The following is a 70097-nucleotide window of genomic DNA, read 5'->3' as shown; positions in this document are numbered from 1 at the left end:
GGTCTTGGAATGTAAACCTGAGGATGGGGGGGGGGGGGTGCTGCTGTATGTTGCATGAACACGGTTCTAGAGATAGAGAGAAACCCTCTCCCAAGTGGAGTCCACCACTGGGGAGGCCTGGGGTTCGGGAACCCCACGCTGCCGCCCCTGTCCATCTTTTTTAAAAAAAGAGAATTTGGGTTTGGGGCCACCTCTTCATTCCTCAGGTCCTCCGCCATCCAACCATCCTCCAAGGTTCAAAATGAAGAGGACTGTGAAGGGCAGGACCCCCAGCTCTGCCTCGTCTTCCAGCTTCATCCCGAATTATTTCCCAAAGGGAAGCGGCTCCGGATAGGAGGGGGTGGGGAAAGGACTCTCCCAGGAGGTCAGGGGAAGCCCCAATCTTAGGTTGGGGGTTTTGGGGGGAGCTGGCAAGAGGAGGAGCTGCACCGAGGAGCGAGGGCTCCGCATCCTGCCCTCCAGAGCATCAGGGAACCCTTACCCCATTTGGAGGAAGAGGATCATGACCCCAGGAAACCCAGGAAACCCAGGTCCAGTGACCTTAACTAGGGCGCTCAAGGTCACGCCGCCAGGAGTGAAGCCGGGACGGGGACTCGGGGCTGGGAGAAAGCCCGGGCTGCCTCTGCCCCTCTGGCGACCCCAGCTCCTGCCGCCTGCGCGGGGCAGGACCCGGCTGGGCCGGGGCACCCGGGCGGGCCGGGCACCTCCTCGTCTCCCCGGGAGCCTTCTCCTTCGCTCTGGGAGAGCGTCCGGCCCCGGGGCGCCCCGCGGAGCGCGGATCCCCCAGACTCGGGCGGGCAGCGCGGAGAGCGGGGTGCGGGGTGCCGGGGCGCCGGGGCGCGCGAGCAGAGAGCGGGCGGCGGGCGCGCGGGGCGGGCGCGCGGCCGGGCGAGGCGGGGAGCAGGCGGCGCTCGCTGGGCTCCGGCCGCGCGACCCCCGCCCCCTCGGGGTGGCTGGGCTCCCCGCCCCGGCTCGGCTCCCGCCCAGACGCAGCGCCGCATCCGCGAGCTGCGGGTCCCCGGGAACGCCCCTCTCGGCGCCGCCGCTTCGCGTCCCCGCACCCGCACCGAGGGGCGCAGCGCGCCACAGACCTGGGGGCTCCAGAGGCGAGAGGGGTCCGCGCGCGTCCCGGGCCCCGGCGCAAGGCACGGTGAGCGCCCCGGGCCTCTGGGGTTCAGTGGCGCGTTCCCGGTACCGTCCCCGGGGTACCCGATGGGGGCGCCCGGGGGGTGCAGGGCTGAAGTTGGGATCCCGCGCCCCCCGTCCGGGCCGCCGAGTCCGACATGCTGCCTCCGGGGCACAACGGCACCGCCCGCCGGGAGCGCTTCGGGGGGCCGCGGCCGGCCGGGGAGGGGGCCGCGGGGGGCGCAGGAGCGGCGGTGCCGCTGGGGCCCGCGCGGGTGGTCACGGCTGGCCTCCTGACCCTGCTCATCGTCTGGACCCTGCTGGGCAACGTGCTGGTGTGCGCCGCCGTCGTGCGCAGCCGCCCCCTGCGCGCCAAGATGACCAGCGTCTTCGTCGTGTCTCTGGCGGTGTCCGACCTCTTCGTGGCGCTGCTGGTCATGCCCTGGAAGGCAGTCGCCGAGGTGGCCGGTTACTGGCCCTTTGGGGGCTTCTGCGATGTCTGGGTGGCCTTCGACATCATGTGCTCCACCGCCTCCATCCTGAATCTGTGCGTCATCAGCCTGGACCGCTACTGGGCCGTGTCCAGGCCTTTCCGCTACCAGCGCAAGATGACGCAGCGCGTGGCCGTAGTCACCGTGGGCTCCGTCTGGGCCTTGTCCATCCTCATCTCCTTCATCCCGGTCCAGCTCCACTGGCACAGGGCCGTGGCCGGCTCCCGGGGCGGCTCGGGCGCACCGACCCAGCTGGCCAACGGGACGCCCTGGGATGAAGCCCAGTTGCCAGAGGCCAGGGCGGAGACTTGTGACTCCAGCTTGAACCGAACTTACGCCATCTCCTCCTCGCTCATCAGCTTCTACATCCCCGTGGCCATCATGCTCGTGACCTACTCGCGCATCTACCGCATCGCCCAGGGCCAGATCCGCCGCATCTCCTCCCTGGAGAGGGCTGCGGAGCGCGTGCAGAGCTGCCGGGCGGCTGCTGCGCCGGGCACCAGCCTGCGGGCCTCCATCAGGAGGGAGACCAAGGTCCTCAAGACCCTGTCCCTGATCATGGGGGTCTTCGTGTGCTGCTGGCTGCCCTTCTTCATCCTGAACTGCACGGTCCCCTTCTGCGGTGGACACCCCTCTGGCCCTGGCGCTGGCTTCCCCTGTGTCAGCGAGACCACCTTCAGGGTCTTCGTCTGGTTCGGCTGGGCCAACTCCTCTCTCAACCCCATCATCTATGCCTTCAACGCCGACTTCCGCAAGGTGTTTGCCCAGCTGCTGGGGTGCAGCCACCTCTGCTCCCGTACCCCAGTGGAGACCGTGCACATCAGCAACGAGCTGGTCTCCTACAACCAGGACACTGGCCTCCCCAGAGAGATTGCAGCTGCCTGCCTGCAAGTGATCCCTAACGCCGTGACCGCAGGGGACCGTGAGGTGGACGAGCAGGAGGACACGGAGGAGGAGGGCCCTTCAGGCCGCATGTCCGAGATCTGTCAGACCTCTCCAGATGGGGGTGCTGCAGCCCAGGAGTCTGTCTGGGAAGTGGACTGTGAGGCGGAGATTTCACTGGGCAAAATAACACCTTTCACCCCAGATGGAGTCCATTAAACAACACAAGAAATGCCCCTGGCGGGCCCGTATAACCTCAGACATTAGCAAGCATGTGTGAGGCCCTCACACGCAGATACAGACACACCCATTCCAGCCCCGTGCATGTGCCCTCTGGTGTCTGTCTCTGTGTGGAACCGTGTGCTCAGAAGCCTCACCTGGCTGGTTTGTTGTTGGGAAGAATTGGCAGAAGCCTTTAGAAAAAACTCAGCCAACACACCCCAGCCCAATCAGAAAGAACTGAAGGCCCTTTTGGAGCAAGGTGGTGGTGTTGGGTTCTTAAGATGAGAAAGGCACTTCGTCTTTAGAAAATACACTCTCTCCTCATTGTGACTGCTCGGGCTTGTCTGTGTATGGCTTATTTTTTAAACACAGGCTCAGTGTGCAGAGTGCTGGGGAGGGCAGGCGGCCTTCCTGTGTCTTGCTTCTTGCTTGGTGCGCTTCCCTCTGTGTGTGAGTCTGTCCTGCAGCTGAGCAATTCTTCCCGATGTGTTCTGGTATCTAATAAATGCAAATGATGTGACTGATGGGCTGATGGTCTTTGCTGGGCCAGATTGGAGCTGCCCTGAGCAGATCCTTACAAAGCAGGGAAGATTTTACTGGGTCTGGACGAGCATTCATTTTCTTTACAGACAGCTTGGTCTTAAAGGTACATGCAGGATGAGGGAAGTTGAAGAGCTTCTGTTTCTTTGAATTTGTTTTATTAGTACACACATCTCTGGTCTGTGCTGAAAGTCACTGCGAGGCCACATCACTAAACACAGCACCTCAAGCCCAGAGTTCTAGCACTTTGTCATTCAGAGTATTTAAAAAAATAAAATAACCTAAAACGATGCTTCCAATTCCTAGACTGATGCTATTAGCTCATGGAAAAGCTCGTGGAGAGTAACAGCCAGGTCTCTCGGTCTGGAACCTGTGGAGTTTTAGAGGTATGCGGCTTTTGCTCAATCACGTTTCCTGAAAAGCTTTGAGATGTGTGAGTCAATCAGTCTCATTTTTAAATCAGCATTTTCGTTTGTAGATGACAGACAAGGCGGGAATGCATGTTACTAAAATGCAGGAGTCACAGATGAGATTTGAATGAACTTGAAGTTCGAAATTTATTGAAGGGCTCAACAAGAAAAGCTCAGCTAATTCCATCCTCGGCTTTTCCTCTCTGCAGTCTGCAGGGTGAGAGGGACCAGGTTTCTCCAGTGCGTCCCCGACGCGAGCATCTGCCTACCGTTAGGGCTAAATGCGAGTGTCATTAATGGAAGAAAATGAGATGTGAATATGTAATTTCTTGCGTGCCCTTGCTTTGAAGCAGCCTTATCAAGGACAGGCCAATCAATTTTGGTCTCTTTGTGGGTAATTTTATTGTCACCTCTTGAACAGCCATGTCCTGATCACAGCAAAACGTGCAGCTCCCGCACGTAGTGATTAATACATATTTGTTGAGTGAATCACCGACTATTTCTGGAATGATGAGAGTGAAAGTAAATGCTACTCAGTATGTTAATTTTCATATACAATTTTGTCAAATCAACATTGGAGCCTGACGTCTGTGTTCAGCTTTTGACCTTTTGTGAACCGGGAACTGGAGGGGCCACAGCAACCCCAGGAGTGGTGAAAATCACCCTGCTGGAGACTTGGGGAGATCATGGTGCGACCTTGAGGGACTCGCTTCACCTCTCTGGTTCTCTTTAGCAGGAGCGTGCTGTTTTCCAAATTGTGCTTCATGCAACAGCTATTGATGGATGGGGTACAGGGTAGGAAATAAGTTCCCCCAGCACAGGTGCTACACCAGCTTTCTCCTTAGAGCTCTGGCTGTGCAGGGGTGGCTTCTGCGTGGTTTCCCAATGCCTTGGGCCCTGTGAATTCCTGTGGGTGGCATTCCTATCGCTGTCTCTCTGGAGCCCTGTTGCAGGGAGCACAGTTTGAGGAACTGATTCATTCGGAAGTCTCTGAAATGCATTATTCTATTCTAAAGGGCAGGCTGTTAGAGGCCAAATCTCATGTGACAAACATTCTAGGTCCCAGTTGAAATAATTTCTGTGTTAGGCAAAATAAATTATACCAGGGCTTTGGAAGTCCCTTCTGCAAAATATCACTCATCACTCATTCTAGTTATTTGCACTTACTATGTGCACAGCACGGCCTAAGAATCTAGTCCTCAAAGACTCTGTGCACAGGCGGGCTTTGGTGGCCTGTGGTGCACTTCCTAAGTAGGTCACGGTTATGGATCCCAAGTTCATATGTTGAACGTCTCTCCTCAGTACCCCAGAATATACCCATTAGGGTCTTCACAGAGTGATCAAGTTAAGATGGGGTCATTAAGGCGAGCCCTGATCCACAGCTGGCTGTTGTCCTTACAAAAAGGACAGGTGGACAAGTTGAGACCAGGCAGTCCTGGGCAGAGAAGTTCCCAGGAGCGTGCAGCTGTCCAGCAGTGCAGCTGCTGAAGTCGCAGGTGGGCAGAGAGACGTGGGGGTGAGTCCTGCAAATGGTGAGTCTCAGTTACCATAGGTGGAATGGTGAAAGGGGGTACAGGGGAGGAGATATGCCTTAAGAGAGTGGATTTGTGAGTGCATGTGAACTGCCCGACATAATGCACTACCAAGGCTGTTCTTAGATTAATCTAAGTGGGGGATCGTTTAAGTGGGTGAATATTTCAAGCCAAGGGGGAGCAAATATGGGCTCCCTGCAGCCTGATTGCGATGGTGTGTTTGGGCTGCAGGGCCGGGAGCTCCTCTCTGTCCCACTCCACCTGCCCGTGGGGAGGCCGCCTGCCTTGCTGAGCGTGGCCGTTCCTGCTTCTGTGATGACGAGGATGATCAGCATAAGACCAGAGCTTATTAGTGAGGCTTCTTTGCTCAGGGCCATTCCGGGGAGGAATAGGGAAGTGTGTACATATTTGATTAGCGACAGGGGATTCACAGAATCACAGATGAGAGGCTTTGAGAGAAATATTTCCTTTTAAAAAGAAAATAGCTAGAATTCATAATGAGAAGAAATGAATTTCAAAGAAGTAGTGGCCCGCGGAGACTGAGGGGCTATGGAAAATGCAACGCTGGGCCGACCCTGGAGACACTTTCCCAGGGGTGCAGGGCACACACGGCTGTGCTTTGGAGAGAAGGGCCCCACGGGAGGCAGGCACGTGGGGGAGTGGGCAGGACACTCTCCATTGGGGGAGCCGTGGTGCTCACTCAGCAATCTCACATCTCCTGAGGATGGGCAGTGAGGAACGCTCTAAGCTCACCTGCCCCAGGCCCCCCCAAAGGCACCTGATCCAGTACCTGCTTCACCAGCAGACCCAGTAACTCCCCAGCAATCTGCAGGGGGTCCTTTAGCAGGAGCAAGTCAGGAACCCAGAGGAGACCCTGGCCTGGAATCAGGAGGTCTGGAACCCAGGCCTGCCAGGCAGGATCTGGCTGTTTGATCCGGGCAAGTCACTTACCCCCTGTAGGTTTCCATCCGCCAATTCTCTCTGTTTTCCCATCTGTAAAATGGGGTGGATGACAATTGGGTTGTTTGAGGACTCACTGTGAGCTCATAGGAAACCCTTGAAATGGCCTGGCACATACTGCGGTGCTCTCCTGTGACGATGACGATGGTGAAGGTGCAGATGACAATCAGACCGACTGGTTTGTCGCATTGCACTTGCGGCTTCTGTCCCCACCATGAACGAGCCAAACGCTTTCCACACATCATCTATTTTAATTTTCAAAATAGCCCTTATCATGGGTCATATTCTCCCCATTTTGCAGATGAAAAAACCGAGACTCAGAGAATTCACGCTGCTTTTCCAAGGCTTCGAGTCTGTAAGCAGCGAAGTCAGGATCTGATTCCAGAGGTCCCAGCACAGGGTGGCTCACAGGATGGGGAACATCTTCATGGACTGTCCGTCTGCAGAGGCACCCTCCCTCCATCTCACGGGACTATTTTGTGGATTAAATAGTAACAGCAGGAAGGGCCCATGACCACGTGCTGGGTGCTGCACAGGTGCTTGGCTTCCGCAAGCCCCCTCCCTTCTCACAGCAGTCTTGGCAGTAGGGGTCGTCACCCCATTTCACAGACGACCACTGAGCAGGGCAGGTAAAGTAGCCTGACCCTGGACCTGGGCTCTCCACCTCCAGAGGCTGCTCCGAAGGGCTGCATGTGTTGCACTCAGTGACAGGGACGCAGCCGTTCCGTTCCCAGCTGCCTGCTTGGATTTGCGAGGCGACGGCGTGGCAGAGTGGTGCTCACGGATGACTGTGTGCAGGTGGGATGAGGAGGTGGGGACAGTCGGGGCACCATGTGTGAGGGGCTCCACGGTGACCTGGGAACCGGCCTTTCTCACCCCTTCAGGGAACTCCTACAAGCTGGGGACACGGCATCCAGGCCTCCACGTCTGCCTCGCAGTGGGTGGGGGCCATGGCAGGGCATGCGCTTGACTCAAAAAAGCACTGGGGAGATGCTACAATGGCCCGAGAGGCTGCTGATGGCTTTTAAGACTCTTATGAGCTGAAGAGAACAAAATGATGGATTTCTCCCCAACCCCCTCTCTGCTGCTGTTCGGCTGACTGACAGACAGCTGCCAGCCTCGTTCAGATGTTGATGTGCCATTTGGGCTTCAATGCTGGGGTTTGGGAACTGAAGAATCGACCCTGGTTCTAAAAATAACCCCGGATTTGAGCAGCTTTTGATGTGCAGATAGAGAGGAAGAGGCCATAACTGAGGGAGGGAGGAGCCTCCCTCTTTGCCCACACCCCGTATCCCTCGGGCCTGGACCACCGGCCACTCTCCTCCCCACTCAGGCTGCCCGGAACATGCCACGCGGTTGATGTCGTCACGCCCCCATCTACTCCACCTTTTCTCTATCTAATGCACCCCTGACTAAGGCCAGGGGCACCACATTGATTCAAAGAACTGCCTAGTTGAGTCTTCCCTGAATTTCTGATCTACAGCACTGGGGAAAAAATGGCTGCTCTTTTATGCCACTAAGTCTTGGGTGTTTTGTCCACAGAAATAGCTGACTGGTGCGTGGCTACATTGGGAGAAGGATGCAGAACTGGGGTTTTTGGCGGATGCCATATTAAGGAACTCAAGCAGAGAAGACCAAGCAGAGACCAGCAGAGCAAAGAGAAGAGAGACAGAGTGGGAACCTTGAGTAGTAGTATTTGAGTCCCTGAACCCAGCCAAGGCTTAAGTGGGCAGCCTCACTAGATTTCCAAGCCAAGCACATGAAGAACACCCTTCTTTCATTTTTAAGCCACTATGAATCAGGATCTTGGCACCTGCAGCGGAAAGAATCCTGTACTACCTGACACGTTCATTTGCTGGGTATGTTACAGGCAATGAGGTATCAGCCTAATTTGACGGTTTTGGTGACTTCCAATATTTTAAAAGCTGATCCCTATGACTGTCAACCCCCCTGATTTTTAAAAACAACTTATTCACAATCCATCCGATGGTTATCTGCTGACCACTCATTCTGTGGGAGGAACTGAGGTTTCTGCAGGAGACTAGCCGGGTGTGCCTAGTCCCCACTTCGGGCTGCTTAATTAGAATTGTGTTAAATTCAAGGAAGAAGAAGAAATGATAAGCGTGTTCACAACTTCCCTACAGTCTTTTTGAGAGAATCAAAGGGGGCAGATGTGTGAAAACACCTAATATAGTTCCAGCACAAATCATTTTTTAAAATTTTCACCCACGAGATGAAACTACAAACCTATTTCTGAAGTACCTGTCTCCACCACTGAAATACCTTCCTTTAGATGTTCTGTTCTGCTTTGAAATCTTCCTGCGGGTGGGATATTCTCAATTTGCCAAAGGGGGGGGGGGTGAGGAGCTGAGAAGAGCCTGCTTTCGTCCTGGCCGTGGAACTGCAGTGGTCTGGGCGCGCGTGGCCCTCTGGAACCCTCACACCTGCACTTCCTCCCGAGGACCCGAGCTCCTTTTTCCCTTCACTTTCTTATTCTAAACTCTAATTTCTTGGCTGAGACCACTGTAGTCCCCAAATGCGAAGATTTCATGAGAGGAAATTTACTTGACTTAATGTACACATTTGCCAGGGAAGTGGCGCTGATAAGGATAATGACAGCCACATCTTAGTGTAAATTACGGCAAATGCCTGCAACTGTGAGCGGCTGCGAGTCCCCGTCATTCAGTGCGACCTCTGATCTTCGGGGTTCCCAGCTCTGGAGTGTTCATTCTTTAGTGCCCAGGAATGGATGGTCAGTGGAAATGACATGAGAAGCGGCTGGTTATGGAAGGCTCTGACATCCAGGCTCCTCGGACCTCGCATCATTTATTCAAGGGGAGGTAGGATTCAAGGTGTCTTCTTTTAGACCTACACTCTGCCAAGACAGACACCATGGGGCAGGCAGGTCCCAGATACATCTAAGAAATGATGTTGGTGCCACAGTCCTAAGTTTTCATTCTAAACCCAAACCACCACTCAGGCCCACCTCTTGCTCTTTCTCATACCCACCATATTTGGCCACCACAGGACGTCACTATTCCTGGAATGGACTGCTTGTTTATTTCCATGTCACTGACCCCTCGTCTCAAATTCCTCCTGTGCTTCTTTTCAGTCTGGCAAAATCCAAATCCTCCTCTGAGATGCACACGCTACCACCAGCAGGTCTCTCTTCTAATCACCGCAAGCGATTCTCTCCTCTGGCTACTGATCATACCCTCTTCCTAGCATCATCACGGCATTTATTTTCTCAGTAAGAGCGCAAGTGCTTACCAGCGACAAGGGGTGCTGAGCGAATCGTTCATTTACTTGTCGAATCTTAAAATCTACTAGGGAAGATATTCCAGTAGCAAGGAGACCACCACGACTATAATGTAGCGTTAAATGTCTCAATAAATGTGAACGCAAACTCCTGTGGGAGCCAAAAAGAATGAACTTGCCAAGACTGGGGAACCATAGAAAGAATCTTAGGGGGGGGTGTCTCTGCCGAGCCCTTAGGGATGAAGCAAAGTTCTCCGAATGAAGCAAAGGAGGGGCACATTCTGCACAGAGGGTCCGCGGTGGTCTGATAATTGTGCCAATCGCCAATTGTACCCCCATTACCTAGGACAGGTATATAATAGACGTTGATAAACGTCTGTTTTGGGGATAAATGAATGAGACTCCAGAGAATGTTAATTCTGGAATTGAGGGTCTGAGCTCTGAACAGTGCTGACTAACTCAGGGAAAGAGGAGAAAATGTAACCAAAACAATACACCTGTTATCTACTGCCTTTTAACAAACCACGTCAAAAGCTGGTGGTTTAAAGCAACAATTTAATTTCTCTTGTTCCAAAGTCTTTTTCTCATATTACTATAGCTATGCTGGCTTTATTTTAATTCATATTTCCATGGTATATATCTTACCACGCTTGTATTTTTAACCTCATATGCCATTACACATCACATGGTAATCTTGTAAAGAGCCTATCGATGAATCTTCAGTGTTAGAAAACACAGATGCATTGCTTCATTCTCCTGGGGCCTGGGCGGTTTCTGAGGAGAAATCTCAAGTCGCGCAAATAGTGGGGTCCATGAAATGTAATGTTGATTTTCTCTGGTTTCAAGATTTTTACTTTGTATTGGCTTTTCATCAGACTCATTGTGACTCATTGGGATTGGTTTTTTTTAATTTTCCTCTTTAGGGTTCACTGAGTTTCTTGAATCTGTAAATTTACCTCCTTCACCAGATTTGGGAAGTTTAAAATCATGACTCCTTTAAATCTATTTTTATGCACTGATTTCCTTCTCTTCTTTTTCTTGGAGTTTAATCGTTTAACTCTAGCGGCAGGAGGACACGGAGCAGGTTCTCTATGACCCGAGCAGATGGGATAAAGGAGTCCTGGAGCCCTCAGTGGCTTTTCAGGCTTTTATTGGGATTTACCAGGTACACGGCAGGCAGGGGTGCTGGGGGGCCGGGAGGCTGGCAGGCCTCCCAGCCCCCAGCAAGTCTTCACTCTTTCTGGGCTGTCAGGTGATCCCTCGTGTTCTCTTAGCTTTTCTCGCGGTTCTCTGCTCTTCCACTGGCATCCCCGTGGCGCCGCCCTTATAAGCCCAGCCTCAGCCCAGGTGAATCCCATCTACCTCTGCCCACACCCTGCTCCAGGTGCCGCCATCAGGCATGTGTTCAGGACCGCAAGGATCCATCAACAATCCTGATGGCGGGAGGGCAGAAAAGTCTGATAGCTCTTCACTCACCCTCCACTGTTAGACATTGAGAGACTGGTCCACTGGTGGCTAAAGCTCTGCTCATTCTGATTCCTTTCCCTCAGTTGACCAGACAGCTAATTTCTTTAAGTTCACTCATTTTTGCTCTCTCATCTTTATCCTGCTATTGGTGTTGTCAGGCTAATCTTAACTTCTAGTTACTGCATTTTCCAGTTCTAAAGTTCCCATTTTTAGAAATAACTTTTATTTCTTGGAGTGCTTTTTTCTATTCGAGTGTTTTTCCTTACTTCATGGAGATGACAGAAATAGTGGCTTTAAAGTAGCAGAACAGTCCTTTGGGGACTGGCATCTGTGGATGGTTATTTCCCTTGATAATTGTTATGTAGTTCTTCACATGTGAAGTAATTTGGAATTGTTTCTTGAGCATTTGGAATATTATATAAGGCCATATGGCCTATCAAGGCCTTATGGACAACCAACCTGCTTATGTTCAGATAGCAAAAACCCACATTTGCAAGCTGTGTTTTCAATTTCAGTTTAATGTTCAGATTTTGCTGGTGTGGGTCTGCCCTGTGTTGCACCTCGAAGGGGTCCGTCTGGCCCATGCAGCGGCTCCTCCTGTAATTCACGTCTCAGCGTTTTCCACATTGCTTCTCGTCAGTGCCGGCAGGTAGAGTTCACGGGTGAGCCCAGGACATCATACACAGATTTACCATGTCCTTTCCATCAACTCTCTCCTCGCTGTGATGTTCCCTACAATTTCCAGTTTCCAATTGTCATCTCACCTGGAATTTTGGGCTAGAGAGTCAAGAGTTTAGCCCCACCACTGTGTTAACCCCGCACAGCTGAGGTTGCGCCCAGGGAAAAACATTGATAATAAAAAGAGAGAAAAAATTATAGGCATTACCTCACACTCTTCACACCACTGAAGCCCACCTTGCCAGTTCCTCTATCAGAGGAGGAAGACTTTTCCTTAGATTTTCAGGTGTCTCTCCACCTCTCCTGCCTGGTCCCAGCAGCTCAGCTTTTGAGCTCGCCTCAGGGCTAAAAGCAGGAGGGCGACTCTTCACTTTTTTAAGTGACTCTTCCCCAACCCCCTGCATCCCTCTCTCCCTAGGATCAGCCCTCTGGCCAGAGAGGGAGGGTTTCTTGTGAGCTTTTTCTGTCAGTGCTTGTGGTACAGTTTTGGGAGCTGATGTGTCCAGGGAATAAGCCAGGAGATGCAGGAGGAAAATCTTGCAGAAAACGCACGGTCTTATTGGTGGCTCTGCAAGTTTTGATTTCCCTCCTCCATTTTCCTGCTGAAATTTATTTTTCAGGTTCCTCATAGGGATGTGTATTATGTGTTATGCAGGGGTTTAACTATAACCAGGGGGTAGGTATAGGGTGGAATGTGCGTGTCTCAGAATCAGAAAGAAAGTAGAAAGACTAGCACCTAATCCCTCACACCTGGGCAGGAATTAGGACCATCAACCTATTATTTGGGCAGAGCTTCTTCAGGGCCTGTGAATGGATACAGGTGCTGTGAATGGTTAGGGCCTTTCAGGAAAGCACTGGGGCCTGGGTAGCAGGGTGCCTGGAATGTTTGTCTGACTCATCTCTCCCCATTACCTTTCAATATCTGAAAAACAACTCTGCGCAGGATCTCGCTGCAGTGGGTGTTAGAGCATGAACAAAAGGCTCTGGAACTGAGATGCTGTGTGTAATTCATATAAAGTGGGGAAAATGGAAGATAAAAGACAAGATAGATGTAAATTGTGTTTTATGTGTTCTGTGATTGCAGCTGGATAAGTGAGAGGCCAGAAACGGACAGAGCTGTATCAAAATTAAAACTATGTATTAGGGAGCTGAAGCGTACGAGATTATGGGTAACTTATTGCTTTATTTTCAAACATTCCCTTAATGTTGCTGTACTGACTTTTTAATCCCCGCCCCACCCCCATCCAGGACTGATGATTTGCTATTAGTGCCACTTTGTTTTTCGACCTTCTGTGATGCACATGAGCAAATCCAGCAGGGGCATCCCGCGCCCACTGGTATGGCCTCAGCGCCTAGCTAGCACCGAGTCAGAGGTTCCTAATAAGTACTTAGTGACCAAATACCCATGGCTCCAAATGAAAGAGAACACTCAAAGGCTGAAATTTCTCTTTACACTTTATTTGGCCTTTTTGGTCTGAGGCACTTTTTGTGTCCACACATCTTTCTGTCCTCCTTGACAGCCACTGTTCAAATTTCCCAGCCAGACCAAAACTGGACGGTATGGCGCGTTGAGTTGGCAACCAAGGAGAGGGCCAAGGTGAAAGAATATTCCATAGGAAAGATCATCCCATTGCTATGGCCCTCAGGCCTTTCACTTTCCTGGGCCTCCAGGAGGCAGATGGCAGACGCAGGACTTCATAGTCTCCTCGTGATAAATCATATGTATGAATATATGATTATATGAATGCCTCCAAATAAATCATATCTGTTTCAGAATGCATATGTTCTATTCCTCTGGAAAACCCTAATGCATTATTTTTTTTCAGAAAAAATCTCTTCCAGGATTAGCAAACATGATGCACTCGTCTGTCTGACCCTCTCACACCTGCACCTATGGCAGACATTACCAATCATCCACAATGTTTTCCCCACCAAGCTTAGGTTTAACCTCACAGTTATTCTTAATAGTATTTCTGTCAATTGAAAAGGTACAATTTGCAGTCCCTGCCCCAGCTACTGGAAAGTTACTTCTGGTATCTGCCTCTCTGGGTCTTGCACATACAGACCTCTCTGTGGCTTCAGCAATGAGCACAGCTGACACTCTGAAGTGAAGATGGCTTTGAGGCTGGAAGTCTTGAGTCAATGGCTCATAGCCCAGGAAAGGCAAAACCTGGAGGCTGGTGGGCTGGTACCAAGTTCTCCTGGGCACTGAGATCCACAGGGCAGAGCCAGGACCGGGAAAGCCGTTGATTAGGAGGTATAGAGTTTTCCCACTGAATTCTGGAAACATTCATCCAGGACCAAAGGTAGGGGTCCTCGGAGGCCTGAGGATCTAGGTTGAGGGCAGCCCAAGGCTACTAATGGTAGTTGGGACCAGAACACCAGTTTCCAGTCAATCTAGTGCTCCATCAGACCCTACTTTTCTCTTTGAAATAACACTTCAATTCTGTTTCCCCAATTTCATTTTGAAACCATGGGTAAGACATCAAGAAGGCAGGCCATTGATCTTACAGAAGAACGTTGGGTCTACTGAGATATAGGGTGAGTCCTTCCAGCTTCCAGAAGAGGTTAGGGTTTTCAGCTATGAATAAAGCCCACGTGGTTGTGATGTCAGATTCCTGAAGATTTGTTTTTAAATAAGTAATGATGCTAAGTTGCATGTCTTCGGTATAAGCCTTCTAAAAACTGAGAAATCTTTGGCTTCCTGAAGTGGTGAGATCACACGTTAGACAGCCCCATTTTTGACAGGACTGTCCAGCGTGGAAGTGGGGTCTGGCTCCGACCTTCCATTTATCTTGTCGTCAGTCACGGCTGAGTCCATCTTCTCCTCCGGTGGGCATGCCTTGTTCCTCTTGGCAAACGCCTGGCTGATTTCTGCATGGGTTCTGTTTTTGGTCTCAGGCAGGACAAAATAGAAATAGACTGCACCTGCGAGGCAGATCGTGGCAAAGACCAGGAAACAGTAGGTGCCCAGACTTTTCTGTGGGAAGATAGATAAAAACAAATCAAATCGACAACCACTAAACTGGCTGTACAAACATCTCCGAACAAATTTTTTAATAGCTTCCATTCCTATATCAATATTCCCTGGATAAAACACAGCACGTGTGAAGCAGGCTCTGTAGGTAAATGGTGTCTGTGTAGATGTTTGCACGAGACGTTCTTAAACGAACATGAATAAACCCTCTTCAAACCCTGGCAAAATGAGGACATGGCAGTCTGGATATATTTTTTAAACTTGGCCTTAAAAAGTGAATCGCCATGCTTGAAACTTACAGCTGAGGCCTGAGGGGGCTGGGGCGGGCTGGGTGGGGAGACCGGAATGGGATTTATCACTTAGTTACTCTAACTGGCTGGAGGTTGCCGCAGCCCCGGACGCGGGTGCTGGAGTTGCTGGAGGCGCCGGAGTGGAACCTGGAGTTACTGGGCCTGTGTCTTTGAGCTGAGAGGGAAAGCAGATTCCAGTCTGGTGTCCTGACCCCAGAGCCGGGGTTGGTCTCTGTGCTCGGTCATGGAGAGTAAGGACCGGGGAGAAGACACAGACGGACCTGGCCAGAGAGGCGGTGGGGAAAGAACCCTCAGGTTGCCCCGAACTCAGAGGCTCAAACCAAAAGTCAGGAGCAGCAGGAGCAGGGCTGAGGGACTGCAGGGCTGGGGGAGCAAAATGGACTCCGGGGGCTATCCTGGAGGCTTTCAGAGAAAGTTCTGGGTAAACTAGGGTGAGGAGGACACTCTAGACAGGGAGGTGCTGTGGGTAGAATCATGCCCCCCACCCCCAAAAAGATGTGTTGTCATCCTAACGCTACTCCCCTGCCCAGTGAGCGCGCGCTGTTTGGGAACCATCTGCAGATGTGACGAGGTAAGCGGTGCCCGCGGGCCATAGCGGGCCGAGAAACAAAGAAGCAGCCACAGCAGGGGCAGAAGAGCTGGACAGACACTTCTCTGAAGGCGGCCTGTGTGTGACCACAGGCGCGTGAAGATATGTCCAGCCTCACCTGTCACGGGGCAAACCTGCAACGAGACTCCACCTCAGGCCGGCGAGAGGCCAGGAGCAAGCATCTGCGAGGACGCGGAGGAGAAGGCCCAGGCACTGTGGTGGGGGTGGGCTGGCCTAGCAGGGTCAGATGAAGGGCCACGTGTGTCTAGCACTAGCCTGGACCTGCCCCACCGCCCCACACAGACCCCAAAGTGGGGCCGAGGCACATTTCTCTCACCCCCACCCCGCCCTGGGTCTGCAGTGGCGCTTCCAGCCCAGAAAGTTTCAGCCTTGGCCCTGCGAGTCACCCCTTGCTCAGGGGCCCCAGGGAGGAGCCCCGTGGACCCTACCTGGATGAAAGGGAAGAGCAACCCGACGGCGAAGTTGGACAGCCAGTTGACGCTGCCCGCCACGAGGAAGGCGGCCGGCCGCTGGGCCTGCTGGAAGAGCTCGCCCGTCAGGATGAAGGGGATGCCACCTGCAAGGGGGGCAGGCGCAGGTGAGTCACGTGGGGAGGCTGCCCGTGCCCACGCCAGCCACCCTGGGCGCCAGCGCATCGGAGGGACGCGGAACGGACCGTTCCTCGCCCGGCCGGATGGGGTCTGCCAGGCGGGCAGCAGCCCGATTTCCCTGGCACCTTTAACTGAAAGTAGATGCTCGATCAATATTTACTTACTGGAATTAAATGCTCAGAATCGGATTTTGAAAAGATCTGACAAGCTGCGCGCTGCAAAGAAAGCGCCACGGGGCCAGGGCCGCATCTTGGAGGTTGGCGTGGCCGCGGCTCCTAGCTCAGCAGTGAGGACACAAACCAGGGCCTCTGTCAGCACTGCAAGATGGATGGGGGAGCCAGGAGGACCCCTGGGACCCCCCAGCCTGGTCAGCTCTCCCCCTTTCCTTCCTGAGCCTCAGGGCCCCACACACAAGCTGCGGAATCCCAGAGGAAGCCGGGGCCTCCCGGCCAGAGGCGTGGGCAGCACCGTGGGCTCCTGCTCGGGCTCTGGGGTCAGTGAGAGCAGGTTTCAGGCCTGGCCTCACCCAGTCTGTACAATTCCGGTCTCTCACCTGCAAAGTGATGCTGGCAGGGACTGACGCTGGGGGTGTGTGAGGAGTAGGTGAGCTACTGTCTGCAGTGGGGGTGGTGGTGGTGCTAGGGATGGTGGGGGTGATGGTGGGGGTGATGGTGATGGTGATGAGGAGGTGGTGAGCACCCTCTGCAGTCTGCTGGCTGGGAGGAGGGGTGGCTGGCACCTCACTTGGTGCAGGTAGGGGAGCAAGAGACTTAGACAGCCTAGCGTGGGCAGAGTGAGTGTGGCACACACAGGGACACAGGTTAGGAGACAGTAGTTAAAAACTTGAGAAAAAAATTGAAAAATGTCTATGAGAAGCACTTTCTGCCTCTCGGCATCGTTAGTCTCTGCCCGTGTGATTGAAACTGGAGCCTGCGAAGATGGATCATGCACCTTAGCACATGGCGCCCTGGCTCCGCCCCAGCTGAAAACAGTTCTCCCTTGTGACTACCAGTCAGTGTGTTCTGACAGTGGAATGTCTTCAGTCGGGACTTTGAAGTCAAATTCTTAGGCTTGAATGTCCCCACCCTGGAGTTCCCAGAGGAGGGTGTTTTTGAAGAGTCTTAGGAGCAAGAAGGGCGCACAGGGCCACAGACACTGCACAGGCCTCTGCTGGCAGGTAAAGCCAGTCTTTTCACGCCCCTCGAGGACCGAGGAGCCAGGTGAAGGAGACACCAGGTCTGCGGTGCTCTCTGTAGAAAGGAAGAGATGAAATCCGTGTTGCATTAGGATCTTTCGGCCAGGACAACTTAGAGCCAGAATAATTGCATTCTTCGTATCGATGGCTCACCGTTCCTGCCTGTATAAACTCACACTCGCGTTTATTGGAACAGTTCTTGCAGTCACATCTGTCGAACAGCTTCCTGGGTTAGAATCCTCACTTTGATGGCCCAAGAGCCTCTTTGTCTACCTACCTCTGGGTGTGTTTCAGGTTGACGAGGGTATCTGAATCCCGGCGGAAGCAGATGCAGCCATGGCCTTGGGAATACGGGGTGGGGGGCAGCGAGGGCTGCCCTTTAGAAGGTGGAGGCCATTCCCCCAGGCGTAGGCAGGGGCTGGCCCTGGACGGCTGGGGTCCCGCAGACCCGATGCGGTGGGGCAGCTGCGTCCCCCCACAGGGCTGGAAAGCAGGGAGGGTGCGGGCCTGGGGCCCAGGGAGAAAGGGCAGATGCTAGAGGTCCCTCCAAGGCTAGTGCACCCCGCAATCTTTCCAGGTAAATCAGCGTGACCCACGGAGGCATCTCTTTCCAGGCCAGAGTGTGCGCAACAGACACTAGCTTTGCCCCCCTCAGGACTGCTCATCCCGCCGCTCAGATCCCGCGTGCACCTGCGCACGGCAGCGGCCGCACTTGGTCTTGCTGGGCCGGCAAGGGCGCGGCTGGCCTCCCTGGCCTGCAGCAGGCTTGACTGACGCAGGGCACCAGCGCACCATTCCCTCTCTTTATATGTAAATTTAAAATGTATTTTTACGTATTGAAAACGTATACATCTTTATAAGCTTCTGTAAATCAACAGTCAATGAGCACATTTATTTTTAAATATTTCTGTAAGGGACGCGCATTAGTGAAGACCTGCTTTTCTTCAAAGACGAAACTCTCCCATGGACCCGCATGAGTCCAGCTCCCTGCTCGCCCCTCGGGGACGCACACGAGTGACCTTCATGGCCGGAAACTGCCTGCTTTTCTGTCTTTCCTTCACCTGATTTCGGCTCCCTGTCAAGTCTCAAATGGATCTGCTCCCCAAAGACCTTGCCAGGGTTTCTCCCTGGGGGGCTGATGCTCCTTTAGTCTTGGGGGGATTGGCCTCCCCGAGGGCATTAAACTCACTTTTCTGCGGGTGCGCACTGCAACTTGATCGCCTGAGATTGATCATCAGCTAGTGTCCCTGGCTCAGCTCTGGCAACTGTTACTTGTTGCTGGGCCATTGTGTGTTTTCACTACTGCACCTGGACACCGGGCACCTGGGCACCAGGCACCTGGACACCGGGCACCTGGGCACCAGGCACCTGGGCACTGGGCACTGGGGCAAGCACATTGCCTGCCTTCAGTGGGGTGGAAACCAAGGCAGTCACTGCGTGGAAACAAGCCCTTTTCTCCCCACTGTCCCCAGCTGTGCCTTGCCCTGCCCACCTTGGTGGGGCCTCAGGCCCCTGGACACCAGCGCCCAAGGGGCAGCTCACCTGGGCCACTGCAGAAGGAGGCGATGATGGCCAGGATGCACAGGATGCTCAGGTAAGGGACCCAGGGGGCGCGGTCCTGTGGGGAAGGGTGCATGTGTGGTGAGGAGGCAGCGGCGCTGAGGACCTGGGTTCCCATCCCAGCTCTGCCCCAGTCATCTGTGTGACCTTGGGGGGTCCCTTGACCTCTCTGACCTTGCTCAGGGCGCGACAGACACACCTGCTCACCTGCAGCGTCAGCGTGACGGTGAGGATTCCGAAGAAGAGCGTCATCAGCCCAAAGCCACCGATGAGGAGCGGTCTCCGTCCCAGGCGCTCGATGACCAAGCCCTAGGTCAGGAGCGGACAGACTTATCACCCCACTTCCAGCAGCAGGGGAAGGACCACGAGTGGGGGCGCGGTTAAGGCTGGGGTTGACCTGGAGACACCTGCCACTTCCTCCAGGCCGCAGCAGGGAAGCGTGCGCTGTGTGAGGAAGGAGGGAAGGGAGAAGAAAGCCGCGTTCACGAGCACCCGTGGGGCTCGGCAGCACCTTCCGCCTGACCTGGCTCAGTGGGGGCCGAGGGCTTATCTGCCGGGGAGTCTGGGGAGGAACCTGAGGTGATAGTTGTGGCCCTTCCCGCTTCGAAGCCAGCCGGCCACGGCCCGCAGGTGCGCCACACCTCCTCGTACAGGTGTGTTTGTTTTCTTGTTTCCCTCCATCATCCCTAACCCCTTCTTGGACCCTTCTCCGGCCCCAGCCGCAGAAGCGTCCCTTCGTTAGCAGTGTCTGCTAGATTTTATAAGTATTTTACTTTGTCAGATCATCCATTATACAAACATCCAATATTTGTCTTTCATTCTGACTTGCTTTTCTGGCCCTAATTCTCTCAGACTCCTCCCATGCTGCTGTTAGTGTGACACTCCACCTTCCTCGGCTGAGTTGTGTTCCATGGTCTGGACAGACCACGTCTCCTTGATCCAGTCCTCTGTTTCCCTGTCCTGGCTATGGTAAACAGTGCTGCAATAAACACTGCAGAACCGGTCATTTATTGATTCGATGGTTTCATGATCTTTGGATGAGGTGCCTAAGAGCGGAATTGCTGAGTCATACGGTATTTTTAGTTGTTAAAGGTAAATCTAGACCACGCTCCTAATGGCTGTGCCAGTTTACATTCCCACGGTTGGAGGCTAAGAGTAGAAAATTCTGGAAGGAGGCATCAAAAAAACAGAGTCTGGCACCACAAGCCCAGAACCCGAGGCGGGATGGAAGTGATTGACATGGTTGTTAAACAAGTTATAGAAAAGGATCCCGAGGCTCAGACCAAGGCGCAGACCAGGCCGGGACATGGAGATTCAGGGTCATTGAAAATAATGCTGGTCCTTTCCAACTGACCTAGTCAAGCCATATATAGAAAAAGTCCTTAGGCGCCAACCCCAGAAATAATTTAACAGCCATTAACAATCCCTGAGAGGAATAAGCCCCTCCCAAAGAAGAAACTCTCTCAGGGTTATTTCTGCGCCTTTTGAAACATAGATGAGAGGCAATAAAAGGAGCTATTTTTTTTTTTAAAGGGAGGTGATAGGGAAGCAGAATATAGAAAGAATATTCTTCAGGTGGGTGAAAAGTCAAGGATAAGCCACACGATAAACTCCTACAACTCAGACCCCTTGGCATGGCAGAGGGCAAGCTCTCCTAAAGGAAGCCCCTTTGTTGCCTGGGGGTCCCTGAGGTGCTGTTAGACCCTCCCCCCCAGGATGTTTTCAGGAAGGACCCCCATTCACTTACAGAGAAGATGGCAGCCAAGGTCTCGATGCCCCCGGTGCTCAAGGTGATGTAGGGGATCTTTTCCGGAGGGATCCCAGCTTTCCCAAAGATGCTGTTGGTGTAGAACCAAATCTGAGATGCAGGAAAGAGGAGGGGAGGGAGTCGGTGAGATGCATCGACAGGAGGTCACGGACATGAAGGTCACGGACAGGCGGCCTCTTAGATTCGCTGCTAAGTCCAGAGTCACATGGGGGAGCTAGGAGCAGTGGCGGGCGATGTTTTCTCCCCTCTCCCACATTTCCCTTCTTCATCACTGACAAACTGCATTCCGGGGAGGTGTGCTCTGCTGCGTGTGGTGATGAGGTATACACAGAAATGTTGGAGGGGCTTCTGGGAAGTCTCCACCAAAGGAGATTTTCATCGAGGATACATGATCTCATTTTTGTCCTTCTTCCTTTCTGCTGGTGGGATGGTGGGTGTGATAGCTGGAATTTCAGCAGCCTTTGTGGGTCACTAAGTGGCCGCAGGACAGTGCTGTTCTTACCCCCAGCAGCAAGGGCAAAGCATCTGCACAGACGGGAAGTCAGGACCAGCTCTGCTCTGCTCTGAGAAGGAGCCACACGGGGATCTGCTGGCCGCAGGTGAACCCACTTTTCAGCCCCATTGATGACCAAGGTGCCAGATAAAGAACAGGGGGTCCCGCTTTGAGTCCCCACAGGGCCTTCTTTAGGAATCAGGGACCCCAGTGTTGGTGTCCTCAGCATACGACAGCATTGACATTTCCTTGGGTCAAAGTCATTTAGGACAAGAAACTAGTCCAGAATAATTGCATTTTTAAAAAATTATTTGTTCTTTTTAAAAAATTTTTTTATTTATGCATACAAGAACTGGGGTGTAGGCCAGAGGTGCGAGGATTCACCAGAGACAGAGTGGGGGGGTGCCCCGGGACCATGAGATGGGACCTCCATCCTGAAGGGTGGGTGAGGTGAGGGGAGCAACCTGGGGGTGCAGAGACCCCTGTGGCAGCCCTGGGGGGATGCTGTGCCCTGAAATGAACAGCTCCTTTGGCCAGAGAAACTGAAAGGTCGCACCAGAGTCTGGTTTTCATGCAAAGGACAAATGGTCCAGGAAGAGGGCAGCCACAAAAAATGAGTGATTTTAAGTGACAAGCCTCATTTTAGAGACAGGAATTCAAAAGCTATTGTGAGAAGGAGGGGAAAAAACAAACCACCACCAAAAAGGAATTTAGAAATAACTAAATGTTAAATCCAACTTTGTTTGATGGCTAAAGTGTGTGAAACCCACTCCTGGGCTCTTTAGCAAAAATACACTGAATAATAAGTCACGTCCGCTTAATGCAATGGGTCTCAACTGGGGGTGGTTTTGCCTCCAGGGAACACTGGGCAGTGTCTGGGACATCTTCGGTTGTCAGGACAGGCGGGGTGGGCTGCTGTCACCCACCGGTGGAGACCAGGTTGCTCAAAACATCCGGGACAACCTCCACCCCCACTGACCATGAGTTTTCCAGCCCTGGATGTGCTGGAGCTGAGGCTGAGCAGCACAGGTTTAGGACAGGATGTCTGAAACTTAGAGACAGCAGGCTGGTCTCGCCTGGTCACGCCTGATGTGCCAGGAGGTGTGACTGGGGCAAACACCATCTGCTGTGACCTTGAGCAAGTCCTTGGCCCTCTGTAAGCCTCAGTTCTTCATCCAGAAAACGGTGGCACCATTTGGAGTTGTAATCAGGTCAATGGGAGATGGTTAGCTGCTTTTACAGGGCTCAAACCACAGACCAGTCCCCCCCAAATACTGGCAAAACTAAGGGGACACAGAGGTATTCAAGGGCATTCACAGTCTCTCGTCTGAGTGGCCGGCTGTCTTGTCCGGCTCACATTACTTGGATGAAAGGGCAGCAGGTGGGGGGCAGGGCTTGGACAAGCACAGGGCACTGGGGGGAGGCCGGGGTTCGCTGCTCACCTTTGTATTAGAGCATGCGCTGGGGAAAGGATAGTCTCCGACAAATGGTGCTAGGATAACTGGATATCCTCGTACAAAAGAAAAAAACTAGACCTTTATCTTAGCTCAAATTGGAGCAAAGATAAAAACACAAGACCTGAATTATAAGACTCTTAGAAGAAAGAGTCTTTCTTTCTTAGAAGGAAATGCAAGGGGAAATCTTCATGAGCTTAGTCTTGACAAAGAGGGTTGTGGATAAGACACCAAAAGCAGAGGCAATGAAAGCAAGAACAGACAAATGGGACCACATCAAACTAAAAAGCTCTGCCCAGCAGAAGGAAGAATCAAGACTGTACGGAGGGAATGGTTGGGAAGGGAGAAACACCTAGCAAACCACTGGTCTCATATGGGCTTAATCTGCAAAATATATCAGCAACTCCTGCGTCCTAACAGCAAAAACACAAAAGCGGACAAACTCCAAGTAACCCGAGTAAAACATGGACCCAGGACTTGAAAAGACATTTCTCCAAAGGTGACACACAGGTAGCCAACAGGTAGATGAACTGGACCCCTGCGTGCTGTTGCTGGGAATGTATCTGGGGTTAAGCACAGCGCCGTGAAGCTGTCCACAGCCTCTGCGGCACGAGTTTGATTCCTGACCGGCCGGGGAGCTTCCCACAGGGTGCAGCAGACCCCTCCTGTTCCCCGCTGCTCCCCTCAGCGGTGTGTTTCAGTCCGTCTGCCTGTTCTGTTCCCCGCTCTGTCTCTGGTGAATCCTCTCACCCCCTGCACCTCTGGCCTGTACCCCAGCTTTTGTATGCATAAATAATTTGAAAAAAAAAAAAGACTAGCATCTTGCACACTTAGATATTTAAGAGGGCGGATCTCACGTTACGTGTTCTCGGGATAAGAAAGAGGTAGCAGGCAGTGGCCGTGAGAGGGCTGGGCGCCCCGGCTTGGGGAGCAGATGCCATGGGTTTTGTCCATCATCCAGTCCTGCAGCGGGGGTGGCATATCCTCCCTCCAAGGATTCAGACAGTTATTTAGGGCAGGCAAGTTAGGAAATTATGTCCCAGCGGAGGAGAGGATTCAGCTTAGAAATGTCACGGTCCTTAATCTGCATGTCTCATTAAACACAGACTCCGGGTGTGCCTCTTACAACTCCCGCCTTAGCTTCCAGAAGCAGCACACCCTCCTGTCTGCTGCTCGGAACAGGGTGGGAGGCCCTGAGACCCTCTCGCTCCGCCGAGGCCTTGGGAGAAGCGGCAACAGCGGGCCTGATCCAGGTGCTGCTCCCTCTGCAGACTCAGCCAAGCAGGGAAGGGCAGATGGGAAAGCAGCAGACCGTCTCACGGCCCCCAGCGCTCCCGGAGGCGGGGCAGTGTGGAGAGAAGAGGCTGCGGGACGCAGGGACATCCCCCTTTCACGTCACCTCCCTACTCACCCCAACACCCTCCATGCTGACTGTGGGGTGCCAGGCTCAGACTCCTTCCATGTAAATAAATGCAGACAAGCAGTTCATCTCGGGGGCTCCTTTCTTCTGCCCCAAGGCCCAGCCCCACTTCTGAGCAACATGAAGTGGCCCAGGAGGGTGCTTGGCTGTTTCAGTGCAACCCCCGACCTGTCTCCCCAAGTGTCTGTCCAGCCAGCCTGCCCAGTGTCATGGACAGGGGCACTCTCTGCCTCTGGAGGTGATCACCTGATTTCCAGAATAATCACTATCCCCAGCCTGCCCCCCTAGTCCCCAGGTCCCTGCATTTAGCCTCTGGAGTCCCCAAGAGCAGGGGAGGCTACGTCCCTCACAGGGTTTGGGAACCTCATGGGAGACCCCTCCTCTGACATCCTGCCCAAATCCACTTAGCTTTCCTGTAAAAACAGGAATGCAGAGATGCAGAGAGTGGCAGTGACCTGCCCAAGGTCACCTGGGCCGGGAGAGAAGCGGGGTCTCCAAGGCCCCCAGCTGGGCCGAGGCGCCTCTTGAAAGCCTTGAGGTTTCCTCCGGCCGGAGTCGCACTGAGTCAGCCCAGCCAGGAGCACTTTCTGGAAACCATCCCGGTGTCTCTTGCTTATGCTGTCTTCACCCCCACTTCATGAAGAAATAGCACTTCTAGGAATTTCTAGGGTAAGTCATTATAATCCCAGGCCCGGCTAACGCCGTGGATGGACCTGGAGGGGGTGGTGCTGATGGAGCTCAGCCGGCCAGACACCAGGGCCTCCCCGGCGCGACGGGACAGACGCACAGATGAGCTACGTCAAGCAGAAACAACCTCTGGGACGTGGGCCAGTGGGTGGTTCCCCGAGAGAAGGGGCTTGGGATTCGGGGCCAAGGGGACAATGCTGCGGGGAAGGACAGAGCCATGAATTTAGCAGCACGGACGCGTGCGGACTCTCGGTGACTTGCGGCTGGAGCTTGCAGGATGTTCTCACGCATGTTACATCCATGGAAAGGGAGACATTAAAGGCTGAGGAAATGCCGGCTCTGCTAGCCGCAGCGGTGGACACTCTGCAGGGGTTGTTTCTTCACTGCTGGGTCACCCCATTTTACAGATGAGGAAACCGGGGACCAGGCCATGAAGGGTTGGAAGCCAGGGGTCTAGGCCTGGCCCCGCACCCCCACCCGCTTCTCCCTTTGTGTGGGGCGCTCACCGCGTTGAGGCCGCAGAGCTGGTAGCAGGCCATGGTGACCACCACGGTGACGACCTGCCAGCGCACGAAGGGGCTCCGGAGAAGCTGCAGCACGGACACCAGCTGCACGTTCCTCTGCATGCGGCTCTCGGCCTGCACCTCCTCCATCTCCCGGGAGACGTCCTCTTTGCCCAGGAAGGTCCGGAAAGCTGCCGACAGGACGAGAGGCTTTCAGCAGGGCTAGGAGTGCGCTGCATCTAACGCTGGGTCCTGCGGGGCCGGCCCCGCCCAGGCACACGCCTTGTCAGGGCTAGAGCCGGCAGGGCCCTGCAAACCTTGAAGTACCCAAGTCCTTATTTTAAAAGATAGGAAAATGGAGGCTCGGAGAGTTGCAGTGACTTGCCCAAGGTCACCTGGGTGGCCAGAGAGACGTGGGGTCCCCTAAGTGCCCCACGGTAGAGCAGAGCGTGCCCACGCGGGGGCAGACAGCCCCCAGATGGGCTCGTGTAATGGCTCTGGGCTGCTGAAATGAGTGGACAAGATTAGGCCCTGGCTTACAGGAGTGTTTATTGAGCACCCCGTTTGCCTGGCCCTGTTTGCTGTCCTCATCAGAGGGACCCAGGTGGAGGTCAGTTGGCCACATGGCCAGGATGCCCAGGAGTCAATTGTACCAACTGATGGAGGGTTGCGCTAAGGGCCCCCTAGAGCCCTCTCCATGCAAGCCTCTGAAATACAGAAAACTCGGGTTGAAATTGTCTCAAACGGAGAATCCTCTCAGAATTCAGACTCACCCATGTCACTTATGTGCCTTTTCCAGGCTGAATAATGCAAATTCCAGCCTCAATCTGTTCTTTTTTAACCAAGCCCTTCATTGTGTCCACCGCTACAGATGGACATGCCACTAGCTGACCAGACCCCCGAGGTCATGATGATGGATCACAGGAGATGCTTTGAGAATGTGGATTTAAATATTCACACTCTATGTTCAGCCTCTCCCGGGGAAAGGTGGCAGTGGTGACAGCTCTTGTGGACAGTCTACTCCAGGCACAGCGGGCAGCATCCTTAAAACACTGCTCTGCACCACAGGGAATGTGAAATGAAATCATTCCTCTTAAGTAGCAAAAAACCCAACACATTCAACTTGTTCAGCTTGTCCAGTAATGTACTGAAAACTGCTTCTGAATGTCCCTCTCTTTTTTTTTTTTTAAAAGATTTATTTATTTATTTATTTACACAAGCACTGGGTTCAGTCAGAAGCGCGGGAGGGTGAGAGAATTCACCAGAGCCAGAGGGGAGAGCAGAGCAGGCAGAAGGACTGAAGTACACTGCTGAGGGGAGCAGCGGGCAGCAGGAGAGGTCTGCACTCCATGTGGGACCCTCGCTGGCGGCCGGGGATCGAACCGGCGCTGCAGAGGCTGACGGGCAGCTTCGCAACCCAGTGCTCAACTGCTGCGCCACTGGGGAAGGCCCCAGAATGTCTCTTTTGTAACTATGACTTGACACTTTTCCTAGCATTTGGGAAGGGTAGATGGGAGAAGTAACCGGACAAGAAGCATTTCTACATCATGCATGAAAACATAGTAATTCAAATACTTTCTCAAAGTTCAAAATGCAACATTCATGTGATAAAGTAATCCTAGAGTTTTGGAACAGGAAAATATTTCTCTCCACCTCCCTGGCATATATGCTTTCTGTTTTAAAATAAGGAGACCTTGATAACCGAGTCTTTCCCCTTTCACCTTGACTGCCAGGAAACCTCAGCTAAATTCAATGCTCAGCATTTAACAGAATTTCATGGAACAAAAATCTCTGTCTTGAAAGTTGTGAACTCCATCTTTCAATGCAGTCATTTTATTTCCTATCGTGGATGTGTCCAGAAAATAGTTTGTTTCCTATACTTACTATGCTTTCTAGACTCTGCACCTGGCTATGCTGTTCCTCTGCCATGCTCTTCCTGCCTTTCCTTGCCTGGATGGCTTCTCCCTCCCTGACGGCCAGGCAGAGAGAGGAACATGCTGGCGCCTGGCCTGTCACTGCCCGGTGCATGGAGACAGACACCAACCAATAGGCTAGAATAGAGAAACCAGAAATAATAAAAGCATACATGGACAGTCAACTGATCTTCAACTCATGGTGGCTTTGAACTGGGCAAAACAGCAAGGTGGCCAAGGACTCACAGTGAGGTGAGAGAGAATTGGGGTATAGTAGATTCCCTCCCTGCATGATCTGTAAAGCCATTTAGCAGCAAAGACCTCAATAAGGTCATAGCCCAGGTGGTGGGCGACCTGCCTGGACTCTCACGGCTGCCGGGGTGGGGGGTGAGCCAGAGGTGGGGTCCCACCGGCCTGACCTGTCTCCCGAGGCCCGCCAGCAGGCATCCAGCCGGGAGCATCAAAATAGCCTTGGTGACATTACCAGGTATAAAGGAGGAAAGAAAAGTGAGTGAACTTCATGGCTGACACCAGAATGTCTTTCAAGGAAAGCGCTGTCTTGACTGAGAAAAATAATTTGATGAAAACGTCGCCTGAAGGTGTTTGCTGAACATTTATTTGCATATCAGCTGGTTCCAGCTTCAGGGGGAGGGATGCTGTTCAACATGTGGGAAGGGGAAGAAATTGGGGCTCCAGGGCCCCCTAAGAAAGAGAGGTCACGAGGGGTGAGGGGGAAGAGGTGGGAGGAGGGAGTTGGACCCCGTGCGGCGAGCACCTCTGGAAATCTCCAAAACCACCTGCAACGCGGGTGACCGGTGGACGTGACGGCTGCTGTGGTGTCCCGAGTACCCAAGTGGGCACTGATGTTCAATGTGGGGTACTTACATGCGACAAAGCCGGGTGCAAGGGAGCCAGCGCCAAGAAGCAGAGGACACTCGGAGCCCAGAAACCTCAGGACCCCAAAAGTACCTCCAAGAAGAGGTGAATTCCCCTGTGTTGTGGAACTGGGGTCCAGGCAGCTCCTCCCGGCGCTCAGGCACAGAGACCCCCCTAGTAGACTCAGAGGTGATGCAGGAATGGCACTGACCACAGGCAGAACAAGAGAGTGTCCTGTGCTTGGGACCCTGGACAGTCCTCTCAATGGGAAGCGACTCCATTCTCGGGAATGAAGACGTGTCCCGGGGTCCGTGGGAAGTCCCCCAGAACAAGCCCCCCTCAGCCCAACCCTTCTGTGAGTTGCTGGCTGGGAGATGGGCAGGGTGACCGGGCAGGGTGACCAGCCAGGGGCCCCTGCAGGCTTCTGGGGGTGAGGCCTCAGGCCCACCTCTCTGCAAAGCCGCCAACTTGCATATAGAAATTCGATGGAGAAACACTGTCGTTTCCTCCTCATCTTAAAGAGCCTCTAGAGACCAAAGCCCGTCTAACCACAGCTTCCCCCCTCAAGCCTCGGTGCCTCCACCTAAGAAGTGCAGGCGAGGGCAGTACTGTCTGGTCTCCCTCTGCAGGAGCGTGGGCCGTGAGAGATGGACGTGGCCACGGCTCCTGGAGCTCACAGGAGGTCACACGAGCTATTCTGAACTGGGCTGCTCCATGATGCTCAGCCATTTTCTTGGAGGTGGACGTGAGTGAGATTTAGCGGGCAGGACACTCACCGAGCCCGCGGTGACGAGGGCCACGGGCACCATCGCGCGGGAGGACAGGCCTCCCCGAGCTGTGTCGCGGGGCATTATTTCGGGTGTGGGTCTAAAGAGGCCCTGCAGGCCCAAGGGAAACTCCCCGCTGCCTTAACTACCTAGAAGAATGAAAACTGGGGGTCATGCCCAGACTTGGGGTCATCCCCAAAAATAAGCTTTCTAAGGGCGAGGCCTTGCTACAGCGGCAGGCCAGCATCTAGTCGCAGAGCAGCCGTTTCACGAGCCCCCGCTCCCTCCAAGCCACCTCCTCGTGGCCGCTCCACATGCACGCAATTAACTTTGTCTTTTGTTGCTACTAATTTGTCTTTTGTTGCTTTGAATCCTCGAACAGCCCCAGAGGAGCCCAGAAGGCAGAGGAAATTTCCCCCCTCCCTAAGGACATATAGTCCATTCCATGATATGTCTAGATGGTCAGTAATTATGAGTGTGGAGAATATGTGTGACTCTGCAATTTAATCCTCACCACAAGCCCTCACGAGGGAGGCAGATGTCATTTCCTTTGACCTATGAAGGCTCAAAGGTCAGCAAGTTGACAAGAATTGCTCGGGGGCAGACAGGAGAGCTGGGCTGGGCAGCCCACCATGGCCACCCTTCTAAAGCCCGGGAAGGCCACTGTCCACGCAGGAGAGCCACTGCCCGCTCCAGCTGTCTCTTCTTCAGAAGTGACTTTGCCTTTTGGGGACTCCATAGAAAGGCTGGACTCTGCAGCTGGGCTCTGACCCGACCCGCCTTCTCCACTTGGGGGTCTGCACAAAGTGCCGGAGACCACGGCCCTGCCCGTCAGGCCCACTTCTCTCCTGCCAGTGGGTCCACTGTCCCCCTCAATGGGCTGCGTGGGGCACTGGGCTCCTGCTCTTCCTTCCCTGCACGCAAGTGTGAAGACGGGACCACTGGGCCGTGAGGGAGAGAGGCCAGAGGAGGGACCCGCGCACCCAGGAGCCTGTGTCCAGTGTCCCTCTGCGGTCTGACCACCCGAGGCAGTGCTGGGAGCCCTGCCCACAGCCCTTGGTCTCACCCTGCTCTGCCCTGGCTTTCCAGGCTCCCCATGCGACCTGGGGCCCCCCTGGGCCACGCAGAGCCGTTCTGGTGGGAAGATGGGGGTCTGCAGCCACCCAGCTCTGCTCACGGCGCAGGTCCCCGTCCCCCAAGGCAGCGCCAGCCCCCAGGACACTGGAACTGGTCCCCCCTACCTTTCTCGGCTCCCACCTCGTCGTGCTTCTCAAAGAGCAAGTAGCGAGGGCTCTCGGGAAGGAAGGGCAGGCTCACCAGCTGGACCAGGGCCGGGACGGCGATCACTCCAAACAGGTAGGGCCAGGTGCTCTCCTGGGGGGAGAGGAGGCGTGAGTGGGCGTGGCCTGCGGTCAGTGTCTGGGACTGGACCCCTGGCCCAGCAGCCTTGACTCTGCAGTGAGACCCCAGAACAGACGCTGGGGAAGGAACCAACACTGGCTTGGCCCCAGCCCGGCCTGTCCGCTTTTCCAGGCACTGGATGGCTGGCTCCACGGCCGCCTGGGACTTGAGTTGCCAGATGATCTGAGGGGTACCCAGAAGGAGGGGCTGATGGGCCCTGGGAGGCCGCGGCCAGCCTGCAGGGACTCTGCTCTTTCCAGGAGACCATGCTCAGCCTCTCAGCACCTGTCTTCACCCCTGGAACAGGGCAGCCCCACCTTGCTGGCCGTTCTGGGTGGGACCAGGTGGTGCACAGTAGGGCTGGCACACAGTAGGTGCGCTGAGGAAACTGCTTATGTTGGTAAAAAGGTAAACCAACGCTGGTAAACATCATTGAACTGCGTTAATCAGGGTTGGAGAAGCCAACCCAGAGGGGACGCTCTACCGCCCCCTGCAGACGGGAGCCGACCCTGGACTCGGCCCCACCGCCGAGAACAGAATAGCCTCTTTGAAAGAGAACTTTTACCAACTTGACCTTGGGACCCTTCCTGGCCATTCGTCTATGACCCTGACCATTCATCCATGACCCTGACCATTCACCTATGACCCCTGCCTCTGACCAGTACCTCATCCCTGACCTCATCCTCAGGACCTCACTCTCTTCTCTCCTCTGCCAGGGCCCCTCAGCCTGGGCTCCTGGTGGGAGCTTCACGATCTCTGCCTGCATCTGTGTGGCCCGAATTGCTATTCTCTGCTATTCCCCAAAAGGCGCCTTGCTGACCCCCGCTGAACCCCTGCTGCAGGTTAACAGGGCCGCCATCTTGCTGCCATCCTCGCCAAGGCCCTGTTGGTGAGCAGACAGAGGGGGCAGCTGGCCCTTCTCCAGCCTGACATGGGGGTGCGGGGGGGGGTGCAGCCGGCAATGGGGGAGCTTTGCCCCCTCCTCTGGCCTGTGAAAGATCAGCAGGGCCTACAAACTCAGGCTGACCTCACCCAAAGGCTCCTTTACCAGGTGGCCCTGCAGGGAAAGGCTGAGAGCGGAGGCCTCCAGGCCGGCGGTGGCGGGTCATTTCCTAAGTGAGAAGAGCCCGTGCAGCCTGGAGACTCGGTGGGGAGGGCGCTGGTGCTGCCAGGGAGCCCACGGAATGTGCCGCAGAAACTCGAGAATGATTGGCCGTGCCCGCAGACCCTCCTCCATCTCCCTGGAGGCACTGTCTGGGCTTGCCCTCCCCAGGCTTTCTCCCTCCCCAGGCTCAGGGTCCCTGGGACCCCCAGTAAGTGCTGGGATCAGGGGGGCAGAGCAGGCCGCGACCCCTGAGGCCGGGCTCAGCAATGTCCTAACCCAGAGCCAGTAGTTGGCTCCTGTCCTGTTTTTCGAGGCTGGCGAGTCTCCTCCCTTCCTGCCCATCATGACAGTTCACATTTGCAATTGGTGACATGGTCCCCAACCCGCTTCCATGTCGGGGGAGGGTCCACTTGAGAGGCCAGGAGGGGCTTGTCCGAGGGTGTCCGTGGGCAAGCACTGCTGATGGCATCAGATCTTCTGGCATGTTCGGGAACTAGAAAGGAGAATGCTCGTGTGCTCTGTGATGTGCAGGTGGACTTCCAGGCTGAGGCGCGGCTGCCGCGCGGGCCCACACAGGTCAGAGGGAACGTAGACCTCGCCTTGTGCCCGAGGCGCACTGCCCAGCACCAGCCCCAGCCTCCTCCTCACCCCACGCAGCCAGCGCCCGCCCAGCCAGCCAGAATTTTCATTTTTCTCTCTTGCCCTTATTCTTACCTGCCGCAGCTTCCTGCCGCCCCCCAGGTCACGGCGCTCCAGATGGAGCCTGTCTGCCTCCCCAAGTGTTAAATCCAGATTTTGTCACCTACACTGTCTCCTCGAATACTTTCTAAACCTGAGCCTGCTGAGAGCCCCCCTCACAGGATGAGGTTTACGGCGAGGTCGATCTCAAATTTTTCAAAACGACCGTGGGAGTTAAAAACGAAGATTGACGTGTATGTGGATTTTCAAATCCTTCCAGGTGTGTGTGTTGCTGCTTGTTTCCTTTTCTCAGAGTTTGCTGCTGCCTCGGGAGGGCACAAACAGGAAGCTGAGGGGAAAGAAAACCCAGTTGCGCTCCTGCGCCGGCAGGCAGGTGGGCCGTGGGCCGGTCACCTCGCTGTTCCTGCAGCTCCCGTTGCGGGCGAGGCCCTGCGGCCGGCATGTGTGGGACAGGGAGCCCAGCCAGCAGTGCAGGTGGGAATCACGGCCTCGTAACAGTGAGGGGCTGGCCGGCGTGCTGCCCGCTGGAAGGAGAGGAGTTGGAAGGGCAGCCCTGCTGTGGGAACAGCATGTATGGATGTGCACAGGCTTGTGGGGAGAACCTTGTGGTGGGATTGTGGGCCGGGAATTCTGGAGACAGGAGCACAGAAGCAGGAGCCTTGGGTGGGACTGAGTTGTGGGTCTTTGCTGCCCTTGGCACTTGGTCCCGGCTCTGAGGACTCCAGGAGGCTTTGGGGGAGCTACATACTAACTGAGGTGGACGCCTCCATCGCCTTGAACCTGCAGCTCAGCACCTCTGGAATCAGAGTCAGTGAGCCTGTTGAATGGATTCCCGGCATTACGGAGAAGCCACGTCTGTGAAGAGCCTCCCCGGTGTCTTAAATACAGGGACATGTGGAATCTTCCTAACGATGAGCACTTTGGGGGCCATGGCCTGGTCCCCAACTCCGGGCCAAAGTGGATGCTACTGACCCCAGGGTGACGAGGCCCAGCTTGGGCGCTGCCTGCATCTGGACCGGGAGGGAGCATGGCAGGAACGCCAGGCACTCAGGAGACAGCTCAGCCGACGGCGGCTCCCGAACTTGGTTTTCCAGCCAGTGTTCGGAGATTTCCTGGAAACATTAGCGGCCACAGGGAGAGCTGATGATTTCCCTCCTCTTCCAAGAAAAGCGATTGGCGATGCGGGTAGGAGAGAGTTTAAAGTGGACTGTTCCAGCTTCTATCACACCAAGTGACTCACCCAAGTAACAAAAATAGCCACGAGGCCCTGCGCCCGTGTGTGGGGGGGCACCCGTCTGTCACAGGTGCTGCGGCCCCCACAGCGGCCTTGGCTGCGGACCACTACCCACGCCGCAGAGCGGCGGCTTTCCCTGGGCCAGGCCTGGGGGTGAAGGGCTCAGCCCCCAGCAGGTGTCTGGACGCGACTGTGCCTCTGTGACCGCCGGCCCCTGGCCTACTGCCCCGGCCCCCACGTCCTCCTCTGTAAGATGGGCCGGTGCTGACAGAATCCACAGCTTGCCGGGAGGGCCACACCGGGGGAGCTTCAAGGGCTCCGCTGGGGACCCCACGGGGAGGTTCAGCCAAGTGGGGGTGGTTCCGTGCTCCGTGGCTTCTCTCCTGGTCTCCTCGCCACGGTCGCTGAGTAGAGCCCAGAGGCCACCCTGGCTTTGCAGAAATGGTCATCGCGGCACAGAGAGGTCACGGCCCCTCAGGGTCACAGCTGGGTCACAGCAGCAACGCTCTTTCTCGGATCCCAGGCCCTGAGTCCTGACCCACGAAGTCTGACCACAGGTGCTCGGTGACCAGGGCGGAGCCACGAGGCCACGGGACCCAGAGGGTGTCCTTTCCCCCAGAAAGGTCAAATGGACTCGTTCAAGGCCATGTGAGAATTGAGGGGTACAGCCGAACAAAAACCTGTTCTTGTTCCTGAAAGGTGTTTGTGGGAGCAAAGCAAAGCAAATCACCTTCCTGCAGCAGCTGCCAGCTGAATTGAGCATTTGCATGCAGATTTCAGGAAGAGGACTCACCGCAGGCCTGCTCTGCTATGGAGAGCTCTGCGCAGACCTGATCAACGACGGCTCCAGGTCTGCACCAACGGTTCATCTCTTACCAGACCCGAGGACTCCCTGCGGCGAGGTACAGGCGCTGCACCAGCCAGGAGAATCCTGTGCCCGCCTTCAGGGGGTGCTCTGTGCTGTCTAGAATTCTTGTTCCCTGGCTGGGACTCAGGAGGGACACAGCACCAGCAACAAGTGTCCACGGGACCTTTAGCCCTGGCCATCCTCCCAGCTGCCCCCTGGGGCTGGACCTGCAGCCACAGCACCACAGAGCCCAGGGTCACCTCCCTGGGGGCCAATCTGTCACCATCTCCGCCTGAGATTCTGCAGGAATCACACCACCTGACCCTACAGAGTTCACTCCAGCTACTCATACAGCTTGATGTATTGCAGCAAAAGTGCTCTAGAATAGCTCTATTCCGTAGGTATTTAGAGTCTGGTTCTGTTTCAACAACAGGCATCACAGGAATGTGGTTGCTTTATGACGATCCCCCATCCTGATAACGAACACTGACATTCCCTTCAAGGCAAAGCCCTCACCTCGCAGAAAGCTGCAATGGCCCCTTGGTGGGAATGAGGCCAGCTCTGACCCCTCCTGCACTATCTTTCTGCTTTTCAAGGATCTTGGATGCTCTTTACCTCTCTTGGAACGCAAGCAATATTATGGAAAAGTAAAGTCAGAGGCTGTTCTCCTGTTTTACAGATAAAGAACCAGAGGCCACAGAGGTAGAGAGATGGGTTGAAAGTCTAGCAGCAAAATTATCTCTGAAATCAGGGATTTTAGAGAGAAATCCAGGCACTTTTAAGCTGTTGGCTTAAACGTGTCCCGGGCCCACCTACAGTAACAGACAGGTGCCTGGCACGTGCAGACTTCCAAGTGCTTCCTACACAGGGACTCCACCTCATCCCACAACCCCTGCCTTCACCCCACTTCACAGCTGAGGAAACTGAGGGACAGAGACATTATGTAATGCATTCCTAGTGGTATGTCTGGTAAGCAGCAGAGCTGGAGCTCAGCTCTGTGCTCGGCCCCTATACTCTCCTTGGGGCCAGACTGGCCGCTCGTGGCTGCCCCTTGCTGGGCAGACCCAATTTCCCTGATGAGACATTTATAGAGGTCACCCCTCTCTTCCCTGGGAAATTAGAGGGTTGCTGTTCTACTCTAAATAACTCTTTCTGGACTTGAAGCCCATTACAATCCCTTTGTCAGCCTCTGTGTTCTCGCTGAATCATGCCAGCCTCTGGGGCTCATTGTTCAGACCTATTCACACCAGGACTTTGTCTGCTCCCCCTGCTGCACCCCTCCTTGTGCATCACCTGTGATCAGATCAGCATCCTACAAAAGGAATTCACAAAAGGAAAACAAGGAAATGTGGCTTGTTCAAAGCCTTGCAAAAGCTCAAGGACATCCCATCTAGACGACTTGGCAGAGGATGACCTCCGTCTGGGGACACCTATAGTGTAGGACTTGATTTCAAATGACCAGACACCAGCCCTGGTGACCCATGAACCCTGTGACCTTTGATGTCAGCCACACTTTTCCTGGACCCCTCAGCTTTGGAGTTTGACCCAAGCTCCGGTTCTGGTCCTTCAACGTACTAGCTATGGCGTTATTCTCTGTCACACTGCAGTTGTCTCGTCTAGGGAATGAGAACAGTGATCACCACTTTGCAGGGTGGCTCTGAGGCTGACAGAGGTGATGGGCTAGTGTGGGCTGGTATCTGTCTGGGCACCAACAGACCACCACGCATTTTCCTCTGGGCTGTGGCCTGGCCAATGTAAGTGACCATCCTAATCAGGACCCGCAGCTCCTGAGCTGTGACGTGGTGTCTGGGTGGGCGCCTGTGTGAGCGAGGCTCAAGGGTTAAATTGCTCTCAAACACTAGAGCATAACAGAAAAAAAACCTTATCTAACTTTCTCTTCAAGGTTTGCTTTCACAGACAGAACAGCCTGCGCCTTATCAGGAAATGACTCAGCCTGAACGAGTAAAACTGACGAAACTTAAGCTGAGTCCAGGGTCCACTGGAGCAGAGGACAGAGGCGACGCAGAGGCAAGAGACCCTCATGGAAAGACAAAAGTCGGTGATCTGAAGAAAAGCCTCTTCGTGCTTCTCCACGTGTGCACTGCCCCGTAACCAGCCACCGGGCCTTGGCCCGGTCCGCGAATCTTTGCCCGGACCTATTTTCAGCCAATCAAATTAAACTCCTTTGCCCCTAATCCTAGTTCCCCAAACTTACACAACCTCACTCCCTGTCTTGATTAGGGAGCTAACTGTGAGTGTACTTCTCACCTCCTTGCCAATGACTTGCAATAAAGCTGCTTTCTTCTCCCTAAACCTCACAACCTAGAAATTGGCGTCTAAGCACATCAGGCAGCGAGCCCATCGCGGGGCAGCAAGCTATGGACACCAGATCTCAGACCCCGTGGGGGTCTGTCACAGAGAATAGCCCCACCCGCTGCCCGGGGACCCCTCTAATCTCAGCACAGGCCCTTCCTCCTGGCCTTGTCCTCCTCCTTGGGGTCTCTGTCCGGCCAGCAGGAGTCACTGCCCTGGACAGCCAGCCCTGGTGTTCTTTCTGAGTCCGCTGATGAGTGAGTGTGGAGCTCAGCTCTCTTGGGGTGCTGCCTCCTTACCTGTGAGAGGCTGGGGTGCTCCACCCTGAGTGACCCTCAGCTCTGGGCAGTCACAGAGGGTATGGGTCTAGAATTTGAGGGAGGCAAAAAGGAACTAACAGAAAGATAAAAAAAAAAAATCCGGAGAAAGACAGAAAATGTAGTAGCTGAACAAAATGTAAGCATCAAAGACCTATCACTGATACCTTCCGAGATGCAGGTGTAGACACTGCTTCTAGAAAACAGTAACAAGATGCCATTCAAAAGCGATGGAGACCAAAAAAATCAGTCCTTAAAATTAAACTATAATAGATAATAGATAAATTTGAGGGGAAAGAAGCTCCCATAAAGTAGAACATAACAGAGAGAGACGGAGAAAAGATTGAAAAGAGAATTAGAATCTCAGTCTGTTATCTGCCTGCAGGGGTTTTCAGGGTCATAGAAATACCAGAGGGAGAAAACCATAAAAGGAGTCACATCAGAGAATTTCCCAGAATGAGAAATGAGTCTGAGGTTCCAGAGAATACTGAGAACTCTGCACAGTGACAGCAAACGCCTATCACAGGATGTAGTTGTAAAGTCTAAAACAAGATGCAAAGAAGATACTAGCAACTCCCAGAGGTAAACAGCACTTTCCTTACAACGGAGCAGAAATAAGAAGGGATCAGCTCTCTTGTCAGCACGGCCGGACTCTCGAGGATCGTGGTGAGAGTGACGTCCTCTGAACCCTCCGACCTCCTCGACCTCTCCCAGGGCTCTGCCAGTCCTCTCAGGGGGGTGAGCCCACATCTGGGTGCCCAACTCGGCAGCTGGGGAGCAGCAGGGCTCAGGGCCCGGCCCTGGTGGCCCAGGGCTACTATTTGGTCTTGTGCCGCTGGGTCAGGCACCCCGTGTCTCTGAAACTCGCCCCTCTCATCTGAGCAACGGGCCCCTGCCGTCACCGCCCTGGGGACAGTGGTGGCCCCAGGAGAACCCGGGGCTGTGGGTGCCGTGAGCCCTGGGTGTCGATGCAGCAGTGTGCGGGGCGCCAGGGCCTCGGGCCTGCCTGCTCTTTGCCTTGCCCGCTGCCCCAGGAGGCGGGGATGAGATGGCGGGGCCGAAGGCCCGGAGGGGACAGGTGCACCTCTGGCTTGGCCTGCAGCCCCCTCCAGGGCTGTTCAGAAGACCTTTTTTTGGAGGGATGACTTTTTTTGGAGAATGACTCAAGCCAGGGGGACAGTCAGAGCAGGAGGAGGAGGGCGCACTTGGCCGTAAGCATGACTGTCGCTGCATTCTGTCCCCAAAAGGCAGAGGTCAAATGGCAACATCTGAGACTCTGACTCCTGCCTTCAACCCCGGCTCTGCAGCTGGCTTGCTGCGTGACCTGAGTGACCTTGAGCGCACCGTTGATCTCTCTCGGCCTTGTGACGTGTCATTGGCCTGTCTTCTGTGTGTGTGTGTGGGGGGGGTGACACCCCTGGCACCCACTTTGTAGGGCCGCCGCACGGATCCCTAGAGTTGGCCTGGGCGTGGAGCCTGAGCTGCCGGGGCGTGAGCGCGGTGCGGCGGTTTCCGGGCCCTGGGCCCCGGTGCACGGCCCGCCTTGCCCCAGCTCAGAGGCGCGTCCTGCCCCCCAGACCTCTGTCCTGGCCAAGACCAGCCTGACGGCTGGGGCCACAGAGTCAGGGCAGGGGGTCTCATGACGGAGCCACCCAGTCTTCCTCTGGGGGCTCAGGAAATTCTTCCTCCTGCTACCACCCCCCCTGCGAGGTCACCCGGCGGGATTAATTGCTTTCCCCAGAGGCTGTCGGAAGCCAGGATGGCAAAGCTCAGGTGCCCTTCAAAGACTTTCTTCAAGATTCCGGATGACATGTCTTCAGGGCGATGGTCTCGGCAGCTCTCCAATTTGCAGATGGAGACACCGGCTGAGCCGACCCAGTGGCAAAGGAGCCCTCGCCCGGGCACACGCGCCGCCGCCCTGCACCGCAGCAGCCTCCCAGCCTGGAGCCCAAGCACAAAGAGCCCGGGGGGTGACTCAAATGCAGCCCCCCTGCTCAGTGACAAGGAGCGAGTTGGGGTCACGCTCTGAGCACTGGGAGCCGGGACTGGCCGTGTTCCGGAGGCGAAGACGCCCCAGGAAGCGCATGAAGGCACCTCCACCACCACCGTTGCCCCGGGTGGAGGAAGCTGGTGCGTTTCCCCCAACCCAGGAGTGTGTCTACACCGCAGACCCCGCGGTCGCGTCTGCTGACGCCAAGACCAGGCCTCGGACCTCAGTTCCGGGAGAGGACAGCTGGCGCGTGGCCACTGCACTCCGAGACGGAAGGCGAGCACCACGGGGAGCGGCGGCCCCAGTGGCCGGGGGCAGCTGAGAGGGGCCTGGACTGGGACTGGGCAGCCAGGCCGAGCTGACCGTCGGGCGGCTCCTGCGAGCTGGCAGCGTCCAGGCACGCGGTGTCACTGCCCCTGAGGCTCACGAGCCCCGTGACGTGCACAGTCGCCCTCCCTTCCCGACGGCGGGCCGAGGCGCTGACAGAACAGCGGGCCCCGGTCACAGTGGAAGTAGAGAGGGTTGGGGACCCAGCATCTGGCCTGGCGGCAGCCCCCCACCAGAGCTCAAGCGCCAGCAGGGTCACCGGGGGCTGGGGGGCTCAGCAGGAACTGGTCAGGCGGCGGTCACTGGAGAGGACGCCCCGTCACGGCTGGCGGACACTTGCTCCGGCGCCCAGCAGACGCGGCGCCTCCTGGACGGGACACGGTTCTCTGTCCCGCTGCTCGCGTGGACGACAGTGAGTGAAAGCAGAGAAAGTGGAAGAACAGGAACCCCCCAGGGAGAAGACTGGGTCTGGGGCGTCACTGACGGAGCTTGGGCCTGCGGAGGCGAGGCGAGAGGTGGCCAGAGGGCGCGGACCACACCCTGTGTCCCTCCCACTTGTCTCCCAGGGGAGTTCTCCAGCGCGCTCACTCTGGCTTCAGACAACGTCTGGGGCAGCTCCCCGAGATTCTCCATCTCGAAGAGGAAAAGTGTGTTTCTAAGTCCTTGAAGAACAAAGACGATTCTTCCAGGTGAGAACGTATTTGGGACTTGAAGTCACTTGAACAGCAACGAAGGCCTCTGTCTCGTGTTCTTATAAAAATCAAATGTTCTTTTCTTCCGGGGCTTGAAAGAAGTCCAGAGAGTTCTAGATGAAAAGCTCACGGAAAATAAGTGCTTCCCCCTCACGACTGTGTCCACGTGAGGAAAAGAATAGACTGAAAGAGCTCCCTGCCTGGCTTTCTGCGGCAGGACTTTGGGGCGCCCCGGTCCCCATCCCCCATCAACACAGAGGACTTTGGTCCTACTGCGAAGACGCCACAGACTTCAAAGCCAGAAGGTCCAGACTCCACAGGCTTCTTGCTGGGGTCACTGGGGTGATTATTAAACTGCTCTGAGGCTGGGCTTTTAATCTGTGACGTAGAAAATAGAGATATTTCCGGCTCTGAACTGAATGAGAAAGGGCCTGGCATCAATGTGGAGCAGCTCCAGGCTGTGCTCCAGCTGCTCCATGCTCTCCCTTCTCCCAGCCTCGCAAAAGCACCACAAAGTAAGTGTCATTTGGGCTGCACAGAAGAGGAGAGAGCACAGGCTCAGAGAGATCCAGCGACTCCCTCCAAGTGGCACAGCGGCAACTGCAGCTGTGGGATGCGGACCTGGGGGGCCGGCAGTCACACGCTCTCCGCATACCTGCAGCCCTGGGGGCCGCTGCGTCCTTCCCTCCCGGGGCCTCTCGCCATCACAGAATCACATTTTCTCATCCCTTTCAACCTCACGCAGGACTTTTCACGTAGGAGACCCTATGCGTCTTGCGGATGCACAATGGTGGTTGTGACAAAACAACAGTCATTTTGTGATGTTTCGTCTGTATGTGATGAACTAGGAAAGAGCTGCCTTCCTTAAGCAGCGTGGAATAGTTATAAAAGTTGATCGCGCATTGGCCATAGAGTAATCTTAATGTAGACCCCCCAAGAGAGAAATGCACGGATTCCTTGCTTTTTATACAATAAAAGGAAACTGTCAATCAGTGACAATTACAAAGTCATATCTACTTGGGAATTAGAAACATTGTTCTAAATAATTAATTGTTCTGAATATGGAATTCAAACAGCAAATTATTTAGAAAACAAAAACATTGAGAAAGTGGCACACTAAACACTTCAGGGATGTTGCCTATGAAATCTATGTTCAAAGAAAGAACGACAAAGCAGAAATTAAGAAAAGTAGAAAGCAATGAAAAGGATAAATCACAGAGGATGCCTTTTATAACAAAATTAGAGACAACCATTTGGAAATATTATTTCAAAGAGAGAAATCAAATAAAATTACATCAAGAGAGATGATCTAAAGAATCAACACCAGGGCATTATAGTGATTTAGTATGCTAACGTATTTGACATTTTCAATGAAATAAGTGACTTTCTTGAAAAGATAGACATTAACAAAATTGAATCAAAAGGAAACAGGTTAGATTGTTAATCATGGAAGAAACTGATAAAGGATCCTGAAAGAATTTCTTCCCCAAAAGACTAAATGTGTTTTATTAATGGGATCTTTTGACATTTTAATTATCAACCAATGGCATATAATCTGTTCCAAAGTGAGAGAAAGATAAAAGGGGACAGAATATGGGCTAAAAATTAAAAACCCTGGACAAAGTCATCTATACATTTAAATATATAAATTCTAAACAAGAAACTAGTAACTCAACTAGAATATTCTATTTGATGACCAAGGAAGATATATCCCAGGAATGTAACGATGGTTTAATCTGTTGGATAACATAGCGTATCTAATAATTAATTGTCATTGATCATTTAATAAGTGTCAGAAGATATTTTACATATTGCTGATAATAAAAACAAGATGGCAAATTATTCCTTCCAAGACAAATAATATCCATTTCAAATTAATAAAAAGTAACCTACTTAACAGTGCATAATAGATAGATGTTTCAATAAATCATGAATAAAGATTCCAACAAATCAGGAATGAACAAAGTATTGTTACCATGTCCTGACCAATGCCATAAGACATGAATGTCAGTAAAAAGAAAGGAAGGCTATTGCTGTTAGAAAGGAGGGGGCAAAATTTCACTCTGTGTTGGTGTTACCAAAATCACTGATTGGTTCTCTCACCCTCCCGCGCTTCTGACTGTACCCAGTGCATGTATAAACAAACAAACAAACAAACAAATAAATAAACAAAACATGGCTCTTAAAAAAAAAATCACTGATTGGAATTTCCTGGTCAAGCAAACAATAACAAAAACTACTAGAAAACAAAGACAATTCCAGATTAACATATATCAGCAGTCGCTTTCCTATATTTTGCTAACAACCTGTAAAAAAATGCAATGGGAAAAACCAAAATAGCAATAACAAAACTTACATAAGTAAGCAGTTAATCAGAAAATTACAGTTTCTAATTGTTAGAAATGCAAGAGCAATAAAAAAAAGTGAGTGATAGACAAGGCAATCTAAATGAAGAGACACGATAGTTTTTCAGCAGAAATAATGGATTATGAGAATCTCAACTGGGCTCAAATTCAAGATTCAGGTGAACACAATTCCAGTCAAAATTCCAGTGACATTTTTTGTGTTGAAGAATAGGAAACAGTTGTTAAGTTCCCGCAGGAGCATAAATAAGTGAATGTGTCCAACACAGTTTGAGGATGGGGGCCAGAGAGGACAGGGTTAAACTTATAATAAGGTGAAACCCTGTCACCGATGCGGGGCTCACTAGGTCAGAAATGCACAGGCCAGAGTGGAGGTCCCTGAAGCAGCCACGTGCATGATGGCTTCAGGGGTGGTGAGGAAACCTCAAAAGTCTATACGGGAAAGGTTGCTGGATGGGTGGACAATTCAGGGAAAAGAAGTAAGAGAGGTGGGAAAAAGATAAATTGAAGCGGCTCTCATTCCTTTTGAAAAATATTTTCCAAATGTTCTAGGCTGAGCACAAAATATTGTTGTCGCATGAAAATTGTGGCCGGCTGGGACACCGATGAGCTCTGAGCCTCCTCTTCCTCCCCTGGCCGGACCCCGCATCCAGCATGTTCTCCCAGGCATGTGACTGACTCATATATGGCCCCACGGGGTGTCACACCTTCTCATACAGGTTTCTTAAATGTTCCTTTCTTATTCATTTTAGGAGAAATAGCTAATTCATATGTTTTTTATAAATATCCTTTGGAAGCATAAAATGTCACATAAATGCTCAACCCCCACGATGTTTTACGATGCATCTCTCAGTAAATTCACGGCACTGACGTTAACTCCTGCACCCCCCTCCCTGCATTCTGGCAAGAGACAGGTCACCTACTTCCTCCAGCCTCAGCATTTCAATGTATTTCTTATATTAAAGCTCCACTTTTCTCTTTAATTTTTAAAAGAAACTCAGGATGTGTGTGAAGCCAGGTGGTGAGAAATATGATTAAAGAGAGAAAATAAAATGCTGGCAGTGAAATGATTGGAGCTCTCCTCTCGGGAACATCACAGCCCCCCACAGCCCTGAGTGAGAATTTCCCACTTGATGTTCTCTTCTGGAGCAGACCCCGTGCCCACCCTCCCAGGGCATGGATTTGAAAATACACTTATTGAGTCACACACCCTTCTGGTTACATCCAGGACTATCTGGAAAAATCCAATCTGATGGGACAGGCAGACCAGAGGGACACAGCCTCTTCAAGCTGTTGCCCAAGACTCTTAAAATCGCATCTCTCGTTCTCTTATTGTCTTCTTCAACCCACCAATGAAGGCTCATTGCTCTTGGGCACAGATGAACCCTCAAAAGCACATACACCCCATCCAGGTGGCGAGAAGTGGATCACAGGCTGCACCCAGCCAACGGATGGGGTTTTTTTTTTGTTTGATTTTTAAAAAGTTGAATGTTTTCAATAAATATCAATCAAGAAACAAGACATAAAAATCCAGATTTCTAACTTCTCTTAAAAATTAGAAAATTTGGGGCCTCCCCGGTGGCGCAGCAGTTGAGCGCTGGGTTGCAAAGCTGCCCGAAGCCTCCGCGGCGCTGGTTTGATCCCCGGCTGCTCCCCGGCCACCGGAGGAGGGTCCCACATGGCGCGCAGACCTCTCCTGCCGCCCGCTGCTCCCCTCAGCAGTGTCCTTCGGTCCTTCTGCCTGCTCTGCTCCCTGCTCTGGCTCTGGTGAATTCTCTCACCCTCCCGCGCTTCTGACTGTACCCAGTGCTTGTATAAATAAATAAATAAATAAATAAATAAATCTTTAAAAAAAAAATACATTTCAAAAAAAAAAATCAGAAAATTTGTCCAATGTCTGGCACTTTCTGTTTTGCTGGGCGAGTGAATAAACTTGAACGCTACGGGTCTAGTGTTCATGTCTATCAGCAACACAATCTGCTGGAGGGCCAGGATGCAGAGGAAAATAGGAATAAGAGCAGGGGGCGGCGTGTTCTAAGTGTCTGGGATGAATTGAGTCGCCGTTTGCCAGAGATCCCTGGGAGTCGTGCTGGGGTGGGCTTGGGAACGTGGCATTTCTTACCGTGCCGGCTGCCGAGGAGGTGCGGCCACCTCAGCAAACAGGTACCTCTCAAGCTCCCCTACAGCTTCCAAGTCCCCCCGACATCTCAGGGCCTTTTCTTGAGATAGTCTCATTCTCTGCATCTTCTCTCCAAATGTCACACCCACCTGCCTAAATCCTGCCCATCCTGCGGACTCGGTCTAGAGGCCAGCCCTGCCGAAAAGTCTGGACTCCACCCACCCCACCCCAGTCTGGGCGTGGCGTTCTTTCTCAGAAGGTTGCACAACAGCCGAGTTGTTAGACTGGGATTTAAATGACGTCTTCCTGCCTCCAAAACGGAAGGCGCAAAGCAGAACACTGTAATTACATGTTTTGTAGGCGAGGGACACGCAGTGAGGCGGGGCTGAGCAAAACAGCTCGGAAAGACGCCCGAAATACATTAAACAAGGACAGCAAGTTGCAGAACAATGAGTATGGCATGATTCTGTTAAAAAAAAAAAAAGAGAGAGAACCCGTAACGTCTGTACAGGTTTGTGCACGCCAAGGGAAAGCCTCAAAGGATGCAAATTGAGCTGTTAACACTAACTACTGGGCGGTGGATTTGAACATTCTGTAAAGTTTGCATTTGCTGTGTATGCCCTAAAAAGAGAGAATCAAACCCAATCAGAGGCACTCAACAGTGATTTTTCTATCAGCACACGCAAAAAGATTCGACTGTTCGTGAATTCCAGACACAGGGGTACAGTTTGGGAGGCGGGGCTCACCCCCAGCCACACTTGGTCCCACAAGGGGCGCAGCAATGAGATGGCAACAGGATGGGGGGGAACGCGGTCGGCCAGGGGGCCACACTGACCTTTCCCAGCAGCTCAGGCAGGCCCAGCAGCTGCCCGGCGAACACGCCAATGCAGATGAAGATGGCGGTGACCTGTCCCAGGGAGCCCCGGATTTCCTTGGGTGAGATCTCGCTCAGGTACATGGGGAGCGCGCTGAGGGAGATGCCTGTGGGGAAGCACAGCAGCAGTGAGGGGGCGGCCTTCCCTGGGGAGACCAGGCCCAGCACCGCCACCCCTTGGCCCTGAGGAACTAGCACCGTAGCCACAGCTACAGCCCAGCACTCTGCACAGTGGCCAACCGTGGCCCCAGAGGAGTGACTGGGAAGCAGATTTCATAGAAGAAGAAATAGCTGATGTTGGTGGAGGTGGTGGTGACGAGGCTGGTGCTGGTGCTGGTGCTGGGGGTGGAGGTGAGCACAGTGGTCATGGCGACGATGAAAACAATAACCAACATGCCAGAAGCAGGATCCTTCCATGACTTGATATGTATGATCTTATTTACATTTCATCATAACCCTTTAAGTGGAAGCATCGTCATCATGCCAAATGAGGACACTGAGGCACAGAGAGCTTGAGTAACTCTCCCAAGTCACCAAGCGACGGCCAGAGATGCCCAGAGACACTACCCAGTAGATCAGGCCTCTGGCTCTGGAAACTGATTCTTAAGTAGGTGCCAGAACATCGCGCGTGGCCCAACGCAGGACACCACCCAGGATGGCCTGGACACCCCCTGCAGCCGAGCCTCACCTCCATCCACGCCCATGATGAAGCGGCCCAGGATGAGCATCTCAAAGGCACCAGCCTGGAGGGCAAAGGCCATGAGCAAGGCAGCCGCCACTGCAAACCCGTTGTTGACCAGTAGAGTGTGCTTCCTGGAAGAAAAGGGGGGGGTTCAGGAGGAGGCCCCGCTGTCACTGGCCCATCTGCCTGAGAAGGCGCTGCGAGCTTTGTGGGTGCAAGAAGCCACCGCGAGAAGGGAACCGAAGGGGCTTTATGCCACTTTCCGGAGTCACCCCCTATCTTCCAGATCAGAGCTCTCTGCACTGCTTCTGCCAACCTGCACCCCCGGGGAGTCTCCCCCTTGCTCCTTCGTCTTGGAGACCCCAAGGGAAGCGACTTGCAGCCCAGAGACTTGGTCCCGAGGCACCACGCAGCATCTTCTGGAATAGCCCAGCTCTTCCCGCCCCGAGTCTCGTTTTAGCTCTGGCTTGTGGCTCACAGATGCTGTTCTCCCGACTCCCCCGCCATGTCCCGGTCCGGACTGCCCAGCCTCATGCTAACTGTGCGGCCTTGAGCAGGCCCTACACTCCCTGGGCCTTGGCTTTGCCACCTGCAAAATGGAGATGCTAATGTCCGTCTCGTAAGGCTGCTGGAGCCCCCGAGTGTTTCCGTGAAATTCAGAGGGACCCTGAGTGAGACACTCGCTGCATCCTTGCCATATGCCAGGCGCTGTGCTAAGTGCTCACTGCTCACTGGGTGCGCTGGGAGTCGGGTTGTCTTGCGCCTCCTTTTGTTCTGCTTGTTGCAGATGTTGAGTGCTTGGTTAACACGGGACTCGGGAGAATCAGTCTAGCGAGCACAGTCCTAGGTGCCGGCGGCCCTGGCTGCCGTGCTTACTCAGAGCCATCCTCTCAACATTCATTCATTCAACCAGCATCTGCTCACCCGTGGCGTGCCTGAGAGTGGGCTGGGGACTGAACACCATGCTAGGTTCTGACTTAGTGTCATGGACTTGACAAAATGCTACTCTTAACCTCTCAATAAACAACTAATATAAAACATCTGTAGCATGTTGAATGGTGGTGAGCAATGCTGTCGGGGAAACTAACGCAGGGAGGGCCTCCGTGAAGAGGTGACATCTGAGCACAGACTTGGAGGAGAGTAGACCAGCCAAATGGATACTGGGGAGCAGCAATCCTGGCAGAGGTACCAAGACCAGATGCGGGCTAATTCAGGAATGCCAGGGTGGCCAGCATGGCAGGAGGCTGTGGAGGGCCAGAGAGTAAATTGTAGACAGCTGTGGAGGGAGTGGGGGCAGCAGGGTTGCTCATAAAGGGTCTTCATGTTACCATGACAACTTGGGACTCTACCCTGAGCGAGATAGGCAAGCACTGGAAGATTCTAGGGGAGGATGGTCAGGCCTAACATACTGCAAGAAAACCACTCACTCAGCACGGGCTGTGAGGTTAAGTGTGCAAACAGGAAGACCAAGTGGGAGGCTGCTGGAACAGACAGGCCAGTGTGCACAGTGATCTGGACCCGATGGGTGCAGTGGGGGTGGTGGGAGCAGTCAGTCCTGGTGTGATCTGAAGACAGAGTGGACAGACTTGCTGATGGGCTGGACAGAGGCGGGGAGAAAGAGGAGCCAGGAAGCCAGAGTTCTCGCCACGGCTGGTGGTATAGTTTGTGTTCTGCAGGGGATGTTCTAATCACATTCAAGTCAGACTTGAGACATTTGCCAACAGGGCTGCACACCCTCTAAGCAAGTTCAGCATATTAACACAGTCCTTCCCAAAATAACCCCCAGCCACAGTGGCCCTCTGAGGGTGGAAACCTTGTTTGCAAATAATTCACAAAGCTGACTCACTGGCTCGAGAGAGTGACTGGGAAGTGATGGGGATTTTAAATCATTGTTTCCATTTTTTTTCCAGGAGATGAACTGGGCACCAAAAATAAGGGGGTGCCATGTTGCTTCTGAGAGCAGGACTCATCACCCCCTATGGGCCCTACCAGGGGACCAGATTCATTATTTGAGCTTGTCCAGCAATGTAGGCTCTTGCCTGCGCAACCCAGGTCATCAGCTCTTGGAGAAGGGACAGGATACAAGGAGAGTAGAAGGGTAAGGAGGAAATTGGGGACCGGGTCCCTTAAGAAATAGTCAGAGGGACAGGGGACAGTTAGCTGGGACAAGAGGAGACAGGGAGAGCATGAGAGCTGCGTTCCTGTTAACTTGATTGACGGGACCCAGATCCGCTGGGGGACACGCAGGGAACATTACGTCAGGGTAGATTCACGACACGCTTTCGCTAAGACAGTGAACTGGGAACCTCTGGAGACACACTCACTCCCCATTCTTGCAACAATTCCTTCGCCGGACCCAGCTCAGGGGGCAAGATCTCACCCTGGTGCGTCCGCCTCACCCCACCCATTCCAGCTCACCCAGCTTGGGTTCCACGGTCATCATTTTAAACACGCACCCTCAACTCCTTCACCCACTAACAACACCCCCTCCAGGACATGGGCCCAGCAAAGCCCCAGCTGGGTAGGTCTTTACGCCCTTGCACATGCGCTGGATCTGACAAGGGACCTCTTTTGGAAACTTCCACCATGGCTCTGGGGATGGGCATGTGATGCGGTCATTTTAAAGTGTGTTAGGATGATATTTGACAAGGTTTTTCCATCTTGGCACTAATACCATTTGGGTTCAAGAAATTCTGCAGGGTCCGGCCTGCGCACATTCAGCTGCATCCCTGGCTCCACAAGAAGCCAATAGCACCCCCTAGCGGTGACCAGCGGGAACATCCCCAGACACTGGGAGATGCCCAACGTTCTTGGCTTTGCTTCTCCCTGGTCTCTGAGGCACCATTACTTCCCCTTGCCTTTTTGGCATTAAACTCTCTCTCTTCAAATTGGAAATGAACTACTTCGGAGGGATACACACTCCTGTGTTCATTGCAGCACTGTTTACACTAGCTAAGTTATGGAAACCACCTAAGTGCCCAAGGACAGATGAGTGAAGATGTAGTCTAGATACACGATGGAATACTACTCAGCACTGAAAAATGAAATCTTGCCATTCATGATGACATGGCTAGAACTGGAGGAGGTTATGCCACATGACATAAGTCAGAAGGAGAAAGACAAATGCAGTATTATTCCACTCATTTGTGGAATATAAAGAAACAAAGCAAAGTAGAGATAAAATGAAACCAAAACAAATCCTAGAATATGATTACAGAAGGGAGGCCACCAGAGGGCTGTGGGGGCATGGAGAGGAAAGCGGGGGCCATGGTGAAGGATTCTGGGAGCCTTGGTGGTGGATGTGGCAATATCTGAGTGGCTGTGAACCCATACCCTTAAATCATATGTAGGATTGTAAATCAATGTTACCTCAATTTAAAAAATTAAAAAAATTTCAGATGAACTGAAGTAGCGTTTTACTCTACCTGCCGGGATCTGATTATGATACAAATATACAGTGAACATGTTAAAGGGGATCCCCAAACAGAAGTGACCCCCACTGACCTCCCAAGAACTTTTCCGATCAGCTTCATCATCAACGTGCCCACGAGTCCACCAATGGCGAAGATGGACACTGTCACGGACCAGAGCAGGGTCAGCGTGTCCGCATCTATGGGATGTCCATGCCTTTGTGCCCACGATTCATTGTAAAAGGCCTTGATGTACTGTGAACAGACAACAGACGTGTCAGCCCCGCGCCTCCTGCCCGGGGAGTCGGCCCCTGCGTGACCAAGACCGCTCTGGGGCACCTCACTGCTCATTCTAACAAATTTTGCAGACAGGGAAGCTGAGGCTCAGAAACACACGCACCTCGCTCAGTAAGTAGCAAACGTGGGAGTCCAACTTAGACCTGCCCCGAGCCTAGGAGAACCAGAGAGATTTCATCCGAATAATTGCCACTGCCAGCTGCTTCTGGACCGACGAGGCGCTCTGGTCCCTCCCGGGCCCTCGGCCTGTCCTGCAGGACGTGGACTCCTGCGGCGGCTGATGTCTTCGGCACAAGCTGTGTTCGGCACCCGCATGCCCCGTTTTCCTGGGAAGGCCCGGGCCGCACGGAGGCGCCCAGAGCAGTTGCCAACACGGGTCGGTGGCTGCGTTGAGAGGCGCAGCCTCCTGTCCGCTGGGCTCCCTGCCTCTGGCTCGGGGATTCTCTCCTTTGAGGAGCTGTGACACCCGAGGCTCTTGCTGCAGTAGAGATGGACTGTGTCTTGCTCTTTCTCCCGCTGCTTGGCTGCCTCGGGAGGGTCCAGGGAGAGAAAATGGCGCCTCCCCCCATTCAGCCGGGAAAGGGCTGGGGAACCAAACGAATTCTCTGCTGCAGCCCCGGGCTTAGACCTGCCTCCCCTCGGGACAGAAGGCAGAAATGCCCCCAACTCAGGCATCACCAAAAAGTGAGTCACCAAACCAGTCACTGGTATTTTTGTGGGTGCTGGTTTTGTTTCAAGTAAGCCCTAATTCATGTGGCCTGGAGGGGGGCGACACCTCAGATCTCCAGAGCAGTTTCAAGCTCATTCTTTCCTTTGCTCATCCACTAGCTCACCGACAACGCTGCCCGGGACTCTGCCCTGAGGCTGCGCACTGCACACTGCACACTGCATGCTGCACGCTGCATGCTGCACGCTGCATGCACACTGCATGCACACCGCACACTGCAAGCACACTGCACACTGCACGCACACTGCACACTGCACTCACACTACACACTGCACGCACACTGCACGCTGCACGCTGCACGCACACTGCACCCGTGACCCAGAGGCAGCCGCCTTCCTCCCGGGTCCCCAGAAGCAGCCCCTGGACCTTGGCATTTCCTGTGCGATAGGAAGGTCTTTGCTATTCGTGGCGGGTCCCCTGGACCCCATCTGATAACTTAGGTGTGGGGGCCAGGACCAAAGCTGCAGCACACCCTGCAGGCGACCGTCAAGGCAGCAGGGGAGTGTGGCCCCAGGCGCCTCAGAACTCCCATCCCCGCATGGCCACCGGCTTTTGCTCGGCCTCCTATTTTGCTCCACCTCACTCCGGTTGGGGTTTTGCATATCTCTTGCCCCACAGGCCTGAGGACAAAGGTCCTCCCCACACTTGCTGCTGGACTTCCTGCTGAACCTGCAGGATGAAGCAAGCGTGCAAACTTCCAGCCCTCGTTTAAAGACGGGGTGGACTAATCAGCCTGTCTGATGGAGGCACTGCGACCCAACCAAGGCCCTGGCAGGGCAGGATCCCCCAGAATGAACACCTCAAACTGACACAGACCCTCAAAATGTAAAAGCATGAACAGTCAGCGGCAGTGACAAGTCACAGCCAGGGTGTCTGCACGGGTGTTTCTCTGCACGAGGCCGCTCTGCGCCCCCGGGCTCCAGCTCCTTCCTGAAGAGTGACTGGGGACAGCACAGCCCCGGGAGCCCTGACGCCCTCCTTGTAGTCTCCCAGGACGCTGCACTGCAGCAACCAGCAACCCACACCCCCGCCTTGTCACCACGGTGCTGCTGTCCCTCCCCTTGCCCGCAGTGTCTGGCCAGGGTCAGGCACAGGGCCCGCCGGCAAGGCAAGGGTTTGCTGGATCTCGGACCAGCCAGGGCCGCATGCCAACACCCCGTTTTCTACGGCGCTGCAGCGCCCCCTGCCGGGCGCCTCACACAGCGCAGACACTCACCTGTGCAGGTGCGTTCACCACCGAGAGGTTGTAGCCATAGAGGAAGGAGGAGCCGAAGGCCCCCACGAAAGCGGCCACGATGAGCGAGCAGGACCAGTCCTGGAAGGGGAGAGCAAAGCCCGTCAGATCTGGCACTGGGGAGCAGGGCCGGGCCCACTCGCACCCCTAGGCCTTCCATCCCCTGAGCTGGGGTGGGGAGGGTCCCAGAGAATCCCAGGACAGGGACACAAGCTCCTGCCCCGGGGGCCGCAGGATGCCTTTGCCTCTGCGGCTCAGTTTGCCTCTGTGGCAGCCACACCACTGCCCGCCCCTCCTGCTGGGTGAGGACGGTGGAACCCGGCCTACGGTCCTTAGCAGGTGTTCGGTGGGCAGCGACCAGTGTTAGCTGAATCTGGCTGGTGGCAGAGCCACAGGGGAGCCAGGGAAAAGCAGATTAAGTTGACAGACGTCCCTGGGCCTGTTTTGAGCACTTCCTGGCATTTCGCAACCCCTCACAGCCGCACTGTTTACCCTGACCTTACAGGCAAGCAGGCAGAGGCCAGAGCCCTCCCTGGTGCTCGCCAGGCGGGGCTGTGTGGGGAGGTCTGCTCTAGTGCCCGTGTGGTCACCTACAGCCCACAAGGCCCTGGCTCCTCTTCACCTGGAAGTGTTGTGAGCATTGGGGGGAGGGATGCTGAGCTGCCGACGGACACATACACCCACCCACCCACACACACACACACACACACACACACACACACACACACTGTTCCAGCTGAGACATCAACCTACTCGGGCAAGGCTGGGCCACAGAGGAATGAGGGGTTCAGCTGCTGCCAAGTCACCCTGCCCTGTGGCCCCATCTGAGGATGCCACAGCTGTGGCCGGACTAGGGCAGAAACCTCTGGACTGCTTAGCAGAGGCGGACCAGCTGCAGCTGGAGGGGCTGCATGGGAGGGTCCCGGGAGTGTGACCCCTCTCTAGATGGAGGGGACCCTGAGGCACTTCTGATGTCATTGGTGTGCGTGTGTGTGTGTGCATGTGTGTGTGTGCATTTTCTACGTGCCAGACCCTGACTTCTGCAGGGGCACATGGTCAATGAGACAGACCAGGCCTGCGGCACAGAGAACTGACCTGAATAAATACAAGGGGGAGCAGAACCCCAGTGGCCAATTTCCTGCTCCACCCACCCCACTGGCTGCCTCCAGCATGGACTCTAGGGCCTGACGGCATCCCCGCTGTGAGGTGAGAACCCCCCAGCCACATTCTTCATCTTTTGGGGTCTCAACTTGCCCAGCTGTAAGATGGGAACACGTGTCAGCACCACTGCGTGGGCTTGGAGGAGCCGAGGTGCTGCTGGGGGCTGACGTGTCCCCCACACGTGGCGGGGTGCCAGCAGACTCCTGCTCACGATGGCTTCCACCCACGCTGCCTCTGCCTGGCCATACAGAATGGCCACTTGCCAGGGCTTATGCAGCTCTGTCCCCCGAATCTTCCCTTTTAGAGAATTTGTGCCTGAGCCTCGTGGCCACTGTCTCCTCCGAAGCCTCCCAGAACCCCACCCCCACATGTGACTGTGGCCAGTGACCTGGCTGCTCCGAGACTTGGGGTCCTCATCTGTGAAGTGGGATGTGAATGCACCACCTCACAGGACTTCACGCAGAAGAGGGGCGCTGAAGCAGGCGAGGGCCTCTGCCATGCCCTCCGCAGGGGTGGGCTGGAATATTCTGTAGCAAGAGGAGCTTGAACTGAATGGGATTCATGAGCAGAACACCGCAGGCCCCTCTCCATCATGCTTTGCCTTGGAACTGCTCCTATGGGCCTCAGCTGGGATGTCACCCCCCAAAGCCCCCTCTTCCCTGGCTGTGCCTGGCACACTCTCTGGGCCTCTGGGCCACCCTCACTCCCAGGTCAGACCCTTCTCCCAGTTTGTGCCTGTCAGAGGGTGGAGAAGAGCGGGTGGCGCCCTCTCCTGGGGACTCCCCTACCGTGCATGGCCGCCCGCAGAGGGGCTGGCAGGGGTGGGGAGCCGAGGGAGGCACCCCGCCCTGCTAGGAGCACGCACGCTGAGCCACCGGGCACAGACACCCCAGGGCCCAGGAAACACTGACTCAGAGTCAGCACCACAGCCAAGGCAAGAACGCCAGCCCGCCAGGACGCCAGGCTCGGGGCAGCTGCCCTGATCAGGGCCTCTGGCTAGGTGAGGCTGGGGTGCCTCTTCCCACCTGGACGGGAGCCCTTCGGGGTCCAGAGACCGGTTTACCTTCCTCCTGCTCCGGGGGGCCGGCCCGCTCCTGGGCGGGGAGCTCTCCGGAGGCCCCGGGCAGCGCGGGCCTGGTGTGAGGGGAGCCAAGCTCAGCTCTGGGGAGCTCATGTCGCGTGCCGGCTGCGGGCGCTGGGCCGCGGCAACCCTGGACCCAGGCTCTGCCAGGGCATGGCTCTGAGGAGGAGGCAGAGTCCATGCGGGAGGGCGGGGGCGCCCAGCAGGAAATGTGGCAATTTCGGCCTGTCTGAACAGGAAACGGGAACGGTTTTTTTCCCCTCGTTTTCAAGTCAGAACAGCAGCTGCTAAGTCCTGAGAAGAAACCACCAGCAGAGTGTGGAGTGTTCCTTTGCACCTTCTTCCTTTCCCTCCTAACCGGGCCAGCCCCTGGGGGAGGGGCGTGATGTCCATCAGACCCCAGGGCAAGTCTCCCCAGCACTAGGACAGAGGGCAGAGGTCAGTGCCCAGGCCCCACTGTGTTTTCACTGCGTGCCCCGAGGCAAGTAGCCTGATCTCTCAGAGCTAACCCTTTACAAGTGCAACTTGCTGGCTGGGTGGGGGGCCTTAAGGAGGCCCGGCGCCTTGAGTACATCAGCTTGTCATCAGAGTTATTCACCACGTGGCCTCGGCCACCTTCCTCCTTTGCCTCCAGAGACAGAGAGGGGCTCAGAGACCAGGCTGGGCAGAGGAGCGTTTGCATAAGGCCAGACCCCTAGAAGAGCTGGAATAAAAGACATGGAGCCCCGCAGGGTTGCTGGGCGGGAAGTGTCAAGCGCACGTGGAAATGTCGGCCCTGCGATGGCTGTTCTGGAGATGCAGCTCCCGGGAGAAGCCGCCCTGGTGAGGAGGCTGTTGGCTGGGCCCAGGACCCACCCCCCGATGGTCATTCTGCACGTCAGTCCTTCAGGGGTGGCTCTCTGAGGACTGGCTATTTCTGGAATTGGTTCTCAGCCTGCTGGCCGGCTCCCCCTTACTGAGCTGTGATCCAGGGCAGGACTGGAAAGTGGAAGCTCTGGTTATTTTGCAAAGGCTGGGGATTCCCCGGAAAGAGCAGAAAGAGGGGAGGAGGCCACCTAACTGGGCTGGATCCTGGAAGGCTTCCTGCAGGAGGTGATTCTGACTGTGGAGGAGGGGTGTGCCCTGGGGCAGACTGGCATGGGGGTGGGGAGGTGGCCCTGAGCCAGGGCCTGCACCCTGGACACCCTGTAGGTGTGGGGAGGCAAAATAGTCCAGCCTGGGTGGGGTGTAAATGTGGGAGCGGCAAGGGGCCCCCAGCTGTGTCCCTGCACTAAGGCTCCTAAGTCAGAAAGCATGCGCGGCCCTGCCGGCCAAGCCCTGCTCCTCTGCGTGCGCCTGAGCTGCGGGAAGCCCAAGAGCTGTGCAAAGGTCGGGCACTGAGCGGGCGGGCGCTGGCGGGTCATTGGCTTTGCAATCTGATGTGAAGGTACAGAGATGTATCTTTATCCAGAGTCCAGTGGAGACACAGTCCAGATACAGAGACAGAAAGCAGAGGAAACACAGCGGGAAACCAAGCACACCCTGGGAATCTCATGCAGGGCTGAGGCTGCGTGTGTGGGGGGGTGTGTGCCGCGGAAAGAGCACGAGGAGGTGGACGAGGAGGACGGGCAGGGCGGTGGGGGGTGGGTGTCCAGGACGCTGCCTGAAGGGGCCGGGACCTGCATTCCTGCATCATACCCAGCACTATAAATCCCTGTTACCACAATAAAAAATATATTAAAAAGGTCAGGAAATAATGTTGCCGATAGCAAAACACATCATCCAAAGGATATTTGAGCACTTTTTGTAGTTTTAGAAACTTGTTTCCACTTGTCAGACAATTTCTAAACATCAAGGTCGGGTTTTTAGCCCGAATTTCAGGAAGGTCGGTGCCGTGCAGGTGGAGGTGCGTGGCTGTGACCCCAGTGGAGGAGAAGGGCCGCGCTTATCTGGATCAAGCAGGATTATAAAATCTGCCCATGGCAGCCTCATCGGCTGTCCGACGCCTGGTTCTAGACTTGCTGTGGAATCTGCGTCCAGATTAGAATTTTCAGTGAGAGGTCATTGGCTCAGTTGTTTGTTGTCTGAAATCGACGGGAATATAGATTCAAAGCTAAATAAGTAAAATGGGGGCCTTCCTGGTGGCGCAAGGGGTCAAGCACAGCACTATGAGGCTGTCCGCAGCCGCTGCAGCACGAGTGCGATCCCTGGCCAGAGAGCTACCCACATGGCACTGCAGACCTCTCCTGTCTCCCCGCTGCTCCCCTCAGCAGTCTATTTCAGTGGATCTGCCTGTTCTGTTCCCCGCTCTGTCTCTGGTGAATCCTCTCACCCCCACACTGCACCTCTGGCCTGCATCCCAGCTCTTGTATGCATAAATAAATAAATCTTAAAAAAACTAAAATGAAGAGAGGGTCTGAGGATCCTGGGGAGGGAGACTTTCTAAGTGTCGAGGACTTCCTGGAGGAGGAGGCAAGTGGATGGGCCTGGGGGGTTGGTGTTACAGTGTCTCCTTAAGGACAATGACATCATCATCTTCGATATCAACATCTCCTCTTGAGAAATGACCTTTGGCATATAGGACTCTCCCCCTCCGGTCCAGAAGGTGAACCAGCACCTGCACCTCCTCACATTGCACAGATGGTTCCCAGGGCCCACCCGACCGCTTCCGCGTCTGCTCACTGCCCCTGCCTGACTGCCCCCAGCCCCACCCCGCTGGGAGGAGGGCGAGGAAGGGTTGGCCGCCCTGCGTGGCCAGCGCCATTAGGAAGCGGGACTGACCGGTCTCTTCCTGGCTGCATCGTTTTCCTTCTGACCTGCTGGGTCCTTTTCGCTGAGCTTCATGGTTGGGTCGTCAGGATTGGGGCTGGGTACGTCTGCTCCTGAGAAAGAGGGAACAGGAAGAAGCCATTACACACCTGCTGCACCGCCTGGGAACCCGGGAATGGGGGCCCCAAATGGGCTCGGAAAGTCGCTGTGAGGGACGATGAGTCAAAAAAATTTTTTTGACGATGAAGCCCTTAAAATATCAAGTAATCAAGTCAACTTAAACCATGGAATTCTGGAAGGATACACAGATCCCGCAGAAGGACAGGCTTTGGAGTCCGGTGGGGGAGCTGGGGTAGCAATGCTTCAGTGGGACGTGGGCTCCTTCCTGGGCGACCCCCACACCAGTGCACGCCCATGGCATCCCAGCCCACTGCCTCTCTCCAGTGTCTGCGGCTGCCCCCTGGCCTACGATGCCCGCCCCCCTTTCTGTGTCGCACCTTCACCTTCTCTGTTCCTTCTGGAAAATTCTGAGTGATGGCCCCTAGTGGGTCCAGTCAGCCTAGCAGCAGCCAGGATCTGTGTCTCCCCCGTGACCGTGACCTCCACGGACAGTGTGTGTGGTGCATCCACTCGGCGGGGCCACGGCGCCCAGCGGCTTGGCTGAGCATCTGGAGAGCAGGCTAGATGCCGTTGGCCTTTTCCCATGCGCTGGACATTTCCAATCAGCCCGGCCAGCCTTCGTAGTCTAGGTGGGTCTCAGCCCATCTGTGGAGGCTAAAGAGCAACGGGCCACCACCGCCGCCCCCCACACTGGCAGAGGAAGAAATGCAGCCTCAAAGGACAACGTTGACATTCCAGACTCAGGCCAAGATGCAGCCCAGGGAGGGCAATGCCATCTGTGCTGGCAGGACGCCTGCCCATGGCTGCCCCTACCCCGCTGGCACCAGCCAGTTCTAGATCTGCACAGCCACATCCAGACAAATCCATGATCATATTTGTTTACGGACAGTCACGCCTCCAGGCACATATTTCTATCCATCCAGCTGTGGTCTGCTAGCCGTACCCACATCACAGTAATGCCCCTGCGTCCAGACCCAACTTGCGTGTCTATGTCATGTCCACACATACACATCTATGTGTCTGCACCCATGTCCCCCTGGGTCTGCACACATGCAGTGTGCACACAGGCATCCTGTCCTCGCGCTGGGGACACAGCCGACCCCACAGAGTCTGACCCGAGGTTGCTCGATAAACCAAATGGGGGCGAGAGAAGGGAAGGGGGTCAGGTGGACGAGCTGGAAGGGCAGGACAGGCGGCAGGGTGGTGGTCACGCACTCCAGGGAGCTCCCCTCGCAGGCGACCTGCACGTCCCCATGAGTCTGGCCACCCGGTGCCCGGAGGTGAAGACAGCCACTGCCAGAGGCTTGGAAAGGACGTGAGCAGAGTGGAAGGGCCGGGCTAGCGAGTCAGAAAGCGGGGTCTCATCCTGGTCTCACCCTGGGACCCGGGACAAGGGTCTGCACCTTGCGGCGTGTTTCCTTGTCAGTGGAAGACCGTGGTGGTGGTCCGACGCGGGACGGCGCGTGTCCGCAGTCTTGGGGATGCTTGGCCATCGCTGGTGTCTCGTCATGCAGGGCTTGAGATGACTCGGGACGCGGCAGCCTTGGAGCGGGGGCAACGAGAGCTCTGTCCCGGGAGTGGAGATGTTCGTGTGCTGGCCACGTGCCTCTAGCCTGCTGCCCGCTGGTGCCCGCGGAGCAGTGCGCCTGTTCTCATGAGGCCAGAAGGCCGCCGTGCCGTGGTGGACAGCCTGCACTGAGTGCCTCCTGCCACCCTCCAGCAGCTATGGCCACTTGGTGCCGAGCTTGGTGCCCAGCTATGGAGAGAGCGTGTCCAGCACGGCGGAGTCCAGGACCCTGCACCTGGCGATCTGACAGGCCCCCGCCTACACTGCATGTGGGGCCACATCAGTAGACAATCACCTCTCTTATGCTATAGCTGCTGCTCCTGGTAATGAAGCCTTCACGGGCGCATGTTGGAGCCTGTGCCTGAATGCCAGCGACGAAACAAGCAGACCTCGCCTCAGAGAAGAATCTTGACCCACCCAGCCCATCTCAGACAGGGCGCCTGAGCCCAGGCAGCGCTGACCCTCCCTGAGCGGGGTGAAGAATGGAAGGAACAAGGTGTGACCAAGGAAGGACCAAGGACCTGGTGTGAGCATCTCCCAAGCCTGGCAGGCGCCCCTGCCACCTCTTTGCAGTGCCCGGAGCTGCCGCCCATGTGCCTGTGTCCACCTGTGAGCAAGCCCAGGGTCCAGCCAGCCCTGGCTGCCACCCTGGGTGGACTGAGGTCGCTGCTCAGGACGTTCCTCATTGTCAGGGTGGAAACTTTGGTTGCTGGAGCGAAAGGCAGCGGTGAAACCAGACACTGGAAGGAAGTGTGGAAAATAGAGCAACTTCGAAAGAAAGACAGAGGGCAAGGGAGGGAGGAAGAGAAAATGGACAGGAGGAGGGGGGCAGGAGGGGGTGGGAGGGGGCAGGAGGAGGGAGCCAGGCTTTGGGACAGCTCGAGCCATCATCACCCATAATCAATTTCGTTTTCATATTAGCCTGTCGGACATCATGTAAGTCCTTGATGTGCATTTTTTTTAAAGATTTACTTGTTTATGCATCCAAGAGCTGGGGTACAGGCCAGAGGTGTGGGGGTGAGAGGATTTCCCAGAGACAGAGTGGGGAGCAGAACAGGCAGATCCACTGAAATCCACTGCTGAGGGGAGCAGCGGGGAGACAGGAGAGGGCTGCTGCACCATGTGGGTAGCTCCCTGGCCGGGCATCGAACTGGTGCTGCAGAGGCTGCGGATTGCCTCATAGGTTGAGTCTTAACCCCTTGCGCCACCAGGGAGGCCCCTGATGCGCATTTTCTCAATGGCCACCCAGTTGATTTTCAAATCCCTCAATTCTCAGTTCCCTTGGACTCGTGCTCTGTAAGCACCTCCGTCACTTCCGAAATTCTCCCCCGAGGCGGTCCCACTCTGTGAGTGCCACCTACCTGCTCCGGGACCTTCCGGGTCTGTTGGGGGCTAGAGAGCAAACAGAACACGCGGTGCAGCAGGACGGCTCCCCCTCTCACCTACGCAGCCTGGGGACTGGGACAGTAACCGGCGTTAATGATTACCGGACACCCAGCGTGACTGACACGGTGCCTATCTTGACAAGCCAGAAATGATTAACACCGACTGCTGTGGCTGGCTCGGCCTCCTAAAACATGCCCAGGTGAGCCAATCCGTGCCAGACCCCCAGCCGAGGCACCGGTGTCCTGGGAAGCCCCTGCGAACTAACGGGTCACCTCTGGGTGCCAGAGCCTCTGCACGAAGTGACCACATGACCAAGGCAGTTCAGGACCCACCTGCCTGGCCAGGGGGTGGTCAAAGCAGGACACGTAAGATAAGGTGGATCAAGCCCTGAGCCCCAAAAGGCAGGACGCGGCGGTCACTCCTGCTTCCCTGTGGATGGAGGCACGAGGTCAGCCCTGGAGAAGCTCTCACAGGCCGTCTGCTGCGACGTGTCCTCCTGACCTCTCGCTTGAGCGCCAAAGTGATGCCGACCTGCCAACACCTCTCTCCCTTCAAGGGCCCGGGACCAGACCAGCAAGGGCTGGAGCGGCAGAGACGTGAGGGGTCGGGGAGGGATCCGAGAGCACCGCTGGGCCTCTCGGGCAAGGTTCCGGCTCGGCAGCAAAGCCTCCCCCGACCAGTGCACGGAGAGCCACGAGGGCGGTTCTGGGGTGAAACACAGAAAGACGGGTACCCAGGAGCCCCACCACGTGGGACAGGGGCCCTGGGCCCGGCTCAGGCACCACTCAGAGCCGGGGAGAAGGGGCTGTCCTGGAAGCCCAGATTCAGAGCAGCCGGGTCGTGGCTGATGCCTTTCCCCGGTGCTTGAGTGCCGGCAAAGGGGTGGCCTGGAGAGCAGGAAGGAGTCACCTGACCCGGGGAGACACCCCCCCCTCCCTGCCCCCTGCTGCCCCCAGGTGTCTGTATCAACCAGCCGGAGACACTAGGAAGATATTTTGGTGCCCAGGGGGCTTCCCTGGGCTTGAGCAAGTGCACCCACACCGAGACAGAGCCACCTCTGCGTGGTGGGCGGGCGTGCCCCGTCACCCGCGGCCACCCAGCCGGCGCTCACCCGCTTCTTTCCCCGGCCGCCTAAGCTCTCTCATGCCCCTTTGGCTGCCTGACATCATTGCCCGACGCCAGGATCGCTCCACCCCTGGCCGGGTGGCGTCAACACAGTGTACTGCAGTGACCGCGGCTCTCCCAGGCCTGCGCACGGACGAGCCCCTCTGCAAGGCGAGGGCGAGAGAGCGTCTCGAGGGCATGGGCGCAGATCCAGGAGCCGCTGTCGTGGGACCTGCCTGCTGTGTGGCAAGACTCAGAGGACTTTGCGGGTGCTATTGCTGTTGGAGCGTCTCTTTATTGTTCATTATTTTTGTTCCTGTTTGTTTAGTCTCTTTCAAATGTTTTGGACCACCTGTCGTGCCAGCCTCAGGCAGCCGCAGAGGAGACTGCAGAGGGGGGTGAATCTGAATGTCTATCAGGTAATCCACGAACAATCACGAGATCGATCCACGTGGTGGAATACTACTCAGCCACGAAAAGGAATGAAGTTCTGACTTAGGGGACAGGGTAGAAGAACCTCAAAATCATGCTACATGAGAAAAGCTACACAGAGAAGGTCACATGTTCTCTGTCTCAATTTGAATGAAACATCCATAATCAGCAAATCTGTACAGGTAAATCTGCTTTCCAGCCAACACATTGCCCTGCTTTTTCCTCAGCCTCGCTGGTCATTTCTTCGTCTCCTCAGCTGCTCCTCTTAGCCACCAGACCCCTGTGGTGGAGCAGCCCAGGGCTCAGCCCGGGGCTCTCTCCATCCAGGCTCCGCCATAGCCTTAAACCCAAGGTAGGCCGCTGCCCCCAAGTCTGTCTCTGCGTGCACAGATGGCCCTCCCGGCCGAGGTCCAGCCCGCTCAGCGCCCTCGGCCAGCTAGGAAGCTTCTCAAACATAGCGTTCCCAGACTGGACTTCTGATACCCCTGACTGAACCCCTCTTTCCAGAGATCCCCCAAACCTAGACACCCCCAGGTTCTCCTGCGCACGGGAGTCCTTCCTCTGCACTGCCCCCGGTGCCCCGTCCGCATCAAGCTCCGGCCAGCTCTGCTCTCCTGAGAGCACCCGGCTCATCCCTCCCCCGCCTGCTCGCCATCCCGCCCTGCCCTTGCGTGACTCCCCAGGCAAAGCCAGGCCAGGGGAAGCAGCCTCCTCACACCCTGCTTTCCTAGACTCTAATCCCTCAGCCCCTACTCAGACCCTCCTCCCTGCTCGTCCACGTGAGGAGCAAGGCTCTGCCACTCGGGCCGGGTTCAAAATGGGCTCTGCTGCCAAGAGCCGTGTGACTGGCAGGCCAGGCAGGTGACAGGCCCACACCTGCCTCTCCAGCTCCTCCATCCCCTTTCCACCTCAGCCTCCAGACGCCCCTGCCCTGCCGCCCCGCTCCCAGCACTCACCCTTCCTGCTCCTGGGGCCTTTGAACTTGTGCTCCCATCCCCGAAAGCACCCCAAAGCCAGGAGACAGTGGCCCGAGGCCGCGCGCCCAGAGGGCTCCTCAGGGACGGGACACTGTCCCTCACCTCTCAGGCGAGAGCCCTGCTCCCCCTCTCTCCCCACCTCCCCACGCGCCTTCCCTTCTCTTGCTCCTCCTCCTCCACCCCTTCTTCTTTCCCGGCTCCTCCCTCCCTGGCCCCAGTCCCTGACCCCAGCTCCCTCGAGCCTCCCTCCTTCACCACTCTTAGCGCCTCCTCCCCCCTTCTCCCTCCCCCTCCTGCTGCCCCTCTCCTTTCCTCTTGTCCCCTTATAAATGCAGCCCCATAACTAACCTCCCCTCCTTCCACCTGGAGCCCCGGTGCACTTGGAAACAGCCCCACTCGCCACCCACACGGCACCCGCTGCTGAGCTCCCAGCGAGCACACAGCCACAGCCAGGGAGCAGGGTCTGGCCTCTGCTGGCCACCTCATGCCCCCCTGGCTCCAGTCCCCACCTTCTCTGCCCTGTTTGTGCCCCGGAGGGCCTGAGAGATGGGCATCATGGCCAGCTCCCTTGCTAATGCCGTGGGCCTCCAGCAGGCGCCAGCAGCAGGTGGGGGAGATAAGAAAGAGGCCAGGGTGCTTTGTCCTGGGACCTCCTGGCTTGAATTCAGCAGCTGGCAACAACCTCCTGCTCCCCACCCACGGCTCCCCCATGGCTGCAGCCCCAGCGGGATCCCCAAACTCTCCTTTCTTGCCTTGCCTCCCGCAGGAGGGGTGATGTCCCTCACTGTCCCCAGGAGCCTGGCTGGCTGGCCTTTGCCTCCGAAGTCCTCCCTCCAAGCAGACGTTCTGGGGTGTATTCCGTTTCCTCCTGAAACCCCAGCCCGGCACATTCACGGCTGGGCCCAGCACCTAGAGCAGAGCCCGGGTGGAGTGGGTGCTCAGTAAATATGCTTAATTAATTAATGCCCTAGTCAATTAATTAGCAGAAGAAAGAATGGAAGGAAATCAATCTGCTACTTAAAGCAATGACTAGATCAATGAATGGAGCAAACCATTTTGTTCCTTTGAAAGAAAGAGTGAATTAAGCTAACGAGATCGTCCATGGAAGTGGCAGGGGAAAAACAGTGGCCGATGGCGCGAGAGACGGATGGTGCGCCCCGCAGAGCCCCAGCCGCCTCCGCAGCCTGCCCTGCGGGTGAAGGGCACAGGCCTCCTGCCCTCGCTGGATGAAGCTCCTGAGATGCGCTGGCCCTTGGAGCCCGGCTGACCACCCCCTTCCAGCCCGACTGCCCACCCCCTTCCAGCTCAGCTGCTCACACCCTGGCTGTGCTGTGCCAGGACCCTCCAGGCAACCCTTCTGGAAGGAACAGCCCAGGGCCACCTCTGCCCCAAGAGAGCCCCAGCCGAGAACCAGGGCCAGGGGGCTTCCCCACTCAGGGGGCGCAGCTGCGAGCCCTAGCTCTTCAGAGGCCCACAGGCCCACTCCCAGCCCCCAACAATGGTTCCTGAGCCTCTGGGGTGGGCCCACGGGGGCGGGGAGGCAGCCATGTGCGAGGGGTGGGGGGACCGACACACACCTCCACTGTCCAAGGTGGGCAGTGGCTTTTCTGGAACTGCCAAAGCGGGACCAGGGAACCCACAGGGCTGAAAAAAACACAAAACACAAATCCAGGCCCTCCAGGCCCGGAAGCCAGGGGAGCGGGAGCTGCCGTTTTCTGTTTCCTTCCCATTTCCCGAGCAGCAGCTGCTGGGGCGGTTTGAGCAGGCCGAGGGCCTTCCTCCTGGGGTGGGGTGAAGAGGGCAAATTCTCTGGCGAAGTGGGGAAGCCAGAGCAGAGAGCAACGAGACAGTGGAGGAGGGGCAGGATCATGCCGCCTGCTCTCCCGGCTGAGCATGACATGGACACAGACACGGACACAGGGGTGCAGGGCGCCTGCTCGGTGAGGCCCAGCGGACACCTGCTCCCTGCGCCTTGCGGAGCAAGCTCTCCGCTGGGATGGTCATTCGGAGAAGCGAGGCTCGGGAGGCTGGGATCTGCCCAGTTCCTTGGGCTGAATCCTGCTGGCAAAGATTTGCTTCGAGTGCCGGGCAGTCGAGGGATGGAGAGAGCAAGAGGCCGATACTGGCGGTGCACGGGGTTAAGCGTCAGCCCTTTGAAGCTATCCACAGCCACTGCAGCACAAGTTCAATCCCCGGCCGGGGAGCTGCCCACATGGTGTAGCAGAGCTCTCCTGCCTCCCCGCTGCGCCCCTCAGCAGTGTATCTCAGCAGACCCAGTGTTCTGCTCCCTGCTGTGTCTCTGGTGAATCCTTTCACCACCCGCCCCGCACCTCTGGCCTGCACCCCAGCTCTTGTATGCATAAATAGGTAAAATAAATCTTTTTAAAAAAAGCTGCTGATACTGATTTGTCCAGGTTCAAACCCAGCTGAGACCTGGAGCCAGCAGCTTGCCCTCGGGGCCTCTGTGTGTTGGTTTCCTGTGAAACGGGAAGAATCCCAGCACCCACCCTCAGGATCAAGTGCCTCGGAACTGGTCTGCTCTACGTGGTGCTCTTAAACAGCATGAGTGGGGGGCTGCTGGGGACCTGGTGGGAGTGGGGTGTGTGCAAGGTCCTGATGTCGCCTCCCAGAGCAGGACTGAGCCTGTCACTGGGCACACGCCTAGGCAGTGAGCCGGACACAGGCGCCCGTTCTGCCCTGTGTTTGGGTTTGCCATCGGGAAGGCGGGGTGGGGCACAGACACTGATGTGTGCCTCCCAGGAAGGCGTCCATGGGGTTTGGGGGCTACACCAGCATGGCAGAAAATGCTTTCATTTTAGTAAGTGTCCCAGGGGGCTCTAATTGTCAGCAAAATTGGCAAAGCCTGATCCATTCAGTTCCCTTTTTCGCAGACAGGAAACCAGAGGGCCAGGCTCCTGCCCCGGGCCGTGTGGCCTACCTGTAACCCGGGCAGCACCCTCCCCTGCCTCCAGCAGCTGCCCAGAACTGGAGTCTCTTCTCCTGCAGTCCTGGAGGCTCAAGTCCACTGCCAAGCTGTCGCCAGGTTTGCCCTAAGGGGTGACTCTGCCAACCCTTCAGCCTTAGGCTGCGTCCCTCCCACCGATGCCTCGCCCCAGCCACCTCTTCTTGCCACCTCTTCTTGCGAAGACATCAGCCAAATTAGATAAGGTGCCCCCTACTCCAGCTCGGCTTTATCCCAGCTAATTAATCTGCAGCAACTGTTTCCTAATAAGGTCACGATCTGAGAACGGGCGGGGGCGGGGGGATTTCAGTGCATCTTTTCGTGAGATACAATTCAGCTCCGAAGGCCAGGCCAGGCTTGTCTATTCCTTCCGCAAACGTATCTAACAGTGATGCCCACCCGACGCTGGGGGCGCCAGCGCTGACCTGGGGAGAGTGGAGCAGTATTAACCTAGCAAGACACCCCGAATGGATGACCTCTAAGAAGCCAGGATGGAGCGAGTGTGGGTCCCAGACGTTTGCGTGGAGAGAGGGGCAGTGCGGGCCTGCTGAGAGTGGGGTCCTGGCTCCCCACGGGCACTGCCACTCACACGCGGGGTTCTCGAATGCTCGGGAATGTGGCTGGGGAACGAGGGCCCCACAAAGGAGCCTTTCAAGCACAGAGAATGAGCAAGGAGGGAGGGTCCCCTGGACCTCCCCCGGGAGCTGTTACTCCATCAAGCAGGTTCCAAAGAGTGCCTAGAAAACGGAGGAATCCTGCGGATTATGCAGTAGCTGGAATACATAACACCTTTTATGGGGTTTGCACAAAACGCCTTTGCTTTAGGAGCAGATAATCCTCAGAACATGCTGTACCGAAGGGCAGGAGGTCAGTGGAGGCCACACTGCGAGTTGTTGGTGAGTCACAGCTCAAGCCTGTTGCTGGCCCGCAGCCAGGCCTCACCCGCGCCTTCTCCCCTGATAAGGAGAACTGACCTCATACCCTGCCCATCTCGGTGTTCAAAATCGTCACCTTCAACCTGTCCCCCGACCTGGCTGTAAATGGATGAGCACATAAGTCAGTGAAGAGCTGTATTCAATGCAAACACGATTTTTTTCGGTTACCGTTTAATTTCCTTTATCTTCTTTGCTTTCAGCAGCCTTAGCAAGGGTCACCTGAGGCTGGAAGCCAGAAGAAAGTCAAGAGCCTCCCTCTCCCGGCCCAGTGGAGTTCTACTGATGGGACCTTGCTTGGGTGCCAGAGGAGGACAGAGCCTCAGAGGCGCCCCCCATACCACCAGCCCCATGACAGCTGCCCCTCCTCTACACACGGCTTCCTGCCAGCTGAGAGAGACCACCCGTCCTGGGGATCTCCCCCGGGGAGGATGCCAGACTGAGTGGACCCTGGGCAAGACGTGGAGGGGAACGCCTGGGATGCTCAGTGGCTCACTGCCCAGCTTAGGGTTCGGCACAGAAGCCAAGATGCAGGGGCTATGGGTTAAGTTTGTCCTCCAGCATGCAGTCAGGTGTGATTTTTAGGAGTGTCCAGCAGAAAGGGAGGGTCTGGGCTGAGTGCCCAGGGCTGGGTGCGAGGGCCGAGCCGGCCGAGCGTGGTGGGGCCTGGGGTCCGAGCCGCAGCTGGCCTCTCCCATCAGTGGACAGGTGGCGGGTGCTCAGTCTGCGCCCCGTGGAGGAGGCTGGTTCTCGACAATGGCCTCTGGGCAGCAGCCCCTGGAGCTGGGTTGTTAGACTTTGGGGACGAGGGGAAGCAGGAAACCCAAGTTTTGCGTAGGGCGTTGAGGGAGGCTGGGAGGCGGCATCCTATATTTCTCGCAAGGTGATGCCAAGATTGTGGGGGACAAGCTGGTCTGCACTTGCGGCGAGGTGGGGAGGGAGGCGGCTTGGGACACAGGGACCTGGTAGCTTCAGGCACTGTCTAGCTGCTCCTCTTCCCAGACGTGCTGGCGGCTGGAGATGCCTTTGCTCCCTCCACTCTCCCCGAAGTGTCTTGCAGGAGATCTTGGAGTCTGGACATGCAAGCTCGCTGGCCACACCCAGGAGGGGTCCCGTTCTTTGCGTGCCAGTGAGCCGGTGGCCACGCTGAGTCACAGCGCTGCTCTCTGCAGAGGGGAGTCTTCTCCTGCAGGCCCAGCTCTCCAGGGCAGGCAGAGGCTGTAGAGGCGGGGACCAGGGCGGCCCCTCAGCCTCAGCTCCTGCCCCCTTTCAGGGAGCACATGGCCTTCCCTCACCCTCTTCCACCACCAGCCTCTGAACGGCCAGCTCACTCTCCTGCTTTGGTGCTGTGCTCCTGCCATCAGATTTCTGCCTCATGTTTCATTCTCACAGTCTTGGGTCTGCTCCGTTGGGTGATGTTACAGGAAAGAGCTAAGATCACTTTGCAAGGAGTGGGGGAAGGGGGCCGGCGCTCCCTCACGTCACCCCACTGTGTCCCCCGGCCCGGGCTGCACCCACAGCTCTGCGGACACCCTGCTGCTGCCCGGAAGGCCACCTCTACCTGCCGGCCCCCGACGCCATGCATGCCCAGCACCTGCTCGCTCTCCTCTTCCTGCGCGTCTGTCTGAAGCGAGACCTTCACGTGCTCGTCTCTGGGAAAGTCTCTCTTCCATGGGCCTTTCCCACGGCCCCCCCGCCCACACACCCACGCCATTCCTTGCCAGTCCTGACACATGAGCTGGCCTTCGTCTCTTCTCCTTCTTCCCGTCATCGGGGTTTCCCTGGGAACACGGGGAACAGGGCAGTAGCAAAACCGGGGTGACCACAGGCTCAGGAGAAACAATAAAAGCACAAGGGGTCAGTGGCAATACAATCTATAGTCAACATCTTATTTTTTCCAAGGGTTAATTATTTAATGAATTGACACCTTTCTGTGAAACGCACACAGGGTGACTCCACTAGAGGTGAAGGTCATGTCGTCCCCAGCCCCTGTCCTGGCTCTTCTGACACCCCAGAACCGTGGTGGCTCCAGGATGGAACGCGCTCTCGGGGCTTCTGCCGGCCCTGGGGGCTGCCCGGGCATTTGCCTCCCCGGCCGGACCATCATTTGGCTCATAAGCACCTTTGTCTTTCCCAGCCCTTCTCCGCCCAGGGACCGGCTGGCCTGCTGTCAGGCCCCCCGCACCCCCCACCCCCGTCTCCTCCTCTAGAAATGGGGCCATGGCAACGAGACCCTCCCAGAGCGGGGTGAGGACCAAGGCGGCACCCTGAGGCGGTGTCTGCACGACGGATGCTCCGAGACAGCGGGGATCGAGGCTCCGAGAGGAGCAGCCATGTGCCAAGGCGGCAGCAGGAAGGAGCAGGGTGAGTCCGGGCCCAGCTGCCGACTGTGCTGACCCCACGGCTCTCGGGGCCTCAGGTGTGGACACAAACAGGACAGCCCGAGCTGCTGCCCACCCTGGGCCAGAGGGTCAGGGTCCTGGGCGGAGGGCCGGGCCAGCCTCGGCGCGAACAACGCAGCCCCTTGGGAGCAACCAGTCCGGCGTGGCTGCAACCGGTCCGGTTGCTCCCGAGGGGCTGCGTTTCTCACCCAGCCCCAAGGCTTGCAGGCGGGGCGGGGCCGGCCGCAGGGAGAGGTGTGTGCCAAGCAGCCCTGGCGTGCCAGCTAGATGCTGCTCTTTGAGCCCCCGGGCACGGGAGCTGCCCCCTCAGTGACTCCACACCAAGCCGGCCTAAGTCCTCCTTCCCACGCCCCGGCCCCGCTCCCCTTGCGCGGCCTGGTCCCTGGCCCCTGCCCCGGGCTGGCTCTCGGCGGTCACTCCCGCCTCCTGGGAGACCCAAGGCCAGGAGCTCAGCCCTCGGCAGGGCCGTGGTGCCAGCCTCCCGCTCCTGGCCGCTCACCCCTTCCAAACTCCAGCATCTCGGCTCCATGAAACGGGAATAAGTCCAGGAAAACCACCTTTGTGGGCAGCTGGGGGCGGGGGGCAGGTGTTCCGGGGCTTGGAAAGACCCTGCTCTGGGACTGCCCGTCACCGCGTGGGGCTTCCCCGGAGAGCCCCCTAAGTCAGCGCATGACGAGGTGGCACACACAGAGAGCGGCGTCTGCTCCACGGGGATGCTCCACCGCAGGCGGGAATCCAGGCTCCGCGAGGTGCAGCTACCAGCCGAGGCCACCAGAGGAAGGAGCAGGGGCGTCTGAGCCCGGCTTCCAGGCTGTGCTGAGCCCGGGGCTCTCGGGTGACCCGGCCACAGGTCAGGACGCCTGCCCGGAGGACGGACACCAGCATCGAGTGCCAGCTCTTCCCAGGCCCCGGCTCACCCCCGGCCCTTCCCGTCATCGGGGCTTCTTTGTAATGACAGACAAGTAGCCTCGCAGCTGTGAGCGTGGAGATGAGTATGTGCACATGCAGATTGCACCCCACGAGCACAAGCCCTCGTCTCCTCGCTGAAACCCTGGAAACGGGGAGCTGACTCGGCCCCTCTGTGTCCAGACTAGAGAGATCACGGGGCACCTCAGCACGGGGCACAGGTGCGTGCCGGTGTGTGGCGACGGGAGTTAGCGGAGCCAGTCCTGGGCTCGCCCCAGAAGTGAGCGTGTGCAGGGTCACTGTGTGGTCAGGCCCTCCGCATCCTGACGCTGACGCTGTGTCCACCGGCTCTGTGAAGACAGCGTGCACGGGGCGCTACCGCTTGCCCGCGTCTTTCACAGCATCTGGCCAGAGGAAGTGATCGGTGAACACGGAACAGGATCGGATGAATAAAACAAGATTATGAAAGTGAAAGGAAAACCGTCTTTTGCCACGCAGAGATTACAGCCGAACCAGGGAGGTGCACACACTGCGGGCTATAAGGCAGGGCGATTCATTCTATCAGGCCAATGCAAAGTGCTAGGACAGCACATAAATAAATAACTAAATACACGTCGCCGAGACTAAGGCTGAGTCATGAAGCGAGTGGAAGAGGGATGTCGACAGGACACGGCCATGCTCCTAGCCTGAGACAGTGGGAAAGAAAGAGTGGTGTCTGTTGACTGTGTCTACACAGCACGTTTCTTGGGGAAGAAGGAAGAGCTCCACAAACCTCACCTCCGCCTGGCCTGAATAGTGGCAGCATCTGAGAGAGAAGTTATGAAAATTTTATCACAGTGCTGACAGTAAAAATAAATCAATAAGCAATTTCATCACTGTGGCTATTTTGCTTTTACCCTACACACAGATAATCCCATGAGGTCATTTCAGTATCAAGTATTCCTTGTCATCCTGTGTTTTCCAGTTTATACTCTAGTATATGTCTCTTCATCAGCAACA

The 70097-nt window shown here is 55.7% G+C and overlaps 2 protein-coding genes across 3 annotated transcripts; one reads left to right on the top strand and one right to left on the bottom strand.

The window, feature by feature from the left end:
* Window positions 1–1283: 1283 nt before the first annotated feature.
* On the top strand, window positions 1284–2717 carry DRD5 (dopamine receptor D5; the record flags this gene model as incomplete). The annotated part of the gene is made up of 1 exon (XM_084233248.1): window positions 1284–2717. The coding sequence occupies one exon, from the start codon at window positions 1284–1286 to the stop codon at window positions 2715–2717; it is 1434 nt and encodes a 477-aa protein (XP_084089374.1).
* An 11573-nt stretch (window positions 2718–14290) lies between these two features.
* Window positions 14291–56385, bottom strand: SLC2A9 (solute carrier family 2 member 9; the record flags this gene model as incomplete). Of its 2 annotated transcripts, none has more annotated exons than XM_084234052.1 (12): window positions 14291–14545; window positions 15892–16019; window positions 18791–18866; window positions 19016–19117; window positions 20556–20666; window positions 25137–25324; window positions 29931–30063; window positions 44932–45077; window positions 45659–45783; window positions 49157–49317; window positions 51303–51401; window positions 56323–56385. In XM_084234052.1, the coding sequence occupies 12 exons, from the start codon at window positions 56383–56385 to the stop codon at window positions 14291–14293; spliced, it is 1587 nt and encodes a 528-aa protein (XP_084090178.1). The 2 variants fall into 2 exon arrangements, with proteins under 2 accessions (XP_084090178.1, XP_084090177.1); XM_084234051.1 differs by lacking the exon at window positions 56323–56385 and adding an exon at window positions 53545–53838.
* Between the last annotated feature and the right edge of the window lie 13712 nt (window positions 56386–70097).

The sequence above is a fragment of the Talpa europaea genome (assembly GCF_964194135.1).
Source record: "Talpa europaea genome assembly, chromosome: 5".
Classification (NCBI taxonomy): Eukaryota; Metazoa; Chordata; class Mammalia; order Eulipotyphla; family Talpidae; genus Talpa; species Talpa europaea.
The sequence above is the reverse complement of the archived record's forward strand: the minus strand, read 5'-3'. Positions and strand labels throughout refer to the sequence as shown.